General features: G+C 39.0%; 1 protein-coding gene across 4 annotated transcripts; it reads left to right on the forward strand.

The window, feature by feature from the left end:
- The first annotated feature begins 6,759 nt into the window (after nt 1-6,759).
- Nucleotides 6,760-40,795, forward strand: LOC131248646 (serine/arginine-rich splicing factor SR34A-like). 4 transcript variants are annotated; one of them, XM_058249015.1, is made up of 14 exons: nt 6,821-6,961; nt 9,707-9,969; nt 10,110-10,227; nt 19,597-19,662; nt 19,771-19,845; nt 19,921-20,035; nt 20,219-20,265; nt 20,336-20,393; nt 22,629-22,678; nt 22,760-22,816; nt 24,275-24,375; nt 24,476-24,562; nt 24,675-24,711; nt 40,456-40,795. In XM_058249015.1, the coding sequence occupies exons 3-14, from the start codon at nt 10,141-10,143 to the stop codon at nt 40,474-40,476; spliced, it is 801 nt and encodes a 266-aa protein (XP_058104998.1). In that variant the 5' UTR covers nt 6,821-6,961; nt 9,707-9,969; nt 10,110-10,140; the 3' UTR covers nt 40,477-40,795. The 4 variants fall into 4 exon arrangements, with proteins under 4 accessions (XP_058105000.1, XP_058104998.1, XP_058104997.1 ...); XM_058249017.1 differs by lacking the exon at nt 9,707-9,969 and having other exon boundaries at nt 6,760-6,961; nt 10,114-10,227; XM_058249014.1 differs by lacking the exon at nt 9,707-9,969.
- The last annotated feature ends 31,294 nt before the right edge of the window (nt 40,796-72,089 follow it).

Raw genomic sequence — 72,089 nt, forward strand, 5'->3', positions numbered from 1 at the left:
AATTGATCGAGATCAGCCACGCTTCGTGACATCATCCTGCTGACAAGACAGACGCGCCACAATCTACTGTATCGTCTTTTGAAGTGAGTGGAGTGCCTCACCCATCGACTGCACCATCTGCTCGAGTCGGGACTAGCGCTTTAGAATTTGCACTTGTTGCTCCTTAATGCATGCAAGAGTGTCATCCGTAGAGGTAGGGGCTGTAAGTGTAGTGGGTGGCAGTCGAGTGTCAGTAGGTTCCTCAACAGCATCGTCCGCCTTGTCCTGATTTCCTTCTTCTTCGGATATCGGACCACTAGATTCATGCACCGAGAAGAGATTCATCTTCCTAATACTTTATATAGTGAATTTTAGTGCCGATAGAGATGTACCATCAGGTTCGTTGAACCCACGTCGACGACCCAGTTTACACAACAAATGCCCAAATGGTATTACTATGGAGTTGGATTTGAAAGTTGAGATTATCTGATCTATATCAATGTGGATAAACATACAGGCTCACCTTTTCCAATGTTGTAAAGAGTCTCCACCATGAATGGCGTGAGTTCGATATGATTACCATATCGAGGATAGATAATTGAAATACAATTGAGATGGAGAATACAGAATTCATGCGACATGTTGGTGGCCTACAGCGCATTACCATGATGCCAAGGTACATTCTGTCCATTGCACAGAAATTTAGTCGAAACAACCCTTTTTATTCTGTGGGCAATTGAAGTTTAGCAGGTTGTTCAGAGCATAGTGGTACCTTTGTGATAGTTGATATACGAAATGGAGTAATCTAAACCATTCGACCTCTGCAACCAAGTTCAAAACACATGGAGTCCTTGTCCATAGATTATGAGCAATGTGATAGAAAAGATCAAACCAGATTTTCATTTACAGGCCCCCTAAATGTCAAAATGGGTAGCCATCCTCAACAAGAGAGTATATCTTGGACATTAAATCTTTCAAGACAATCCAAATCCACATTTCTTTCACAACAATCTTCCTTTTCAAGAACCTGGATGCAATGGGTCTTAGTGGTATTGTTCTGGATGGACTAGGGTTTGTAGGTCTAGAGGTTTGACATGTGGTTCGCCCTTGCTTTATGGCACAGATTTCTGTCTATACCCAGATGTTTCTCCAATTTCGTGTTGTTTTTCTTGGATCGACCCTCACTCGGGGAGGTTGATTCCAGATTGTCCATGATAGAAGCAAGACTTGCAAGGACGGGACAACCGAAGGAATAAACTATCAAGAAATGTGAGTGAAGGAATGAAAATAGCAAAAAGAATTACCTTGGACAGTTGGGTTCAGTTGGAAGCCTCCAGTCGAACTTAGAAACGTAGAGAAGAAATGATATTTCAAGAAGCGCACTTAAGTGAGGGGATTTAAATACCCAATCATGGTTCGATTTCGATGGGACTGAACGTAAGTTCAGTTGGGCCGAAACGTCCCTGGAACACAAAAAAATGCAATAACAAATTTTCCTATTATATATATACATATACATATATATATATATATATATATATATATATATATATATATATATATATATATATATATTGTGTTCTAAGGTCGGATTCGATGATATGTGAAGTAGTGATGATCTTAAATGAAATCACAAAAATGATTATAGGCCAAGAATCCTCAAATCTAACATTTAGAGCAAACATAAGGTTTAATCCTTTGATTTAATTATGTGTCCAATTGAGAGGCAGGAATCCTCTAATTTACCAATGGAGCTCATATAGGAGGCATGATCCTCTGATATACAAATTTAATTCAATTAAACTCCATATATAATGAAGCTATTAGTCAAGAATTAGTTTGTAAATTGATCCCAAAAGGAATATGCTATTTAATGTTCTTGAATCAATTTTATGTAGCTGTGATTTACTTCTTGACCAATTTTTTTGATTAATCCTCAGAATTTTTATGGCTCGCTTTTACTATCAACATCTCCCTTTTAAAGTACCTGACCCATTGCAAGGAGTATCAAAAGATGGGTCAAGGTGACTTGTTGATTTACTTGGAGCAGTTGTTATAAGGACCCGAGTTATTTTCAGGGCACTTGTATCTATTTTGTGTCACCCATTTGGTAACCAATTTCTTTGAGTCAGAAGAATATTTCTCTGAGTGACTTACAAATGATTTGGATGTGACTTCAAGATTTGCCTTGGAAGTAGCATGAGGAGTTTTGGATATAGGGCATTCCCATTTATACTGTCTTATCTTACACAATGATGGCATGATGATTCAACTGAATTTTTCTGGTTTGGAGTAGTTGAATTTATCATCTTTGATGAGGTAGAGGAATAGGCTGATTCATATCATAGGCCTGCCATATTTTTGAATATTCTACCAATGCCTAGGAGTTTCTCAAACTTCTTATTACTTTGAATGAATTTTCGGGTTAGTTCTGTTGTACGATCAAAATTTTTTAATTCTAGTTTTAAATTTATGTTTTCTCTTTTTAATTTCTCAACTTTCAGTTCTAGAAGTTCAATTTTCTCGATCAGATTATCAAAGGTTATACTTTTAACAGTAGTTCCTTTCCCATTTTTAATTCTCTCAAGATCAAGTTCTTCTTCCTCTTCCAGTTTCTTGGGAATGATTGAAGTGGTGGAAGCCAAGAGAAATTTTAATGATTTTTTATTTTCATCACTTTTTGACTCACTTGAATATGAATTAGAGTTTTCAGTATCATCCCAAGTGGCTGCTATAGCTTTCCCTTTAGACTTTTTGGTAGGACATTCCATGGAGATGTGACCATATTTTCTATAGTTGTAGCATTGAAGCTCTTTGGACTTGTTGAAGGTTTTGCTTATTTGGCGCTTGTGGTCCAGTTAAGCTCCTTTGTTATTGTATGGTCTCCCACGGTTCTTATTAAAGAATTTTTAAATTTTTTTAGCTAGGAGGGCAACCTCCTCATCTCCATCTTCGTTCTCACTATCTTATTTTTCTATTGTATTCATGTTTTTAAAGGTTTTAAGAACTTTATATTTGGATTTTGTGGGTGGTTTGAATTGTAATTCAAAAGTTTCTAAGGAACCTACTAGTTCTTCTACTTTCTTCTATATTCCTACATTCTTCAATGGTAGTGACTTTAGAGTTAAAATGTTCCGGTAAGAATCTCAGAATTTTCCTACAAATTTTGGATACCGGAATTCTCTTCCCAAGTCTCCCCATAGAGTTACATATGCCATTTAGTCTTGTGAAAAACTCTATGAATGTCTCATCTTCATCCATCTTTATGTGTTCAAATTGGGATGTCAAGAGTTGCAGCCTTGACATTTTTACTGTGTTAGTTCTTTCATGGGTAGTTTCTAATAACTCCCATAGTACTTTTGAGTTTACACACATGCTTATCTGATTGAACACCTCTTGTGAAACTCCATAATAAATAACGTTCATGGCTTTGGCTTCACACATTCTCATTTCTTTATCAGAATGAGTCCACATCTCTTTTGGCTTTGGTTTAGAGATTGTTATGCCATTTTCGAGCATCATTTGATCAATTGGTGCAACATATCCATTTTCAACAACCTTCCGAATTTCATGATCCAAAGATTATAGAAAATAGATCATTCTTGCCTTCCAATATGCATAATTTGAACCATTAAAGATAGGTGGTTGTGAGACTGATGGTCCCTCTCCTTTGCCCATAATTCTAACTTCAGTCAAGATCTACCTTTAAGTTGTTAAACCTTTCTAGAGGAACTATAACGACTATATTTCGGTCCTATCGAGGGATCATTCGATCGCACTAAATTATCGTCGGTGGGACCGAATTAACTCTCGGTGGCACCGAATTAAGTCCTAAAGTTGCTGGTCGATTTTGATCACTTTTGGTGGCACTGATGATTGTCTTCGGTTGCAGTCGGTGGGACCGAATATCATATTGATGGGACCGAATTAACTCCAAATGTTGTTGGACTGTTTTGGTCTCTTTTGGTGGCACCGAAGGTTTCTTTGATGAGACCGAAGATGCCATTCGGTGGCATCTACTCCAACCGAAGTTGAGACAGATTTTCTTGTTTAAGTTCTTGTCCTGCAATTCTTTCAACAACTTTAAACCTAATAAAGCCAAATCTAAGGAGATAGGATTTGTGAACTTTTTATAGCTTAAAGGGATGATCTAACTAATGTTTTCTTATTTGGGTCAAGATCATCTAAGGGGTATAAGTTTGTTTTGAGGATAAGAGCATTTTTTTTACCTTTTGAGTGTTGCTTGATTCTTCTGCTCCAGTTGTGTCTTCGATCTTCTTTTTTCAAGGGCTCATTGGACTACTTGACACGACAGTTCATGTGATTGACAAATAGGAGTGCAGGAATGAGTGCACTTACAGGAGCAGCCTGCCCTATACCATCGCCTGGTAGGTAGACTTGATTACTTAATAATGAATAGACCTGACATCGCCTATGCCGTACAAGTTCTTAGCCAGTTTGTTGAAGAAATCTCGTTCCTTACATATGACAACTATCTTGAGGATTATTTGATACTTGATGAGCACTATAGATTGATCATTGTTTTATTCATCGACATCTCTTAAGCTTGTTGCCTATGCCAATGTTGATTGGGCATGACATGCTCTCATGCACCGATCTACTATGGGATATTACTTGTTTCTTGGCACAATATACTATGGGATATTGATAGTTTCACGGCATGATATACTACGGGATATTGATTGTTTCTTAGCACTTACTTATCTCATGGAAGGGTAAGAAGTAACCAAATGACTCCAAGTTAAGCACGCACGAAGGTTGAATATAGAGCAATGTCTTATTTCTATTGTGAAACTGCTTGGTTATGTGAAATACTTTTCAAAATTTGGCATTCCCCTTGCTACCCGAATTCCATTGTATGTTGATAACACCAATGCTATTCAGATAGCACCCAATCCTTATTTTCATGAAAGAAGGACAAAGTATAGCCAAGTTGATTGTCATTTCATTCGATTTTTATTTAGTCGGGGCTTATTTCACTCCCTCATGTGGTGTCTTAGATCAGATTATTGATATTCTAACCAAGTCTTTGACATTTTCTAGACATTATTTGCTTATTGGCAAACTATTATTGATTGATCACCTGTACATCAAGGAATAATAGGGACGTACATCGAGCCGAATCGAGTCGAGCTGGGCTCAGCTCGACTTGGTCACCAGGCACACCCAGCTCGAACTCGGCTCAGCTCGGTGATCGATCTAGCATGTCCAGCTCGGCTTAGCTCGGTTAGCAATCGGACGAGTTCGAGCTGAGTTCGAGCTAGTTTTGAGCTTTCGAGCTTTCGAGCCGAGTTCGATATCAAAATCCAAAAATTAAACACAAAACAGGATAAATCATAAATTACTAACTTCCCTTCACATATTAAAAGCAATTTAAACAAGAGGAAACAATTCAAAAAATTATTCATAAGTAAAAACACTTACCGGCAGGGGCAGAGGCAGGGGCACTGGGCATGGCAGGGATGCCGGACGAGCTGTGGCAGGGGGAGGGGCACCGGGCAGGGCAGGGACGAGCTGCGGCAGGAGCAGGGGCACCGTGCAGGGCAGCGACGAGCCGTGATTGAGACTTGAGAGAGAGAGAGAGAGAGAGAGAGAGAGAGAGAGAGAGAGAGAGAGAGAGAGAGAGAGAGAAGAAGGTAATGGCTAATGGGGCCATATGGGTTAGGGTTTTTTTATAGAGAGAGAGAGATGTTTTTTTTTTTTTTAAAGGGAACGAGCGGCTGGGAATGGAAGAGGCACCATGCAGGGTAGGGTCGCAGGGATGAGCTGGCTGAGACTTGAGAGTTGAGAGAGAGAGGGAAGAAGGTAATGGCCAATGGAGTCATGCAGGTTAGGGTTTTTTGAGAGAGAGATGCTTTTTTTTTTTTTTTTTGGAAAGAGAATGGGCGGTTGGGAAGAATGAGATGGGAGTTAGGTTGGGGTTTTAATTTTTAAAGGGTATATATACCCTGCATTGAGTCGAGCCGAGTTCGATCCGAGTCGAGTCGAGCTGGGGCAAGCTCAAACTTGGCTCGAATTCATTTTCGAGCTCAAAAAATCAGCTCGGCTCGGTCTGAACTCAGCTTCGATCCGAGTCGAGTCGAGTGTAGCTCGGTTCGTGTACACCCCTAGGGAATAATAACATTATCCATTATTCTCATTAATTCTTCTCCATATATATTAATATATTAGATTTTTATTAATATCATTTTATGTACATTCATTGCAGATCTCCAAATTTTATTTGAATTATAGCAATTGATATAAAAATCATGGCAGAAATCTTTAATTTCTTAGTGTTATCTTTAAACCCAGCCGAATTTCTTAACGAGTCCATTGAATCAAAACAGGGCCATCATACGGTCGGTTGGTTTGGGTAACCGTGGGTCTGGTCATCAATTGACAGCCAAAAAGCTCATCGTATTAACAACATGAATCACGGAACAAGTGTACCGTACCAAATTCCCAAAATCGTACCCGTCAGCAAACTGTACTATCGTGTTTGCTGGAGAATCCTAACCATCCATCCATGATTTGGAAAATAGCTGGCAATAAAGAAAACAGTGCTAACTTATGGATGGACTGGATCATCAGTTGAGGATGATTTTTATTTGTAGCCATTGAAAGGTATGCTGAACAAACGGTCTGGATCATTGCAACGGGAACTAAAATTGCTCCTATGCAACTGTGAGCACCATAACTCGCTACACTCCAAGAGCACTGGATCATTGGCCTGCATGAGACTGAGGGCCGAAGTCACGCATCCGCAGATCAGGGGTCAGCTAATCGTTTGGGACTATTAATTAAGGTAGCGCGCGGCCTATACAATCATCAAAATCTCCCCTTCGGGCCTCCTATTTTCTCCTCATTCCCGCTTCGACCCCCCAAAACCCTAACTCAGCTATCTTCTTCCTCGTCGAACTCACCTAACAAAACATCGGTCCGTACGAAGGAAAAGCAAATACAGCAAACGATTTCTCTGGTATACGTTTCTCGGTATCTTCCATTTCCACTGTATTTTTTTACGTTTTCCTAGGTTTTACTGTTGTAGCTCATATCTCGTGTCTGTTCTTTGATCTATAGATGTTTACCTCGCTTCTTTATTATGTGAGACAAATAACTCGACGACCATATCGGTGCTTTATTATAGCTGTTTTCTCTTTTCATTGTAGTCTTGAAAATGTTGAGATGTGAAAACTGCATCTCTTCCCTCGTACACGTGGTATACATGCCCGCCAATCTGGATCATCCAAACCGTTGCCCTATTCTGGATGGAGCATGATCTGAAAACTGCGGCGTTTTGATGATGTTAACCGTTGGATTTTGCATGTTGAATCTGGACGGTTGATCGTTCCCCTTTTAGTACAGTGATTTACAGGTAAATGGTCTACAGTCTGTGTTTGGATGCTGAAAAATAAATCATTTACATTTTGATTTACAGGCAAAAAGCTGTGATTTCATTTACAGGCGCTCCATTTACAGCCAAACGGCTATAAATGGAAAGATTGGCTCTCCATTTACAGGACTTGAACAATTTACAGGCTATCCAAACACAAACAATCATTTACATGTAAATCACTTACAGGTTACAGCCAAACAGGACTGGCTGTCGCCTGTAAATCATTTACCACTTAAAACCATTTACAGGTATCCAAACAGCTCTGTAACCATCCATTTAATAGTCACTGACTCACTGGGATTCTGATCGGTCTGCTTTCTGGGCAACGCTCCATCCACACTGGGTCTCGTGATTTGGATACGGATGCACGTATGCCACATTGCCCATTTGTAAGGTGGACGAGGCATCGCTTGCCTGATTTCCAGCCTTTTCATGTATTGAGGCCGTGTTTGGCTCCGGCCGCAATAAAAGTTCTTCTTGCCTTTAGGATTTTCTACTCACTGTACCAAGATTATGAAACAACACTCATATTGTTCTGAAAGAGGCATTCCTATCCGATCAGATACAATGTTACATGAATGACTCTTGAAATTCTACTGAGGTAGGAATTCTAAAATAACCGATCCTTTTTTCTTCTGCTTTTGAAATTCCATGCCTTAGATGGTGAGTTGAAAGTCAAATTATTTAATTCGAATAATATCCATGTTGATTCTTGATATAATTTTGAAGGGGAACTTGTAAAGCCTAAGAAACAAATAGACATCATATTCTAGTATTTCAGAGCTTGCTTGGATATGTCGTATTGCATTGTAAGAGTCATAATCCAAAGTGCTTGCAAGTGATTGTTGAGAACAAACTTAAGCAATGGATAATGCCAAATTCTCAAAAAAAAAAAAAAAAAAAAAAAGGAAGAAGAAGAAAAAGAAAAAAAAAGAAAAAAGAAAAAAGAAAAAAGAATGTGCCAAAATTGTTTCCATGCTTGTGATAGTTCCATATTCGTGCAAACGTGTTCTTGTTAGGCTCAAAGGTATACAGATATTGTTAACATGTAAGTAGCGCAAACATGTTTTCAAACCAGAATCAATGTCTCGATAACATGTTTGGGGTGCCATTCTTAAGCCCCATTGGGTGGAATGGGTATTTGCCCAAATTTCCATTGAGCTTCTTTGTCATACAAGAAATGACCCCAACGGCAATTGGGCACTGGTTCCGCCCAATGCAGGATGGGCTTTCCACTTCTCCCAAATGGAGAGCCTTTTGATGGCCATTTGGTACTTTTAGTTTCGCCAAAGGGCCATTTGCATGCCTTTCCCTTTGAATCCTTCACTTGACAATTGCATCATTGTGATCATTCTTTTGAGACGAATTACTAATTAAGTACCATCTAATTTAAGAAGACGTGATATAGAAATCATTAGATGCTCAAGGACATAGGATCCTGTTTTTAGTGGGATCCGTGCCCTCCAAGTCAGATTCTCCACACAAAACCGATGTTTTTCCGCGTAATTGCCATTATTGGTTTTTTTTTAAAGACTTCCATAATTACAATTAAGTGGAGGAAAGAGCTGATTTAGCATGATGGCTCTTACATGGGGGGGCTTGAGGCCTGCCAAAATCGGGTATTGGCCTAATCCCAATCGTGGGGATCCCCTACCCAAATGGAACCCAAAATAGCCACAATCTTGATCTTACCTGCCCACCTTTACTTGCAAGTTGCGACATGTAGACATCCAATCCTCAAATTCAGCAGTTAGACTGTCTGGCCGGTTCCTATTTGGTATGGTCCCATCCCAGGTACATGTGCCTGATGAACTGTTTGAATCTTATCACAAGTACCCTGTCCACATGTGCTACAAGTAAGGTGTGCAAGTAAGATTCACATTACTCTCCAATCACAAGTACACTTGTACCTAGCATTTTCTGTAGCTCATAGGTTGTTGGCCATTTGCTCCTGAAACCATGAGCAGAAGGGACAAGAAATGGATTGTTTCCTTGGATATCAGATAATGTAATTTTGGCAAAACTGGAGAACCTAATATGTTTCTTCCATCGAGTGTCAAAAATTGCTTATTTATGCCATTTTTCTCAACAAAACTGGTTCAAAGGTTCAGAAAATTCTGTTCTCGTTACCTTTACCCATGTAGGCGACGAGAGTAACAGTTATAAGCAGTTCCACACAATCTGCAGAAAACTGAGGCTCATATATATTGTGTAATTTCCAGGCCTGTTTCCTTCAATGCACTTTTGAAGGAAGCTGGCTAAGGTAAATGGATAGATCTTTTGCCAATATCGTTATATCCCATAACATCGACACTTTCTTTATGATAGATGAAAGGAGCTGGGAGAAATAAGAGCTTTGCAGCTGAACATAGGGATGTAGGGAGGGAGTGGGAGAAGTTGGGGTGGAGTCATGGGTATTTTGAGAAATGGAGGTTCTTGCATATGCTCAGGTCTTCTACACTCAAAATCAGAAAAGAGGATGACTGGATCAATATTTATTTCAAATTTATTATATAGCTGTGGAGCCTCTTGGAGGAAATGAGCAATGGAGCTTGTGGAGTAGCACCCACACAGCAAGGATTGCTATCTTGGTTTGCCTCATTGTTTTTGGGTTTGGTTTAATTATCTTCTCATCGAACAGAGTCCATGGTGTAGAGTAATATGTCTCCATAGATTGGGTTCCATTGTTAAATTGTGAGAGGATTGCATCTTGATAATTATTTTTATGCAGATAGACTTGTTCAGCCTTTTCAATAGTGGCAATGAGTGGTCGTTATTCTCGCACTATATATGTGGGTAACTTGCCTGGGGATATACGAGAGCGGGAAGTTGAAGATTTATTCTACAAGGTTTGAATTTGCCACTGTCTTTGACATGTTCTTTAGTGCCACATGAAATTTGCATCATCAGTCATCACTGAGTGTCATGGTTAGTCATTTTGCTTCTGCTTTTACTGAAAATAGATGATCATGCCCTTCATAACCAGAATGAACTGATGTCTGATTTGCTGATTTTTTTTTCTTTTTTTTTTGGCTCTTATTTCATCACATGCATGCTAGACTAAAGGACTACAACTTTTAGTGTTTATCATTGAGAACAAAAATATAGCCTTTTTCAAAAAAAGTTATTTTGTTCCATATCATGCATGAGTTTTGAGCGTAGCATGTGTTTAGAGTTTCTTTGGCTTTTTATTATTTTATTGAGATTTCTCTGTTTGATTGCCTGGCTAGGGGTAGCTTCAGGTCTTCAAAATTTCCTAGTATATACTGTATTCATATGCGTTTGAAATGCAATAATGTCAGATTGAGAAAGACCACATCATGTTGATGAATCGGGGATACTTCTAGATCCTGATTTATGGTCTGCAGTTAGCTGGCATGTGCAGTGGTCCTGGTTTGATAGGGTAGTCTTGTTTTCCTGGTTTCCTCAATATTACTTTTGGTTCACTTAGTCCATTAGTTCCAATTCATTTAGTTTGTTGGAGTTATTGGTCATGTTTCTAGATTCACTAGATTCAGTCTACTCATTTTACAAATATATCTTTTTCAATTTAATAGTTTGCAGTTCGCACATCCAATCTATGGAGGTGAGGCAACACTGTCAGGGTTTAGATAGTTCTTTGGAGTGGAACTTGTCTGTGGACAGAAACCTGCATATTCGTTCCACCATTGTTACATGTGGCATGGGTGCCAAGTGCCAAAGTGTCCTAAAGTGTCTGGCATGGCAAACTTAAAACATCTAGGCATGGGGACACTTCCATTCACAAATAAATAATAATTTAAGTAAATACATCAAAATAAATGGAATAATGAAAACATTAAAGTTGAAGTAAATTAGAAAGAATATTCACCTAGTTTCAATAGAAATAAATTACTGGTAGTTCAAACTAACAAATGATTGATTAACAAAACATAAAAAATCACAGATGATAATCTTAGGAAATAGTAATTCTTACGAACATCACTTGTTCTGTTAAAATATTAGAACTGCAACAGATGAACAAAAGAAAAAAAAGAACAACAAAGCAATTTTTTGTTATGTTGGTCATGGTGCCTAATTATCTATAATGGAAAGTGAACTGGAATCTAGAGAGAGAGGAAGTCCATGCTGGTACTCTTCAAGAACAAGAGAATGGAGGCAGGCTTGAGGGCTAACAGTGAGAGATCTTAGGCTTGACAAAAGAATTACATAAAAAAAGAGAAAGGTGAAACAAAATATGTGTAGAAAAAAGCTCGGACACCTCATTTAAAGTGTCCAACACGCAAATCACTTGTCAATGAGATCACTAGGACACTTTGTCTGTACAAAATTTGTAGTGCCATGTCGTATCCAGGAGTGTCCAAGTGTCGCCAAGTGTCGGCACGACAAAATCCTTGAAAGCGGAAGAGTCCAGGTAACACTTCATTCCACCATTCAGGCATGTGCATGTCTTTTGGCTGATATGGTATCTACAACATATACAAGCAAGCAGGTAAGCGGTTGCTGAAATTCAGTCTGTGGAAGCTTGGACCATGTGTATATAACCCTGTTGAGGATATTATATTTCGAGTTGAAAAGCCCAGCCTTACATGCAAACTTCATGCAAGCTAATGAAAGAGGAGATTCACTGCAGACAGATTTTCCAGTCAGATACTCGGACAAGGTAAGGATATGGGGTCCTCCTTTCCCAAGACTTGAAATCAATATTTATTGCTGATTCATTGAGGAAAGAGGAGATTCATTGGAGACGGATGTCCTGGTCCAAATGGATTAGGGAAGGGGACAAGAACATAATGTACTTCGAGAAGGTTGCTAGTGCTTGTAGAAGATGTGTCTTTGATGGTGTCTTTATCAAGCTGTTATGCCTTTAAGCTTGTCTTATAAGCTATGTTTCTTACGGAAAATCTTTAGATAAGTAGCCTTGATGTAGGATACAATTTAAGGGTCAAATTGGATAGTCTATAAGAGTTGGTATTGATATTATATTGGGGAAAAGTGACGTTGACCGTGCTATTGCTGATTATTTCCATAAGCTATACGTGGATGAGTTCTCTATCAAGACCCACTTGAATGGGCTTGAGTTTGAGAGCTTATCTCTGGAGAGGGCTGATCTGCTAGAAGCCAAATTCTTGTTAGAAGGAGCTAAGAAAGCAATGCTCTTACTTATAGGGGATCGGGCCTTGGGTCTAGGTGGGCTTTAACTATATACACACACACACACACATATATATATATATATATACACACACACACACACACACACCATAATTACGGTTTGTTAAGACATTATTTAAGAGGATATTATGGAGCTTTTGATGAAGTCCTTGACAGAGCTATCATCAACAGTGACCTCAGTTCATCTTTCATTGCCTTGATTTGCAAGAAGATAGATGTCAAGGAAGTTCGAGATGTCAAATTGATCGGTCTAATTGGGAGGTTGTAAAACATAATGGCCAAAGTCTTAGCCTTGAGGATTAACTTTGTTCTTAGCTCCATCTACCCATTCCAGAGTTTGTTTATTGGCTAGAAACATCACGGATGGTTCCTTTATGGTGCATAAGTTGTTGTATGAGTTTAAGAAGGGTAGTAGGGGGTTCCTTCTCAAGATTGGCATGGAGAAGGTTTATGATGCAGGACAATTAACCACTTGCTCTAAAAGCTCGAAGTGTTAGAGCATGGCGAATTAATCCATTTATCTCATAGCCCAGGCCCCATATTGCGTGGGTTAGGACCTTAGCCAAACCCCCCTCATGGGCCCCAAATTACATGGGTACCACCTCACACGAGCCTCCCACCCCGAGTGTGTCCCCTCATCCTATAGGCTACCCCACTCGAGCTTGGTGTGAAAATGCCTTTGCATTAATCACTCCCGGTGAGGAGTCTCGAACACGAGACCTCCCGTTCTGATACCACTTTGATGCAGGGCAATTAACCACTTGCTCTAAAAGCTTGAACTGCTAGAGCATGGTGAATTAATCCCTTAATCTCATAGCCTAGGCCCCACATCACATGGGTTAGGACCTCGGCCGAACCTCCCTCATGGGCCCCAAATCACATGGGTATCGCCTCACATGAGCCACCCGCCTCACATGGGCCGCCCACCCCGAGTGTCTCCCTGCATCCCACAGGCTACCCCCCTCGAACCCGGTGTGAAATTGCCCCTACATTAGCTTATGATTGCTTTAACTGGGATTTCCTCGACTCTCTAATGGGTAAATGGAGAAGATGGATTAGATCATGCCTTTTGCGTGGTTTTCGGTCTTGGTTAGGGGTGTACATGAACCGAGCTAGCTCGGTCAACTCGCTCGATTCGGCTCGAAAAAGCTTGAATCGGCTTGGTTCGAAGCTGAGTTCGATCCGAGTCGAGCTGGTTTTTGGAGCTCGAAATTGAGTTCGAGTTGGCCTCGACTCAACTTGACTTGACTCGGTTCGATATATCGCTCGAACCCTGCTCGACTTGGTTAGGTAGTATAAAAAGTTAAAAAACCTTAGCATCTACCCGTTTCCAGTTTCCTCCTTTGTTTTAATAAAGAACCCGCCCCGACCCACAGCGACCCGCCCACCTGCTCCCCCTCTCTTTGATGCTGATGCTGCTAATGGTCTCTCCGGAAAAGTTAGGATTGAAACCGGTTCTCTTCGCCCAAGATTTCAATTCTCTTGGATTGTAATCGGTGGTGTTTGGGATGAATGGTTCAATCTTTGGAGGCCATGGCCCGGTCTTCTACTAACCCTTTCTTGGGTCGGTATTTTCCATGGCTTTTGAGCTGGATCTAGCTTCCACTGAAGCTCTTTCTGATACGGGTCTTCTAGCCATTGATGTAAGATAACAAAGAAAGAGAATAAATGGGTACTTATTATCTTACATCGAAAAGTAGTAATTTCCGTGAATCTTCCATTTGTATAAGTAAAAGAACAGAAAAAGAAGAAGAAATGGGTATTCTTTGATGTTTTAGTAGGAATTTTCAGAAATGAATCTTTGTAATTGAAGTAAATGCAAAACAGAAAATGAAGCAATGGGTATTTGTTATCTTACAGAAAGAAGAACAAGATCATGATTATTTCAAAAATGGATCTATGTAATTGAAGAGAGATGCAACAAAGATACAAAATCGTAAAAATTTCGAACCGAGTTCGAGCTTGCTCGAGACTTGACTCGGATCGAACCCAACTCGAATTGAACTCGGATTGAACCAGTTTGGTGACTTAGTTACTTTGATATTGATGTTGCTCACCAAATGTTTGATGAAATGACTCAACGAAGTGTCAGCTGGTGGCAAGGAAGGTATGTTTCATCAAACAAATCCCATTTTTTCTTGATTTTGATGTTGCTTACAAGGTGTTTGATGAAATACCTATAAAACCGCTGCTGGTGTTTTACATTCAGTGAGAATTTGAAGGTGCAGTCCATGTGTTTGTGAAAATGTTGCATAGGCGAACTTGGCTCGATGTTGGCTCGAACTCGGTTCAAACTGGCCCTAGTTGCTGACCGAACTGAGCCGAGTTGGCCAGTCAGGCTTGAGGGCCGAGCTGAGCCGAGTTCGAGCTGAGGTCAGCTAGTGGCCGAGCCAAGTCGAGATGAGGCTAGCTCGACTCGGTTCGACTCGATATACACCCCTAGTCTGGGTCAATGGTATGCTAGTGGATTACTTCAAGGTAGTGTTTTGAATAGCGTCCGTAGTGTAGTGGTAGTGTCTGTAGCATATCTACGAGTCGATGCTACGTGGTGTTAGCAAATGGTGTAATCCTTGGTAACGTATGCTACAAGCAGAGGTGTACACGAGTTGAGCTTGGCACAACTCGACTCAGCTTGGCCACTTGCTGACCCCAAATCGAACTCGGCTTTGCTCGGTCCTTGAGCCTGACTGGCCAGCTTGGCTTGGTTTAGTCAGCAGCTAGGGTCAATTTGAGCTAAGGTCGAGCCAAGATCGAGCCGAGTTCCCCTGTGCAGCATTTTCACAAACACATGAATTGCACCTTCAAAATCTCACTGTATGTAAAACGATAATAGTGGTTTTACAGGGATTTCATCAAACACCTTGTAAGCAACATAAAAATCAAGAAAAAGGGTATTTGTTTCATATACGTTCCTTCCTTGCCACCAGCCACACTTCGTTGAGTCATTTCATCAAACTCTTGGTGAGCAACAACAATATTCAAAGTAACTGGTTCACCAAACTGGTTCAATCCGAGTTCGATTCGAGTTGGATTTGATCTGAGTCGAGTCGAGCTTGGGCAAGCTCAAACTCGGTTCGAAAATTTTTCGAGCTAAAAAAATCAGCTCGACTTGGCTCGAACTCAGTTTTGAACCGAGTCGAATCGAGCTTTTTCAAGTCGAGTCGAGCGAGCTAACCGAGCTAACTTTGCTCATGTACAGCCCTAGCTACAAGGGGCATAGCATATGTAGTGTCTTAATGTATGCTACATATATATTTTTTAATTATAAGTGATAATTGTATTTTGTATTTTGTACTTAATACTCTTAACTTGTGGGATATTGATTTCTTTTCATACTTGTGACTTGCGGTTTTATTTAGACATTATTAATTAATGTGGTTTGCTTAGAAAGTTGTTGATGTGATAATGATTTGATTTGTTTTACATATGTGGATTGGTTTTTGATAAATGATAATTAATAACTTGTTTGAATATGCTTATTCTTGAAAAATGAATCATCTTTTAGGCATTTTTATGTTTTTTTTTTTTCTTACTATTTATCATATTTTTAAATTAAAAAATAGAATTATCGTGTAGCATATGCTACACGCTACAGATGGCTAAATGCTACGCAACACTCTATAGCTATTTAAAACACTGTTTCAAGGGTTAGAAAGGGATTCAACAAGGAGATCTAATGCCTTTTAAAAAAGTAATAATTTATGATTGTTACCAAAGGTCTCAACAAAATGTTAAAGAGAGCCTTAAAATATGGTCTCATCAGTGGAGTCCTATGCCCCTAAACTCATATTCAATATGCAGATGATAGTCTCTTGTTTGGAGATGGTTGTCTCTGAAGCTCGAGGTTGTAGAGACATTTTATGCTGTTATGAGGTGGTGTTATGGTTGAGAATTAATCTGTTTAAGAGTAGTCCTTTTGGAACTAATTTAGAGACTCAGGAGCTTAGAATAAAGAAAGGAATACTTGCAACATTGCACATCTATTTGGAGGATCTTCATTTATCAGAGGGTTAAGATCATCTGATCGAATTAATTACTACTCCGCAGTGTTGTCATATGCGATCGCATAATCGATCGCATAATTGAGTACTGTGGCTCAAATCGCTTGTGCCATGATTATGTGATGGCGTAATTGCATAATCATGGCATACTTTAGTAGTATGCCATGGCATAATGGCCAACATTCAAGTTTCTTGTAGATTGTAATAAGTTGTAAGTTGTAAGTTGTATTGTATGCATCAACTCATCAAGATTCAAGTTATCGATACAATTTCTATATTTGTAGTTTTCAATAGTTAATTCTTTCTTAGTGTAACTTGTTGTGTATTTAAATTTGTTTTATTATGTAATATAACTTAACATGTAGATAGCCTAATAATCAAACTACAATAAAATAGGTAAATAAACCCAATCCAATCACTAGTAGTAATTATACGTAGTTTTTCTTAAATTTTTAGTTTTTTTTTTTTTTTTTAGTTTTTTTTTAAAAACCAATTTTTTAATTAACAAGAAGAAGAAGAAGAAGCCATCAGCCTGAGCGATTGCTTATGCAATTATACAATGGCATAAGCAATCAGCACAGGCTGATGGTTTATGCGCTTTTATGTGATTTGACAACATTGCTGGTCTGTGGCCAATCCACGGTGGAGTCCAAGATATAGCTGGTTCAAGCCATTATATATGTCCCATGTCCCATGTGCATGGAATGCGACATGGGAGGACATTAATGTCCACGTGGATGGGTTGTATCATCCTTTGTATATGCTCATAGTTTATCAATTATATTCATAAAAAGTTATGGGCTCCGCCTAGAAGTGATGTGCCAAACTGTCTAAAGCATGGGTAAAGGAGGAGCTGATCCCAAGTGGGAATTAGTTGTAGAACTTTTGCATGGCAATCATGAGAATTCACATTTCAATTATGATTGGCAAAACATGATTTGTAAAGCCCTACCCCAAATACTTGGTACAAGGCTATGATGACGATGTTGTTCATGAAAATTACTGTAACCATAGAAGTTATATCCAATGTTTTAAATATCGAAGATATCGGCCGATATATCCCACGATATATCTTGTATCCCACTTGTGCGATACGAAACATACAAGTGGTGCCGATATATCCCATATGTTCAATTTGGTGAGCATTTTCAATTTTCGATCCTTTTTTTGTTGAAATTATGTTAAATCAGTGTCAAATGGTTGCAAATCCATTGGTTCTTCATGTTTTGCATGAAAAATCATGGAGTTGGAGCTTTGATTTAGATATCCATTGGTTCTTCATGTTCTCCATTTTTTTCTCTCAAAAATTTCCTTCAACCAGCTGTCAATTGAGACTAATTTAGAAGTATTTAGGAGTATTTGATGAAATGACCATCACATACACTCTAATTTCGAAATTTGAGTGTAGGTGGTTCGATTTGGGGAAATTTTGAAATTTCCCTAATTTCTCCCACATTGCTTGCAATGTTGCACACCAAACATGAAACCAAGCATGTATGGGGGCTGATCTACTGATTTGTTAAGTCCTTGTCAATTTTCAGAAAATAAAATTCATTTTAAATTAAAATTAATAAAAGTTATTAAAATATATTTTTTAATTTCCCTTCAACCAGTTGTCAATTGAGACCTAATTTCAAAGTATTTAGGAGTGTTTGATGAAATGATCATCACATACACTCTAAATGTTATGCATTCAATTTGAATATAGTTGCATTACTTCAGTCAGACAACACATAGCTTAGGACCCTATACAAAGGAAACCTATTATGTGCACTTTTGTTTTGAGATGATGTGCACTTCTTTTTTTGAGATGTTATGATTTAAAAGTGTGTATTAAGGTCTTTTTTAACAATTCCTGAAGTTTCATTGAAAAATTCAACCATTTTCCCAATGTTTCCCCATGTTCCCCAAAAAGTGCAATAAATTACCTGATACAAATGATATATCCCGTGCGATAACCGAGATGTATTTATATCCCAAGGATGAGATACATAACGCGATACCGATATTTTGAACATTGGTTATATCTGCCTTTCATAGTATCGTTCACCCATAATTTTGGATTAAGCTCTCTATAAGTATTATTGGGATTTCCTTTGCTAATATATTTAGCACATTGACCATATTAAATAATGTATTTTTTCTCTTTAATATGCCACAACACTAGATGTTCCAATGAAATTAAATCTTGATCTAGAAAGATAACAATTAGCTAACAAAAGTACCGATAGTTCTTTTGCCAATAATTTTTTTTTTTTAATGAATACATCAACGATGAATGGCTAGACGATATTGCCAATATTCTTTTGCCAGTATGGTCTAGCCTTTCAATGACAGAAGAAAAGGTTTAGCCATTTTTTGCCTATCTGGATTTTGATTCATGGTGAATGGACTTGTAAACTAGAAAAACCTGGATAGTATCTTCTGGTGAACTGGGCTGCAAGTTGCGGAAAACAGGTTTGCAGGGGCGAACTTTTCATCCCAGCTATTGTTTAGTACTTTCTATTAGCAATCTGGAGTAAATTGCAATATAAATCAAAATGAACTGGCTCACAAATTGCGTAGGATATTGTGATTTGGGTCAATCCTTGATGAAACTATATGTTTGCTAATGGAATTGAAAGTTATGTTACTTGTCAAGTGAGAAGCCAGCACTACTGTCATTAGGCTATTATCTGATTAATTTATTTTTTTCCTCTAAATGAAGGAATAATTGTTGGGTTCCTTCTCTTGAATCTTTCTAAGAAGTGCATGATCAGCATGTTTTGTATCTACTTTAAATTTCCAGGGTTGAAATGATTCCAGTTTAGTTCAGCATTTAATAATTACAATTGCTCCAAGCTACTCAATCTATTTTGGTTGATTTCTTCTCATGCTAAAATTTTGAATGTCCTTTCTGCTAGTTAAGAATGTCGGATGTTGGTGATGGTTATTCTTTTTTTCTTTTTTGAGAAGTAATGTCTATTGTGCAGTTTGGCCACATAGTTGAGATAGTGTTCTTCAAAAGTTTAGAAAGAGCTGGTTATTTGCATATTTGATTATCTTGTTTTTTTATGGCTGCAGTATGGCCATATAGTGAACGTTGAATTGAAGATTCCACCTCGCCCTCCTAGCTATTGTTTTGTGGAGGTATATATTCACACCATGATATATGGTTGTTTATCTTTATTTATTTATTTACCTAACATGACCTTTTGGTCATTTTTTGCTCGCTGTTGCACTTCTGTTTATTTGCAGTTTGAGAATGCTAGGGATGCTGAAGATGCAATCAGGGGTCGGGATGGCTACAGCTTTGATGGTTATCATTTAAGGGTATCTGGAATTTTCTTCTACATCTTGAGGTCTAATATCATACTTTGGTTGGTTCTCATTCAGTTCTTGTTGCAGGTTGAGCTTGCTCATGGTGGAAGAGGGCAATCATCATCACTTGATCGTCGTAGTAGTTATAGCAGTGGAGGGGGTGGACGATTTAGTGGAGTATCACATCATTCAGAATATCGAGGTACATTCATTTTTTTTTTTTTTTTTTTTTTTTTTTTTTTTTTTCATTATTTGAAAAAAAGAAGAATGGCATTTGTTGTTTGTTGTGACTTGTAAGTGTGACTACTTTCACGTGCTCCCAAGCCTTTGTTTTTGTTTTGGACATAAAGTTGGTGGTCCCTGACTGTTCTGTTTAACATTGTAGTTATTGTTCGGGGATTGCCTTCGTCTGCTTCGTGGCAAGATTTGAAGGTGCGTAATTACTTAATACATTGAGTCTGATGCAGTGGCATCTACCTCATTTGTGGTAAATTTATTTCAGGATCACATGAGGAAGGCTGGGGACGTGTGTTTTGCTCAAGTTTTTCGTGATCGTGATGGTATGCTTTATCATATCTGTTACAATTCATAACAGTTGATTGTCTGAGATGATGTGCTCTGCCTATGTTCTTGTTCATGATTGCCATTATATGGACACATTCATTATATGGTCGCGACTCTTTTTGGTCCCAAAGAAGCCTACTTAGACCTAAGGGGAAAAGCTATTTAAACAAGTCCTTAATTAAATACACGAGCTATTTGTTATCCAAAGCTGTGGATGTGAATCAGGTCACTTAAAGATACACTCCCTTAAGCAAATATCTATCATTTACAGCCTATACATTTAATTATTTAAAGCTACGTAAGAAAGCAAGAAATTGCATAAGATTAGCTCATTGACTTCTTTATTTTTAAGAGGATGCCATATAACATGCCATTGTCATTCCCGATGCCTATCCATATCTAATAGTCTCTCCTTTATGCTCCAAATGCTTCTATCACTCCTTTCGTTGTTCCTATGCACGAGTATCTGTCATTTTCCATATATACATTTTTGTGCAGGTTTAGGGGTCATTGGGATGGGGTAATACCATGGTACTCCATATATTTTTTCAACATTGCATTTAGTGCTGAAAAGTCCAAGGGTGTTTTATGAATGTAGTTTCGATAAAAAAGTACGCCAAATACTTCAATTTACAAATACTTCCTGTTTATACTGAAATATTACGTATGGCGTATACCATGCTACTCCCTATATATACTTTTAACATTGCATTTAGGTGCTGAAAAGTAAAAAGCATGTTATGAATGTAGTTTTGATAAAAAAGCAAGTTAAATACTTCAACGTACAAATATTTAGTCCAAAGCGGATATTTTTATAATGAAGTATAAAAACCATGGTGTTCTGCCTCTGTCCAAAAGCCCCGTTAGTATTCATCTCCCTCTCTTTCATTAAATATTGTGCACAAGTAGCAACATGTCATAGTAGATCCCAAAATAGATGATGAGTAGAAACTCAAGGAAGCAAAATAGTAACCAATTGAAAAATATATTGGTTAATACTTGCCTATGTTGGTACACTGGATGGAAGCAGGTCTGAAGGAAGAATGGAGGTTATTTAATTGTACCCTTGCTTCTGCTTCTGGTTTGTTTTTATGCTTTCCCTTGGACCCTGATTGCTGAGTGTTGAGAGGGTCACTTGCAATAGGCTCTTTTTTTGTCATTGCAGCAGCAGCAGCAGCAGTTGTTGCAGTTATTATTATTTTTTGCATGTGGGAAGAGATTAGAATGGTATGATCAAGAGTATGGTCATTCAAATATAAGAGAAAGTGATGGGGACCCATTAAGATGGTTCAACCATGTGCTAAAAAAAAAACCAATTTTGGAAAGGCCTAAAAAGGAGTTGGATCACTGTGGTGAGAGTGGATATGAAGGCATGTTTACTTTTCAAGGATAGAGACAAATAATTCTTGAACTATGATTCATAAAGCTGACTCCAAATAGATGGGAAAAGGCTACGATGATGATGACGGCAATGCTGTGTTAATTCATGCTATTATAGTCCATGGCCCTTTATAAAATCCCATGAGTACACTTGCAAAAAAGAAAAAGGAAAAAAAAAACCCCTCCAATGTAGTCTTCTCTGGCTCTTAAAAAACCATTTACCCTTTTCTTTCTTTTTTTGGGCTTCTTGAGCATTATAATTTGGGCAATTATTTAATCTTCTCCAGCATGCACGTGCAGTGGTCACACGTATTTAACTAGACATAGAACCAAAGCATCCTTTCTTTCTTGGATTATTAAGGATTATATATGTTTGAGAGAGAACGGAAATTTTATTAAAAAGGCCCAAAAGCGCAAAAGAATACCGGCCCAAAACATCACGTAGCCTATTAAGGATTATAGTTTGGCCAATTATTTAATTAAATCAGCATGTAGCAGGCTAGCACATGTCCATACTTGTGTGGAGAAGATTATACGCATACCGTATGTACAATCAACAAACAAGTGCTCTGAGCAACATGTTTGCATTATCATACTGTTTCATAAATTTACTCATTTAACTATTCAAGGAAATGGTTATTTGCCCCTGGATGTACGTAGCTACAATTACATGCAAACAAGTGGAAGCTTCTCGACCTGTTCAAAACAAATAAATAAGAAGGCATAGGTTGCCAACTGATTTTGGCCAAGTTAAGATCAGTTGATGAATGTTGGTTTAATATATAATCTGTCCTTGTGGCATGTTCAAATCATCTATATGCATGTACTGAAGTGGTTCTATGTGGTTTCAGGAACAATGGGTCTTGTTGATTATACTAATTATGATGATATGAAATATGCTGTAAGTAGCCATACTTGGTTCTGCATATTCTGGCGTTTTAGTGCATGACTGAAGTTTCCTAATTTAATGTTCTCTCATCAGATTCGGAAACTTGATGACACTGAATTTAGGAATCCTTTCTCACGGGCTTATATTCGGGTAAGTTTTCTGATAGTCTCTCCTCACTTCCCTGTCTGTCTTGTCTGTGTGCGCGCATGTGTTTGGTGGGTGCGTGGATATGTTTACATGTGCGCACGCATGTCTGTACACCATCATCTTTTTCCCAGCAATTTGGGGTTGGCTTTTAAATGTTACATTGGCAAAAGTTGCACAATTGACTGCCCAGCAGATGACCCTCCTCTTTTTATCCGGACTTTTGTCATGGGCCCAGATTGACACCACCCACATGCTAGCACAGTCCCACCTGATATTGACCCCCAAACCAACTTTTACATGCATTCCCCAAGGGGCTAGTACACGAAGTAGGGTTGCAGAGGGGCAGTTGCCAGGCAAACCACTAGGCACCCACGCACATGAGAGGGGTCATGCACTAGCAGTTTTCTGCTCAAAATAGCAGGGAACTTATCGATATCTGATAACCAACAAGATTCAGATGCTAGCACAGTCCCACCTGATATTGACCCCCAAACCAACTTTTACATGCATTCCCCAAGGGGCTAGTACACGAAGTAGGGTTGTGGTGGGGCAGTTGCCAGGCAAACCACTACGCACCCATGCACACGAGAGCTCATGGCTCATGCACTAGCAGTTTTCTGCTCAAAATAGCAGGGAACTTATCAATATATGATTACCAACAAGATTCAGATGCTAACATGGTCAGGTTGCACACTACACCATAGCAAATCTATTGCATGCTACCCATGAAAGGGAAATTGTGAACAGTTGATGTCTAGATGAACCCACTTAGCATGAAACTTCTCGTTATAATGATAGAATGCAATATTTAATCTAGACCTGAAATCCAGGATCTCTCTGATGGTGATTGAAAGCTTGCATAGTTTGTAATCTCTTGATGGTGCCCATATGGTTGCTTTGAGTGAATCTCCTTCCACTTTTGATGATCCCAAAAAAACATGAAAGTTCCTCCTAGATTCCCTCAGGGCCAAAGCTTTTAGTTCACATGAATGCACAAACCCTTCTGGACAAGAGAATACAGGTTCATCTCCACCTTGTTATCTCTCATGAAACCCTCAGTTGGCCCCAAATTTCCACCAAGGGTCCCATCAAAGTTTGGTTCCACCATTTAGATGGTGGATTTTTTACTTTATAACTGGCTTCTCCTGTTTTGACCATGCAGCACTTGTAATAAGTGAGATGAACATGTTGGGTGCAATACATATGGACTTGCACTGCCTGTGTTTTTCTATGATCTAGATTCGTGCTGGATCTTGATTCTTATTGGTCACTTAATTGGCTGCTCCACCAGATGAAGATTCATTTTGACCTTGTTTCAGGAGGAATGGTAGAGTAAAAGAGTTCCTAGGCAACAATAGTTTATGAACACAAAAAAGTCATCATTATTATGATAAACATTTTAATGAACTCATGCAAGTTGTCTTTTTTCTCAAGGACTAATTTGTATCTTTATTAAGACAGGTGAAACGCTATGAAGGGAGTGTACCAAGAAGCCACAGCATCAGCCGCAGTAGGAGCCGTAGTAGGAGCCCTACTAAGAGCAGAAGTCCAAGACGGAAGAGGTATAACATTGCATTTAGGAATTTGATCTGGAATCCAACTTACATCGTATGCCTTTGTGACATTCTCTATGATGGGCTTTTTTTTTTTTTTTTCCTGCAGCAAGTCATTAGAACGTTCTCCATCTAGATCAGCTTCTAAATCTGTTTCATCGAGATCTAGATCTGCATCTCCTGCCAAACTGTCCAGGTATGCGGTGCTTTGAATGGTTGGTTCTGTAACCTTCATATACACAAAATACCATCTCCATGACATTTTCATGGGATTTTCATCTCAGTATTCTTCGTTCTTAAATATGCAGATCGAGGTCAAGGTCAAGGTCGGCCTCACCACGCCCGGTAAACCCCTCAGTGTTTAAGTAACTTTAATGTGTTTGTGTTCTTTCTCCTGTGAATGGTTGCTATTGCTGCACTGAAAGATGAAGTACTGCTTTTTTGTCTAAATATATAACTCTTTTTGTAGAAACCATTTGATTCCTGTGATTTTAAATTAGCCAAAGGAGTCATTGCTCTTTATCATGAAATAAGTTGATCAAGCTTTAATTGGTTGCTTTTCATAGATTTTTTCCCTTTTTATTGCAGAAGAGTAATTGTGCCTCTATGTAAACCATGGTATTGGGATTGACTCAGAAAATCAAGGATTATCAATATCTGCTTGCTGTTTTCGAGAATGGTGTCAAAATCCTGAAACTGGACCTGTTCTTTGGTCTTAAGGCAGACTTTGAATTATGCTAGTCATAAGCACATTGACTTGGCTAAAGTGGAGGTTCTCAAAAACCATGGTAGCATTAAATAAGGGCCTTTTTGGATGGTAGGGGGTTTACAAAAGTTAGAACAAACTTGTTGTTTTGTTTGTCTAAGATACCCCTGCTGAGGTGGAAACATGTTAATTAGAGTGGCACTTGTTTTCAATTGATATCATGTTGTCTCCCACTTGCAACTAAGGGAATGGGCTAATCATATCTGATTCAATTGTGTCAACCCACATGCAACCAGACCTTATGTGTTTTGATTTATTGCAATAAAAAAGACATTATTATATTGTGCTATAATATTGATTTTCAGTGTAATATATTATATTACACACATATTTTGGAAAAAGGAAAAAAGGGAAAAAAGATCCATATATTATTTTCCTTGTGTTTTATAGGTCTAGACTATATATGTTTGGTCCATTCTTGACATGGGCAGGTAGGGAAGCTAGTCTAGAAAAATAGGATTGGTCTTACCACACGGAATATATGAATATTGATAGGTAAGAGTATTGAAGTTAGAAGACGAAATGAATGAGAGTTAAAATAGCTGTGGGACCCACCTTTGATGTCCGCCGTCCATCATGTAGGTCCCACCTTTGCTGTGGACCGTCCATCATGTGGGGTCCAACCTACAACGTGGGTCATTCATCGTGTGGGCCTACCGTTAATGTCAACCTTCCATCATGTGGTCCCACATTCAAATGTCCACCATCCACCATGTGGGCCCCACCTTTGATGTGGACCATCCATTAGGTAGGGCCTACTTGATGTGGATTGTCCATCATCTAGGGCCACACTTTAATGTAGGCCATCCATCATGCGGGGCTCACTTTTGATGTGATCGTGCATTATGTGGGCCCACTTTTAATGTGGACCATTCATCATGTGGGGTGGGTATTACTTGGAAAGTTCAAGTACAAACTTGTCTAAATATTAGTCCAACATGTCTACCCGCTTAAGCCAAATAAGCTCCATTTCAAGAAGTAACCCCTCTCCAACTTATAAAATCAGAGCTTATTTGCTACTTGCTAAACAGATAAGCACTCTAACTAACTTTTACCGAACAGTTTATAAGCTTATTTTTTTTAGAAATAAGCCAAGAAGCTCATATTTGTAGAGATGCCATACACCCCCTTAGACTTCTTATGTTGTATGTTTTATAACTTTGTAGAATTGCATACTTGGCAATTTCATACGTATATGCTGGAAGGTAATATCTCTTGACCAAATCCCTACACTCCTCATGTAGAAGTCTAGCTCCTGAGAAATTCCATCATGTTCGTATTTTTCTGGAACTATTCTTTCGAAAGTGTCAAGAAATCCGACCATATGGGGATGACATTTGGCTGTCCCATCTAGCATCTATAATATTTAGGATGGGCTGGTAATTATGTTCTTTATACTTAAAGTGTCACATGATTTTGTTTCTAGCCCTCTCTAGTCTTCATTGCATCGTAGATATAGCCCACGGCTGTCTTTTCATCACTGTTGACTAATCACAACACGAAAGGTTTCGACGATCTAAAGTCTGTTCCACTTGGTTCTAAAATGCTTGGGAAAGAATGGTTTGTTGGGCTAACTTTCCTTCGTTCTTCTTTGATCATGGTCCATTATTCCAATCAGTTGACACTACAAATGACCTAAGTGTAGCTTTCTTTGAAGTTAATCTTTGTAGTATTAAGAAAGCTGTTGTGAATCAAGTCATGGCTGGACGAAGCAAGTTGCACCTAAGGTGGTTTCTCATGTGATGGAGAAGAATTGCATACTTGCACATAAAAGCCGTGATTCTCCTAGCCTTAGCAATTACTTTAAGATATTATATACTTGTATATTTTAACATTAAATCAACACAATGTGTTGCGCATGGTTTCCGAAATAAACGTCGCCTTTTCTCCATAAGAAGGTGACTGTCAACCATGGAATGCCAAATCGGTTACGTATCGGCCGTAACGGTAATGGTGCGAACCGTTACCCGTTTCGGGGCCGAAACGGCCGATTCGATTTTTTGTACCCGTATCGGCCGATACGGGACCGATACGGGCGTAACGGGCCGTTACGGGCCCGTAACGGGCCCGAAACGGTAACTTTTTTTTTAGCTCTGTTTTTGCCGTTTTTTTGAAACCTCTTGCTTCCAAACTGTTTCTAAGTCCTTCTACTACTAATTTCGACCAACCTTAGCTAGGTATTTGATAGAAAAACATATTATATTATAGATTTTTTTGAATCAAAGCTCGGTGGGCCATTTTTCAGAAATTCGTCAAAAATAGGTATTTATACTTTTTTTAATATATTTTGCTGTTTTAATCATGTCATATGATGTGTTAATCATAGTAGAACATGTTAATGTGCATTTTACAGATTTGGGGTGCCATTTAATAATTTTTTAATATTTTTTTCTATTTACGCATGAATTTTGGCCCCTTTTTTTAAAATTCGAAAAATCAGTTTTTAATGGTTGTTTTGCTGTTTTAATCATGCCATTTGATGTATTAATCATAGTAGAACATGTTAATGTGCATTTTACAGATTTGGGGTGCCATTTTATATTTTTTTAATATTTTTTTCTATTTACGCATTTATTTTGGCCCTTTTTTTGAAAATTCGAAAAACCATTTTTAAATGATTCTTTTGCTGTTTTAATGATGTCATATGATGTGTTAATCATAGTAGAACATGTTAATGTGCATTTTACAGATTTGGGGTTCCATTTTATATATTTTTTATATTTTTTTCTATTTACGCATTTATTTTGGCCCTTTTTTTGAAAATTCGAAAAATCATTTTTTAATGATTCTTTTGCTGTTTTAATGATGCCATATGATGTGTTAATCATAGTAGAACATGTTAATATGCATTTTACAGATTTGGGGTGCCATTTTATATTTTTTTAATATTTTTTTCTATTTACGCATTTATTTCGGCCCTTTTTTTGAAAATTCGAAAAATCATTTTTTAACGATTCTTTCGCTGTTTTAATGATGCCATATGATGTGTTAATCATAGTAGAACATGTTAATGTGCATTTTACATATTTGGGGTGCCATTTTATATATATTTTTTTATTTTTTTCTATTTACGCATTTTTTTCGGCCCTTTTTTTGAAAATTCGAAAAATCATTTTTTAATGATTCTTTTGCTGTTTTAATGATGCCATATGATGTGTTAATCATAGTAGAACATGTTAATATGCATTTTACATATTTGGGGTGCCATTTTATATTTTTTTCTATTTACGCATGAATTTTGGCCCTCAAAAATAATTGCAAACACCTAAATGTAAGATATTTTCATATTACATTCATTCTAATATATCTATCATTGATAGTAGATAGTTAGAAAATTAAATATATGAATTTTGTAGTCCAATTCAGGTTATCTGGTTCATAAATTCATCAGACAGTCCGATACAACTTCTCACTAAAGAGTGGACCGTTACACCACCATAAACATGTTCCAATTTATAAATGAATGCATATTTGGAATGCTTAGAATATTCCGGATTTAATCCATATTTTTTCATATTTTTTTGGCAAAAAAAAAATTTTGCGCCGTTACGGGCCGTTACGCCCCCGTATCCGTATCGGTTTTGGAGGTCACCGTTACGCCAACCGATACCGATACGGGACACCTTGCTGTCAACTATATAATTAGTCGTGTTGTCCGTGATAACTCGAACAATATATTCCTCTCATACCTTAGCAACTATGCTATTTAAAAATTTGAATAAATAATCGCACGTGTGGGAATGAGCCGATGCATCCATGGACTTTAAAAACATTGTCCCAGTTGGACAATTTACAAGAAAATTTATTAATGTCCGACCGGATCTATCGGTCCATCCATCTGCTATTTTCCAACTTTTTTTTTTTTTTTTTTTAATTTTTTATTCGGAGATAAAGTTTCTAGTAAACTCCATCTCTTTTTTTAAGCAACTCTCCCTCACTTCATGATAGGAAGGAAGGGGGTTTCAAGCCAGGTCCAAATTGACCTATAGCTTCAACCATTACTTTGAAACTCTTCATCTTCACTATGTTAAAAGCTACACTAGCTTGATACAACCACTTTGCAATGTACTTGATAGCGGACACCCCATCTCAAGGTGGAGATATGGTGCATCCTTGGAATCACACCAAAATACCCCCGCATTATCCACCCATGCCAGTGAGGAGACTCGAACACTGGGCTCCTACTCTAATACCATTCTAATAGTGGACAACTGACCATCACACCAAAAGCCCTAGAGCTAATGGGAAAGGACTAATTTATTCCTATATGTAGGCAAACCTGAGTGAAACCTCCTCGTGGGCAACCCCCGCTTCGCACAGGTCCCTGAATCGCATGGTCCCATAGTGGGCCTCGTTTCGTGGCCATTTTGCATCTCATAGACCCCACCTTGTGGGCCACCCCACCCCAACGTGGAGATATGATGCATCCTTGGAATCACACCAAGATGCCTCCATATCAGTACTGAATCGTGGTTTTTCTTTTATTCTTATATTAGTTTTCTAAAGTGGTTTGGGTGGGTCCTTTGCCCTTACCCATTTGGTCAACCACATCTTCCGGATCTGGTCTACACCACCTATCTATAGGCCTTTGCCCATAGGCTCTTTCGGCTGTTGGTTTAGATTGCCCTGTGGGTGTAGGTGGTATAGATTCATCCAAATCTACTACGATGTCCTCATATGCTTCTCTCTCCATAAATTCCTCTTGTATAGCCGATGTGTCCTTTTTTTTCCTTTCAAGCATGCTTGTCCATGTATTCTATGATTTCCCTACGGATCTCTGGAGTAACATTGGGACATGCTCTTGCATTTGCTCCCAATGCGTGCACAAGGTGTCATTTATGCCGACCAATACCACCGCAACTTACGAATCCACATAGATCACACACTAGGGACTCTTCACTGGCACTCTGATAGTGTACGTACTTCTAACCCGGGTCATTTGACATTGGCTTTAAAGTAGAAGATTGGGAAGAAGACATGATGGCACTATGTAGTAGGGTAGAGTTGTAACTATAGTATGCTAGCATATGAGTATGTGTGTATTAGAGTCTTAGACAAACAATGAAAGTATGAAACAACTACTAGTTAAATACTAACAAGTAAGGTTTAAGTACTAACTACTGGCCAATAGGTACAAAGTAACTAGTAAATAATACTGATGTAGAGAGAGGGAGAGCCTAGAGAGTGTCACTATGGTCGTGGAGTTACAATTGGAGAGTGAGAGATCACAGTCTTGAATCTTGATGCTTGATATTGTAAATGAGTAGAAACTAAAAACTACAAAGTTGAAACTAGAAACAATCAAGAATCTAAAAACTTGAAAGTTGAAACTAGAAATAAACAAGAAACTAAAAACTTGAAAGTTGAAGTAGAAGGTAGAAAGTAGAAATTAAGAATGAATGAATGAGCCACAAACACAAACACTTATACAATTACAATTTAGAAATTACAATGAAACAAAATAAAATTGAATGTTGGTTGACTTGACTCTTGAGTGTTCTTGCCACTTGACTCTTGAGTTGGCTAGTTGATTCTCTCGAGTCGGCTAGTTGAGTCTCTTGAGTCTTTTGTGTCTTGATAAATGATAAATCTAATGAAAGAAATCAGGAATAGATCACACAAGTTAGAATAAAGATTAAAATAAGAGATTAGAATAAGAGAATAGAGAGAAATAGATTAGAGAATTAGATAATGGATTAGAGGAGAGAGAGTGAATAAGAAAATAAAAGAGAATGAAAAAGAATGAAAAAAGTAGGTAGGTAGTGTATGTAGTGAGTCTTCTTCTTGCTTCTTGATTACCTTCAAGTGAAAATAGTAAAGACTAAGACTAAGAGAGATTATGGACGAGATTAAGACTCTAAGAGAGAATGGAGGGCTTTAGAATGATGTAATGAGAGCAAGAGAGTGTACGAGAGCTTTAGTGAAGATACGTTGCAAATGGAGAAGGGGGGAAGTGCCTTTTTATAGGCAAAAGCTCCGAAAAATACTCTAATGGTCAGATTTCTGACCGTTGGAGTTTGTGTGATCGTATATGCCATTATGCGATCGCATAATGCGATATGTGATTGTACGCTATACATATGTATGTCATTATGCGATTATGTGATCGCACTTGACAACATTGGTTGTAGGTAGGGTTAGACGATGGAATCAAGCGATGATTATGAGAGGTTAGGGATGAACTAACTAATGCTAGAAAATGAAGATTGGATTTTTACTTGTGCAGACAAAACGATCAATATGTAAGTATAGTAAAGTTATACCAAAAGAGAGTTTGATTGTGCAATAGAGGTTAATGGTTATGGATCAAGGTGTCCCGTATCCGTTACGATACGGCTGTATCGGCTGATATGTAACGGTAACGGCCGACACCGTTACGTGATACAGGGTCGAAACGGGCACCCTTCCGATTCTGTGACCGTAACGGCCGTTATGGGGCTAACGGCCGTTACGGGCCTAGAAAATAAGGAAAAAAAAAACATACCTGGTTTTTTTTTTTTTTTTTTTCTGTTCTTCTTCTTCTTCTTCTTCTTCTCGCCCTGCTGCGGCTGTGGCTGCGGCTGCGGACTGGGCCTCCTCCTCCTCCTCCTCCTCCTCCTCTCTCTCTCTCTCTCCCTCCCTCCCTCCCTCTTCTTTCCCTCTTTTTCTTTTCGGTTTCCCTCTCTCCCGTTTTTTTCTTTTGAAATCGGAAGAGGATTGACTGGTGTACCACACACCAGTATAGCTGCTGTAGGTACGTGTCATGCTAAGACGAGCGCTGACACTCCTCGAGCTCCGAGTTGTACGAACGGTTCAAAGGAGATCAAAGTTACATGGGCTCCATAGTGATGTATTTATTATATCTACACCGTTCATCTATTTTAAATATCATTTTAGAGCATTAGCCAAAAAATCGTATCCAAAGATCGTCTGGACCACACCAAAAATATCAACGGAGATGATGATTTTCACCGTTAAAAAATTCGTAGGCCCACCATAACGTTTATTTTCCATCCAATCTGTTCAAAAGGTCAAAAAGACCTGAATGAAGAGTAAAAACAAATTTCATATTGATCCAAAAGTTCTGTGATCCCCAAAAGGGTTTCAATGGTAGACGTTCAATCCCCCACTGCTTTTTGCATTGTGGTCCACTTGATAATTAGATATGTATAATTTTTCGTGTCAAGCCTTAAGACGAGCTCGTCAAAAGAATGGACGATTTAGATATAACACATACCTCATGATCAGACCCACAGGACTGCGTACGAGTTACGCAGGCAGGCACATTTTAATAAAATGTACACGTGCCACATGGGCCCCACCGTGATGTATGTATTTTATCCGTGCCGTCCATCCATTTTGCCACATAATTTTAGGTTATGATTCAAAAAATTAGTAAGATCCAAATCTCAGGTGGATCACAATATAGGAAACAGTGGTTATAAAATGCTCACCATTAAAAATTTCTTACGGTCCACTGTAATGTTTATTTTCCATCTAACCTCTTAATAGGGTTGCACTGACATGGATGAAGGGAAAACACACATGTCAGCTTGATCTAAAACTTTTGTAGCCCCAATAAATTTTTAATGATAGTCATTTAATTATTGTTGTTTCTTATGGTGCAGTCCACCTGAGCTTTGGATCTGCCTCATTTTTGGGCTCATGCCCTAAAATTATTTGGCAAAATGGATGGACGGTGTGGATATAATACATTCATCACGAGTGGGGTCCAAAAAACTTTGACACTCGTGTGCTACACTTCACAATCCGGGTCTTACCTAATTCGGGCCTTTAAAAAATTGTACACGAGACATGTATTAACTTAAAAATTACCAATTAAATTATGGACTGTAATTGCTAACTCAAAATGCCAAAATCAAATTGTTTGAATAGTTTTAATTGTTAATTTGTGGCGCTTATTTTTTAAAATAGGGCCTTTTGATTTTTTTTTTTTTTTTTTCATGATTCACTATCCAATAAATGTCCACCAATTCACAAGTGGGATAATGCCAATAAATTGCATGAATTTGAGGCTTATTTGGGGCATGGATTGGTCCTCCAAGTCAGCCCCAAATTGGCAACGCGATTTACCTGAATTTAATTTCATTTTTTAAAAGAACTATTGGGAGAAATGATATCAAATTGTTTAGTATATAAATTAGATATTTAGAAAATTAAATATATGAATTTTGTAGTCAAATTCAGGTTATCTGGTTCATAATTCATCAGACAGTCCGATACAACTTCTCACCAAAGAGTGGACCGTTACACCACCATAAACATGTTCCAATTTATAAATGAATGCATATTTGGAATGCTTAGAATTTTCCGGATTTAATCCATATTTTTTCATATTTTTTTGGCAAAAAAAAAATAATTTTGCACCATTACGGGCCGTTATGCCCCCGTATCGCCGTTACACCCCCATATCCGTTTCGGTATCGGAGGGCACCGTTACGCCAATTGATACCGATACGGGATACCTTGTTATGGATGTTTGCATTAAGAGATGGAAGAAAGGCTGTGAAATTAATAGGTGCTTAAAACTAGGTGGTGGAATTTAAAAGAAGAGAACAATCATCATCATCTAAGCCTTATTTCAATTATTCAAGGTTAGCGAGAGAATTATTGTTGTCAAATAGCATAAGCGATTGTATGTGACCCAAGGCGCTATGCTCATATGTGATCACACAATTGCATATGCCATCACACAATCGCCACAAAAAAGTAAAAATTTTTATTTTTATTTTTTATCACATAACGATGGCATAATCACATATGCCATGGTAGAATGTTCAATGTTCATAAAATCACATATCTCACTATAGCATATGCGGTATAAGCTCCAGAATGGCATATGCAATTGCATTAGTGCTTATATGATCGCATATGACAACACTGGGGAAATCAATGTTATTCATAAATAAATAGATGAAAGAAGGAAAGTGGAATGTTGAGGAAGAAGTAGATGATGTTATGTGGAATGAGATGGCCAAATATAATAGGAAAGTGGCGAAATATGTTTTAAGAGTATTAAGAGGGAAAAGCCAATCATATAAGGAAACTTGGTGGTGGGATGACAATGTACAAAAAACTATTAACGAGAAATGTTCATGTTTCAAAGCCAGAAAATGGATTATAAATAATGAAACTTTTGAATTGTATAGGAATGCCAAGCAGATAGCTAAGAAAGTTGCAAGTCGGGTTAAAATTTTAGGTTTATCATGATCTTTTGGATTGGGAATGAGAAGGTGAGAAAGATCTCTTCAAACTTGTAAAAATCAAAGAGAGAGGAAGGGTAGGGACCTAGATCATGTTGGATGCATTAAGAGTGATGACCAAGGGTACTGGCCAAGGATAATGAAAGGTGGAGATGCTACTTTCAAAACTTGTTAAATGACAACCACCCAGAAAGCACATGGATAAAAGGAACTCTAAACTCAAATGATGTTGTAGATACTTTCATAGGATTAGGATATTTGGAGTGAAAGAAGTGTTAAGAAAGATGAAATTAGGATGATGCCCTCGGACCAGATGGTGTACATGTAGAGGTTTGAAAGTTTATGGGAGATAATTGTGTTATTTTGCTTGACAAAGTTCGACGAGATTGTAAGATTGAAGAAAATGCCAGATGAATGGAGGAAAAGTATAATGGTACTAATAAGAATAAAGGAGACAGAGAGAGCTGCACCAACTATTGTGAAATTAATCTTATGAGCCATACTGCAAAATTTTAGGAGAGAATGATTGAGCAAAGACTAAGGATTAGGATATTTGGAGTGAAAGAAGCGTTGAGAAAGATGAAATTAGGATGATGCCCTCGGACCAGATGGTGTACATGTAGAGGTTTGAAAGTGTATGGGAGATAATTGTGTTATTTTGCTTGACAAAGTTTGACGAGATTGTAAGATCAAAGAAAATGCTAGATGAATGGAGGAAAAGTATCATGGTACATATAAGAATAAAGGAGACGTAGAGAGCTGCACCAACTATCGTGAAATTAATCTTATGAGCCATACTACAAAATTTTAGGAGAGAATGATTGAGCAAAGACTAAGGCATGAGGATATCAGAAAATTAGCTTGGTTTCATGCCAAGGAGGTATACTGCTAAGTTATTTTTCTACTTAGACAATAGATGGAGAAATATAGGGAGAGGAGAAAAGATCTCCACATGGTCTTTATTGACTTAGAGAAAGCTTATGATTGGCATATAGGGTCCCTAGAGAGAATTTGATGGGGGCGTTGGGAAAGAAAGTAGTTTCGAGAGTATATATTGACATGATTAAGGATATGTATGAGGGAGCTTAACAAAATTGAGATTAGTGAGTATCCAATTACGGTAGGCTTGCATAAAGGGTCTGCATGGAGCTTGTACTTTTTTGTGGTTACGGATGATTTGATGAGGCATTTGTAGGAAGAGATCCTAAGGTATGTTGTTTGGAGATGACAATTTTGATTGACAAGATGAGGGAGGGCATGAAAACACCTAGATCTATGGAGGGTGGTGAATCTAAAGAATTTAAAATTAGTCGGACTAAAACAGAGTATATGGAGTACAATTTTGGTAACAATAGGAGTGGAAATGAGGAATTAGTTAAGATTACTGGCCAAGAAGTTTCCCAAAATGACCACTTTCGATATCTTGGGTCATTTATTCATGAGAGGGCAGGGATTGAGAAGGATGTTGCCCATAAATTCAAGCTGGGTGGAAGAAATGGAGATGTGCCTTGGGAATTTTATTTGACCATCGTGTACCACTCAAATTGATTGTGAAATTTTATAGGATGGCTATGAGATCAGCGATGTTTTATGGGGCAGAACTTCGGGCAGTTAAGGAACAACATGTTTATAGGGTGAGTGTAGCTGAAATGAGGGCGTTGATATGGATGGCAAGACGAGGAAGGATGGGAATTAGAAATGAATGCATTTGAGGGAAAGTAGACTTACATGGTTTAGTCATGTGCAACAGAGACCAAGAACTTGTTCTTTTAGGAGTGAGTTGGTACAAGTGAAGGCTCTAAAAGGGCAAGGCAAAGGCTGCAAAGGACGTGGGTGGGGGTAGTAAGAAAAGGCTTAATGAGCTATGGTCTAACTGAAGTTCTGATCCTTGATAGAGTTGAAGGGTGGAACAAGATTCATGTAGCCAACCCCAGTTAGTTGGGATGAGGCTTAGATGATGATGATGATGATGACAGTCAAATGAGCAGCCATCTGCATCGAACCAGTACAACTCACGATAGAATGGTGGGAGTTGTCTAATCACTAGGGTTTCTGGACTATAGCACATCCACATGGTTGCCCAGCTGATCTGCATTCCCAATCATCAGACATGGTTGCCCAGCTGATCTACATTCCCAATCATCAGATATCTTAGCCCATGTACTGTGAGAAGCTAACTGCATTGAACTTTGTTTCAGTGACATGCATATTAGCATTGCACTTATTGTTTTGTATATGATTAAGTATTGTTGTGCTGAAAGCTGCTTCTCTAAGCTTCAATGCATATTGTAATGCATATTTTAAAGTAGGTTTGAAATTAGACGTTGCCTCATAAATGAACTGTGATAGTGAGCATGTTGCGGTTTAAAACAAACCCCCCGATTTGCACGATCCAGATTATGGGTCTTTTGCGACCGGATCGCTATTTTGTGACCCTAAATTATGGTTCTAGACTCTCACTGAGTAAGTTGTAATCCAAATTTATATCTACGATGTAGTGATTTATATTTCTATTTATTCAGTAGCATGCATATAATAATACCATGCATGTCCATAATAATAGCATTCTTCATTTCAAAATGTAAATTGCAATATGAATTCAAATATAAAAGTATATTGCATATGCTTAGTGTATGTATTGAAGCAACCCACATGATTCTACTCCAAGCGTACCATGTGTTGGAGGAAGTAGCGTAATGCGTACCCCTTCCTGTACCATGTACTGTATCCTGTGATCCAGTTAACTTTGGTTTCAAATGTAGTGTAAGAACTGTTTGCTGATACTCTCTGCATCTTCATTCTGGCTTGGAGTGTAAGAGCAGAAAAAATTGAATCACGTTTAATGTTCTCTTTGACATTATCCTTGCTCATGGATGTCTAAAATGCCCAGAATTAGAGTTGTCAATGGACCAGCGATTGGCCAAGCAGGACAAACCTCATTACACTTCATAGTCTGGGGTGTAACCAACCCAGGCCTTGCCTGTTGTCAGTCATTACCTAGAAATGTGTGCTCGTTTTTGTTTTTCCCTGGCTTAGGAATGTGAGCATAGGATAGTTGATAGCTCTTACGAGTGATGTTGTTGTGAAATTCTCATATGCATTCAATTACTCTAGCATTGAGATTGTGTCCCCCTCAATTTCTAGTCCTGAAAATGAACTTCATGCTGGTTTACTATAGTGTAAAAGTACCATACACAATATATTGCATGCTGTTGTGCACTAGATTTAGAAATAAATGCGTGGACAGTTGTACTGCATAATCTGACCTTCAATTTATTTTCTTGCTTTTGATGCTTCCCTCTCCATACCAAAAAAAATTTAAAAAAATTAAAAATGTCATGCATAGGACATCTGGGCTGTGAAAATGGTGTGCCGCACTGTGACGATCACTTCGTGTGAAAATCTGGCTGATTCACTCATTAGGCAGCCCATGCCTGCACCTGGAGTTGGGCTTTCAGAACTCCATGGATTTCAATGGTGTGGCTACCTAATGAGTAGATGACCTAATTTTTTGGGCTACGTGATCTTCATGGTGGTACTCACCTTTTGCATAACTTTAGACATCATATATGTGGCTCGTTGGTGGGAATACAGTGGATTGTGTTATGATTTCATTTAAAAAAAATGACGGCTTCTTTTCAAAACAATACCAACAATGATAATACTAATGCTGACATGTCCAGCTCGAGAGTAAGTGTGTTTAGTGTGTTATTCATTAGAGGGAAGGCCTGGGATTGAGTCCTGCTGGCATGATGATGAGCAAAATTATATATAAAAGAAGCTAACACTGATGATGATGATGAACTTACTTTTGATGACCTTGGTAGGGCAGGCTGTGTTGCGTAATCAAGTCTGCGGTGGGCGTCTATGGCCACACCAAGTATTTGCAAAACAAGTCGTCTTATACGAGTGTAATTAGGAATTTTTGTTTGGGGAATTCAAATGAAGAGGAAGCCGAGTTTGTAAAGGGTCCTCGTCAATCTTTTCCAATTCCTTCCCCAGGAAAGATAATTTTTGAGGGTCATTCCAGTAATGGAAAATATCTTGGGATGCAAGGAAGAGGACCCAATGTTGAGAAATTAGACTCACCTTTTAAGGCTTTAACTTTCACAATGTTTATGACTTAGAAGTCTCCAGTATAAGAATTTTTATTCACCTGTGTTGCAAGGGAGACATGTTACAACTGGCACCTTAGCCAAAGAGCGTGTAGCATGGTTCCCAAATTTGGCTTTTGTGGATCAAGTTGTTCACCACTGATATGAGGTTGAATTGCCTCAAATTGGGCTGTATCGGGCCAATACGAGTTGATAGAGCCATATTGTCCATGGAGGATACTGGTATGCATAAGGCGATACTTATAGTATCGGACTATACATCAAACCTGGGGGTGTAGGGATGGGTAGTCTTTGTTTTTGGGATTTGCCTTCCTCTATTAAAATTTGTTATTTCACGCATACACATGCAAGGGGGGGAGGGAAGGAGCCTTGACCAATTTGAAAGATCCATTTTTTCGTTGATATCAATGTTGTCAAAATCGTAATCATTTCGCAAATTGTACTAGGGATTGAATCATATCGAATCGCAAATCGTATTGTAAATTGTAAGATTTTTTAAATGTTTTTCTCTAAGAACAATATGAAAAATATAAATAAATCAGGAAAAAAAAACTCAGAAATCATACCATCGCCATCAATATCCACCAAGCAATACCATGTCGTAATAGTGTTGAAAGATTCTCATCTTTTCTTTCATTTTTTGGTCTTTCAGGAAAGTTTTCTTCAAAACATACAAGGATAATAATTTTGTGTTCTTGTTACATTTCTTGAATGTAGGATCACATTGGAAAAGCGTCATTTGATTTTGTAGACTGATGAAAAAGGATATTTTGACTTCCAACCATTATTCCACAATACATACAAAGTCATCATGATCGTAGCCATCCATAAAAACATTTTAGATGAGTCATACATCAATTTGGTGTTTTGACTAGTTAAGAAGTAAGAAATTATCAAAAGAAAAAAAAACTATGATTTAATGTTGAAGAAAATATATATTATTTAATCTCTTGTAAAGAACAAAATAATATTTTTTTACCTTTTCTAGATGACTCTTCTTTCTTTTTTGTCTTTTTGAAAGCTTTTTATCTCTAAATGATTCTTAATGCCCCCACCAATTTAAAAACATAAAATGAAAGCCAAGTGAAGCTTAAAATAGAAGAGAACAAGCATAATTTGAATCGTAAATGAATTGTAGGATTCTTATAAAAATGGATTCAAATCGTTTGCTTCAGATTCGACTCAAATCCTAAATTATAAATCTTAGGATTTTGACAACTATGTTTGAAATGACTGAATTTTGGGTTGTTCAGTGGATCATATAGAACAGGCATGGGGTGATAATTCCATAATGATCTGAACCGATCCATATGCTCTTCATTGATGATATTGATGTTGATGGTAGTAATGCTTATTAATTTGGGTAATATTTAGGCTCCATTTGGCAGGGAATCCGGATCCCACTTAATCAAGATTAAGTCTATTCCCAGTTTTGGCTTGCCTGATGTCTTCTGGATTAGCTACCCGCGCTGAAGTGGGGGTTTCCTCCACCTAATTGCAATCAGTGGCAATTTTTTCCCCCTAAAACTTTGGTAATTGCATTTATGCAGAGGAAAACACTGCTTTAGTGTGTCAGATCCAACATGGAGGGCATGAGGCCTACCAAAGTCAGGTGCAGGCTTAGTCTTAATTTAGTAGAATCCCCTACGCAGATGGACCGTTAGGATCCTACAGACCTTTAGGGATGCTCTTGCTTTTAAGTTTTGAGATGTTGCAACTCACGTCATCTTTTAAAATTTGTATTTTACAATATTTCTATTATTGAAAAGTTCCATCCTCATATTGTGATCGATATTTAAGCCGTCTTCTACATTATGAAATAAGACACATTATCACTTTAGAAGTCGGCAGAAGCACGGTAAAATTGTAAACAGGTTTTTATTATCTTGATTCGTTTGCTCTTTTCTTATACTATGCAGCTCTGTAATTTTCCTTTCCAAAATCTTATTGCACTTTGATTTTGCCCCCTTTTCACGGTCTCATCTGAAGCATGTGTTCTTCTCAGGCACGGGCGGATGGTAATTGATAGGCTTAGTTCCAAAAATCAAACTCTGGATGGAATGCCCTTACGTGGAAGTCCTCAAATCGTTCACAGACTTAACTCTTCCCCTTTTTCTTTTTTTTGGAGTGTGGTGATTAAATGAGCGCAGATGCTGATTTCTTGGTTGTTCACCAAGCAGTTCCCGGATTTTCATTTCGAGCAGCAATGTTTTACTTTGCGTAGTTTAATGCAGGAAAAGTTATGGATATTGGGATGGTTATTATGTTACTGGTATTTGCTTGACTGTGGCATACTTTATCTTTTGTTACTCTGGTTGTAATGCTTAATTTCATTTTCAGTACAAGTTAATTGTCAGATGCTTGAATTCTGCTGGTGTGGTTGGTAATTAAATGCGGATGGTTTGCTTCCTCCTATTGGCTTCACCATCTAAAACTTCTTCAGTTGAAGCTAGGGATGGAAATGGTCCGTGGGCTGGTCTGGCAGTCACTATAGAGCCTCTCTGCTCAGTCTGAGGTGAGGGCCAGGTTTGAAATCTGGACGGGTAGGTCTGTGCGAACGTTGAATGGCCTGGACCAGCCTGTTCGCCTGGTCCAATCATCAAGTGGGCCACCATCATTCCAAAAGATACCCATGCACCATAAATGGGTAATTGACACTCGGATCTTGGTCATGTTTCAATGATTCAAATTGGACGGGACTTAGCGGAAAAAAAGGATGTTAAAAAACTTCATAATTTGGATTATTCAGTCCTCAACTGGCTAACAGTTGGTGGACGCTGGCGCTAGGGTCGAGCTGAGCCCGAGCCTTGGCGTGGCCCATTGCTCCACTAGGTGGACGCTAGCCACTTTTGATATACAAATTAGCTTGGCCCATTGCGCGGTCCATTGCCGGCCTTACACTGGCGGACCATGTAACCAGGCAGACCAAGATTCAGCTGCAACACGTTGTTTTAGGCCTAGAACACCCAAGATAGGTGGGGTTCACCATTTTATATATGTAAAATGAAATTGCACGTGGTGTAGTGGTGTAGGATTCTTTGCCACAACTATACACGGAAGCGTGGCAGAGTTATAGAATGGTGGATATGTTCCGGGAAGAATTAGGGTCAATTAAAATTTATGTATTTTAAATTAAATTGTTTAAACTAATATGATAATTCAAACTAAGTAAAACAATTTAATACTAAATCTTTTAAGCCAATAGTTGTTCTAGAGTACGATAAATATGCTCCAAAATGTGCACCATCGACCTGAGTTAGTACAATAAATATGCTCCAAAATGTGCACCATCGACCTGAGTTACGGTCCATGAATCGTACACTAAGGGTACATAAATTGGCTCATCATATGGTTATTGAGACGTACAATTACATGTATTCTAGATTATCATCACATTAATTACATGTATTCTAGATTATCATCACATTAGCATTCATACATATAACTGCTTCCACTCCATATAATAATACTTCATCCATTATATTTTTATTCATAAAACAATTTCTCAAAATCGGTCTTAGTCCATCCATTGGCGACTTTATTCAACTAAAATAATAAATCATTATTCAACCATATCGTAGTATGAATAATTCTCACTTTAATCAATGTAGCATTGTATATAACAAATGGAAACTAAAAATCTTAGAATAAATTGCATAATAAATTCAACCGTATAATACAAGTTTATCTTTTGCTAAATACGATCATTGGTCTTGAGTTTTATCCACCAACTTGACCTCATTTTTTGGCACTTGACTAGATCGTCCTGCATCGTTCGTCTCCGTACGATAGTTAACCCACAACATTAGTTGGCAGGCTAGTGAGTGAAAACATCATGGTTCATATGTAACATAATATAAGATAGTACAACCAACTCATATTATATGTATGCAAGATGTCATGAGATGCATGTTAAGTGGGATAATAGTTCACTTGCTTAGGTTGGACATCCGTAAACCCGAAATTTGTACTCGTCTGACATCCACTTATGTAGGTATGAGTAACTTATACCCGACAGACATACACTTAGGTAGGCATGGGCAATCTGTACATCCACTCCATGAGTAGGCTTTCATTATCGTGGGCATCTGGTAACAAATCTAATAGGCGTAACCATCCAGGGAGATCCCCCAGGAACTTAAGCATGTAATGTATGCTTAATGTGTATGTATCGATATATACAGTCAACTAGATACATCTTTCTCTGAGAGGAAATATGGATTCATGATATCGCTGATTGGCATATGGGCATGTTTAACAATAATTAGAATCTTCTAAAGCATTTACCATAAAGCAAGGATTACAATTATACAATGTTTCTACAATCATAAAACAACCATATCAATTGGGACAATCTCAACTATCAAATAATTTATCTTAATCATGTAGATATGGACACATTGGGATTCACTCACCTATTTGTTGTATGGTAGAATCCTTCAATTAATTTAACGCTTTGGAATCTATACTTCAAATTCCTATTAAGATGGTTTAGCACACCAAAATTTAAACATATTATTCCAACAAGTAAGGTCTACTTCTGATCCAAGCAAGATGACCCAACATAAATTCTAAACTTCAAATTCGAAAATCAACATGGACTGTCAATCAATGCAATCAATTGATTGACCATAGATCGATAAAATTTGAATAAAATTTATTAAGTCTCTGGACACTTTTGGCCACCTTTGATTGATCAAACCCTGCTTGTCGATTGATTGACTGCGATCGGATTACACAAGTTTGCACGTTGGACAAATTTGGTCATCCTTGATTGAATGAATTCGATCAATCGGGATCGCTCGAGGATTCCCTCAATTGATTGAACCTCGAGTTCGATTAGTGGAACTAGGTTACAAATTTCAGAATTTAGTCTCAAGATAACAATCGACCATCTTCGATTGATCGACCGAAGTTGAATAGGTTTAGTTACATAGTTCAATTTTTTGAGAATTTTAAGGTTTTTCTTATTCTTCCTTAGTTTTGGTGAATTCTATTGATCCCCTAATTGGGTCGATTGGTCATACTAGGTTACAAATTTCAAAATTTGGTCTCCAGACAAAAATCGACCATCTTCGATCGATCGACTGAAGTCGAATAGGTTTAGTTACATAGTTCAATTTTTTGAGAATTTAAAGGTTTTTCTTCTTCTTCCTTAGTTTTGGTGAATTCTATTGATCCCCTAATTGAGTCCAACCAATCCAATGATTTTACTCTTTGTCGGATTTGAAAAACTAAAGGATCGATCAGATCCGAAATATCCGAAATCTATAACTGTTGATTGAAAATTGTTTTCGACATAAATTATCGTTACCTACGAAATTTGCATATCGCTGTGGGAATTCCTCAGTTGGATCATTCTAAAATTCGATGTCCTAAAATGATTCAGCTTTAGGATCCTTTAATTTGAATCTCCTAGACTGATACATTGGATTTCTCAAAGCCGAGCTTCCCAATATGCATAAATAATGCGAAAACCGTTTCCTCTCTTTAAAAGCTTCTCCATAGATCAAAACAATAGAAAAAGGGTTAAATTGCCACATTCATTGGTTAGATGTAGGGTTTTTAGATAGGAATTACGAAGAAATAAGGTAGAATTGATGAAAAACTTGCCAACAGAGGCCTCTCTCTCTCTCTCTCTCTCTCTCTCTCTCTCTCTCTGTTGCTCTTAGGTTTAGGATTTTTTGCTGGAATTTCCTATAGATCTTCCCTATAAATAGGGGACGAGCCTTGATTCTAAAGGATTCTATTTGAATTTTTGAGTTTTGGTAAAACTAAAATTCCTACGGTGTTGGGAGTTAATTCCTGACATCTCTCTCTATCGAGAGTGCTCATACTAACTGGGCTAAGTACTTGATTTTATTAATAAAGGAAAATTAAATTATAAAATTATTTTAGTTAGGGTCTTAAGTAGGTCACGAAAATCTGGGTCGTTACATATGCTATTCAAGCAACTAATCTATATATGATAGTGTACATGTGTGTGGGATATATTAACTATTAAGTCATAAGATTCATTTAATCATGCATACATATAATTTACTGATCACTCACGAAAACATAATTAAATAAGTGATCAAATGACAATCCTAAACACATGCATCTATAGTGGTTCGGTTTGCGTACTCTATCCCTAGTGGATGCATTCAAACCATGAGAGTAACAGATTTCATTATCGAATGTTTTAAATTAGGTGCACTTCTAACCTTTGCAAGTGTACTATCTTGTCGGAGGCCTACACAAGGACTAACTCACGTACTCACCCATGTCGGTGGCCTACGCAAAGACTTACCACTTACTCACCTATGTTGGTGGCCTACGTAAGGACTTACCACGTACACATCCGTGTTGGTGGCCTACACAAGGACTTACACATGTACTCACCCATGTTGGTGGCGATACGGTCTTATATGAGAACTTACATGAGTTTGAGTTACAAACTTTACATTCAATCCTACCCAGGGAAGGTGTGTGAGGACTATTTAGACGTAAAAATCAATCAGAAGAAGAGAAGAAAATTCCTAAAGAAAATAAAATTCTGCACCATTTGGTTGTGCGGCGCACAACAAGAAGTTGCCTTGGAGGTATCGTTGTGCGGCGCACAACAGAAGTTGCTTTGTAAAAATCATTGTGCGACACACAATGGGCATATCCGCACAATGAGTATATGCGTACAATCGATCTTTTGTGAAGGGCCCACAGGTGCGAAAAGCTATAAATACCCCGCTATTCCCTATAGTTGATTCATTCGAACGGCACCGGAGTAGTAGAGAAGAGTTCATATTCTAGAAGAACCCTGGTACTGGAAGTATTTGTTGTGCGACGCACAATGGGTGACCCGCATAACAGAAAGGGGCACACAAAGGGTAATCTGCACAATGAATGCACACCACAGGCGGGCGCAGAGTGAGGGTCTACACAATGAATGTGCACCACAGGCCCATCCGCACAATGGGCCTACTAAACGGACAATCAGTTAAAATGAAGATTATTAATCTTGAAAGGATCAAAAGACCCCCTAATCTGGGTTGAGGGATCAAAGTATCTCAAGAGCATGGAATTAATCAGGATGAATATTATCCTAGCATAGTGACACCTCTATATTGAAGATTAGGATACGATATGAAATACTGCAGAAATTAACAATTAGAACATTTGATAATTGTATTGTATTATGTAAATACTTTATTTTGGAATCAAAGGAGAGAAATGATGTAAACAAATTCAGAATAAATAAAATATAGTGATTGTTCTCTTCATTCTTCATTTGTTATTATTGAGTAAAATAATTCTCCTAAATTGCATACTTTTGTTTCTTGTCGAAACGAGAACTCTAACAATTTGACAACTTACTTGTTGGATTGAGCCCCTTTTGTAGCACCTTCTTGAGTTGCTTAATTGATACTCTCTCATGCTTGAATCATCTCTCATTTTACTCCCTCGATCGTTGATACTGATGTTTGCCAATGCTTCAGCTCCAAGATGAAACACCTTACGTACAATGCTCCATTAAGGTGACCAAGGTGATGAGAGTTGGATAGAATCTTTTACAAATAATGGAAAGTTGAACTTCTGGGGATGCTCCTTGATGGACACTCTAGTGGTTAATAGACATTAGGATTTCCAATAGAATCAGTGTTTAAACTCTAGATAAGCTTGAGAACATGATACTCTTGTAGAGGGGCTTGGAATGTACGTTAGAGTGAATAATCGCTAAGAAGAGAGTATGAATCTTATTGGGATAAAGCCTAGGAGGTTTGATAGATTTTGGGATGCACTAGGGTTTCTGAAATGCCAAAATTCATCAATTGATCAAAGATCCGAATGAAATATATATAATAAGAAGGCTCCAACAGATCTCTAGCAATTAGGCTCGATTGATCGAGCCTGACCCTCGATCGATCAAGCTAGGCTGAAAATGGTCTAGTGAACTCATTGGATTGTTTTGGCCATGTTCGATCGATTGAGCTCGATCGCTCAGCAGGAATTGAAGATTCCTTGATCGATCGAGCTCGTGCCTCTAGCGCTTGAACTAAATAATATTTAGGCTAACTGCTTGTTGGACGTTTTTGGCTATATTCGATCGATCGACTCGATCAATCGAGCTTTGCTCGAGCACATTAATGAGTCTATTGGTTTGGGCAGTTTAATTTTCAGCAACTCGGAACCTTTATAGACTATCTTATCATGTTTCAATAAGGCTCCTAAGGCTAATTGATGATCATACAAGGTTTTCCTATTAAGGTAAGGATCATCAATAGATTTAAGGATTGTTTTGGGTTAAGATTGGGGTCATCAAAGTACCTCATTTACATGTTCTTCGCTCCTTGATGCCCCACATCATCTTGTCTTCAGTTTTCAGCTTCCAAGGGTTCAATCGACTACATGACACATAGACTCATGTGATTGACAAACAAGGTGTACAAATTAGTGTACTAATAATCTCTCCATTTGTCAATTGCGTGACAAAAATCTAATCTGGACAATGTTATGGTCTATGCCAATGACATACCAAAACAACATAAAATATTATATTTTAAATATAAATGATTTAAACTCGAATACATTAAGGCATGTAAACTTGCATTGCTTCCTCATAATTGCTCCCCCTAACTTCATTAATTCTTACAACAGCAAAACAATTCTGTAAAATAAAATTAAACTTGTTTTGGTGGGATTTGATCTTTCTCTCAATTTTTGTCAGTATTTGACAAATAGTTAGTTTTGTGAATATACTAAAAAAAATCATAAAATGGAAATAAACTCTATAAGTCATACATATTAGTATAAGTACATACTAACAAGGGAATACGATGCATATAAACATTAAAACATAGAGCATGCTTATTATGGTCATTTAAATGATATACCAATCGAATTAGGAATGAACAATGAAGTCTAAGCTAAAAACATGAGATATCAAAATTAAGCAACTTTAAAGCTTAAACTATTAAAACAAATGAGGCTAAAAATCCTCGAATATACCTATTAAGCACAAGATGAGGCTAAGTTCTTTGGTTTCCTATGGTGCTCACTAATGAGGCTTGAATCCTCAAATATTATAATTCAGTCCAAAGGGACCCTCTAAGGTTACCTATCTGAGGTGTTATGGTATCCCATGCTTTTAAGGAGGGTGATGAAGGCCGTTAAAACATATAAGTGTTCAGGGTTTTCATCACTAGGAGAGTCTCTTGAATCAGATTTAGACTCCTCTGTATCATCCCATGTTGCTGCCATAACCTTACCTTTGGATCTTACTTTGCTAGCGCGATTGGTGGCATTATATCCATAACTCTCATAATTGGAACGCTGTGTTAGACTTGATATTTTGGAAAACTTGCCTTTACGCACAGGTTCAACTGACTTACCCTTTATGTCATAACTCTTTCATCTATTAAACTTGAGGAATTTCTTAAAATTTCTAGACAATTTCTCCTCATTCTCATTATCACAATCACTACCTAATTAAACAATCTCATACCTATGTGAATGCCTATAAGATGTTTTAATGATGGCTAGTTTCTTTGCTATAGAGTCGACCTTAAGTGTAGTTCATATGTTTTTATGGAACCTAAGAGTTCTTCTACATTTATCTCATCTATATTACTACACTATTATATCGAGGTTATCTTGGGAGTGAACATATTTAGAAGGGATCTAAGTATTTTTCTACATATACAACCATCTAGAATCATCTTATAAATTTGACATATAGTTGCAAATATAACTAAGTTTAGAATAAAACTCCATAAAAGTTTTAAACTCTTCCATTCTAATGTTTTCAAATTGGGTCATTAAGAGCTGAAGATTCGATCATTTTACTATGCTGGTTCCTTTGTGGGAGACTTCTAAATATGTTTAAATTCATTGGAAAAGACTGCACGGCAAATAGATTGAAAGCCTTGACATCATATGTCATGCCCCAAACTTGGAAACCAGGCTCACAAAATTTTCGATCGTCGAATTCGGCACCGACAACCTTCGTAGTACCCCATTCTCGGTTGCCGGCACCCATACACCAGGTTCCGATCTTGGGATTCCACAAGGAGGATTTCTAACATGATTTTGATTCATAATGAGCATAACCATAAGCATAACCCACGAACAATAAGCACACGAACACCATCACAAAATTCACTATGATAAAAAACTTTTAAGTATAATGCGCATAAAAGGAAATACAAGATAATAAAGCCAAAACTCTGGAAGCTCTGCAGCACGCTCCTGCTGCTGAACTGCTATTACGTAGCATCACCTGCACGCAACAGTCATGCATAAGCTATAGAAAGCTTAGAGGGTGGTTAAAGTGTGTGCATATGGTAGAAAAGCAAGTTTGCAATATCAGAGTAATGTAGAAACGTCGGTAAGTCCATGAATGTCATCAGCCGTACCAAGGCTATGCGATGCAAGGCATGAGTGCTATCGGCCATATCAAGACCATGCGATGCAAGGAGTGAATGATGTCAGCCATAACCAAGCCATGCGATGCAAGTGTAACTCAAGCACACCAGTCCTTATCCGAATCCATATGTCATTGCAGCTCATCGCCAGAACATCAAATATTAGTATAGTTCTCACTCTGGATAGTCACTGGGGTCTAGTACACTCTACGCCAGCTTGCCGCCCCTATCCTAGTGCACAACTGGGTGAGTAGAAGAGATCTCACTATCCGCTAGCGAATATCAGGCCCGGCTCGTTGATAGCGGACCTATTCCCTAAGCTAGTCAATCTCAACCTAGAAATTGCCCCGTCACTCAGGCGGGTAAGGTCACACCCCTTTCCAACCGACCATGACACAGTGGGAGACATGGCCTACTGGTAAAAGACCCTTGTGTGCTCATGTATCTACTCAGTCTCGACGTTGGAGTCATCCTCTGGTACTAACGAGTTTAAGGATTTTCACCCAGGGACATTTATGGCACCCCGATGTTAAAAACATTATTTTCAGTATCCAATCCGACCATCCATGATGTGTCTGTGGAGGCCATGGCCCTGATGTCGCTAGGGCATACAATAATCACAATCACATAATGCAAAGTGCATGAGTCATGCAGTCTAATCATGCATCAATCCTGCGCATACCGTGCGCTCATGTGGGATAACTCCACCTACCAGGGAGTCCCATAAACCACCTGCACTATGGCATATGTAATGGTCAATCATATCTCATAACAAACATACAGATGATGCATATGGGCATGTATCATGATGGTATGATGTCGCAAACTCATAATTGGCAATGGTAGCCGGTATCGGCAATCGGCATCGATAATCGGCATCGATAATCGACCTCGATGCAAGGCGAGGTCCATAGATGGATGGCCGATGATGGATCAATTAAAATCAATGGGGCTCAAGCGTTTAGGTTAACCTACTAGAGAATGATGAGGATGAGCCTAACAAGGCTTAAGGGAAGGTCACAATATGGACGTCGAACCATCATTGCCCATCAATGTGGACCTTTAACCAACATTACTCCCAAGGAGTGACCCACATAGGGCCAAACATACAGTGGGCCCACGGCCCCGCACCAGGGCCTAATATACATCATCATGAGCCTCAATTGCATCAAATGGGCCGAATTAATTGAGCCTGTCAAATGGGCCGTTCACAGGGGGCCGAATCAAATGGGCCAGTACAAATGGGCCGAATCAATTGGGCCGGTACAAATGTGCCGAATCAATTGGGCCATTCAAAGGGGCCGAATCAATTGGGCCTAATACACATCACTATGGGCCTCTACCCATGGGCTCCAAATACATCACAATGGGCCTCAACCCATGGGCTCCAAATTCATCACAATGGGCCTCAACCCATGGGCCCCGAATACGTCATATTAAGTCTCTTAAATACAACAAGTAGGCCGCACTACTTAGGCCACACCATTCATCCAACTATAGAGATCATTTTAGAGCATTATCCAAACAATGAATCAGATTAAAAGATCATCTGGACCATACCACAAATAGCAGTGGTGATAATGATTCCCATAGTTAAAAATTTAGAGGGCCACCATAGCATTTATTTCCCATCCAAACTGTTCATAAGGTCACGAGGACCTGGACGGTGAGGGGAAAAACAAATATTATATTGATTCAAAATTTCTATAACCCAAAGGGGTTTCAATGGTAGGTGTTAACACCACTGTTTCTGTAGAGTGGTCCACATGATACTAGATCTATCTTATTTTCAGTCTCAAATCTTGAGACAAGCTCGTCAGATGAATGGGCGGTTTGGCTGGATCACATACATCAGGGGTGGGGTCCACGTTCGGACGGTGTGGATTAAAATACATGCATCGAGTGGTCCACATGTGTGGCCCATATAAAACTCATACGGTAAGGTGGACCCCACCGTCCTGCCCATCTGGACAGTGGATATAGAATGTATACATTTAGGTGGGGTCCATGTCCAGTGGACTCGACGGTGTGGACTGCCACACGTGCAGCAGGCCCCACCGTCCAGCATCACATGGGCGGTAAGATATAACACATACCCCATACGTGGGACCCATAGGACTTGCTGTTGTCAATACAACAACAAAGTAGATGGTGGGGTCCACAAAAATGGACGGCCTGGATATGACCCATACATCATACGGGACCCATAGCTGTTGACGAGATTCAGCAGCTAGGCTGCTGTTCGGATGGTTGAGATATGTCACGTCCCTCGTGATTAGGCCCACCTGCTAAGGTGATTACATCAGCTCTTAGCTGATGGGGTCCACCTGTCCCCGTGAACAGTGGATACATTACAGACATCACGGCTGGCCTCATGGTACCGTCCAAACTCACCCGGACGGTGCAAATCTTCACACACATTAAAGGGTGGGTCCCACGTGGGAGTGGCCCACCATACTATTATGATATTAATAATATATATATATATATATTATGAGGTGGCATTGAGGTATGGGTGGTGTACTTGACTTGATTGATGGGACATGTTTTAGAGATTCTCTCAAAATTCAGAACGCGCGGCGTTTTCCTCGAGATGAATGGGGGCCCATATCTCCTGGACTGGGTATCAGATCGGTGCGCAATCGCGGTGTTGAAACCGCGGTGACGGCGCGTTCGCTAGGGTACAAGTTTCGAGTCAAGTTGACTTTGATATGCATGACTCGACTTAGGATCATGTGTAAAAGTCAGATATGGGTCGAGGGTTGCTGAAATTCGATTGGGAAGACCATGGAAGCCTACAGAATAGTACGGTATAGGATACGGGTCTTACAGCTCTTCCCTCATAATAAAAATTTTACCCTTGAAATTTACATCATCACCGCAATTAGACATAACTCATGAGGAAGAGGAAACATGACATCATCATATAATAATTAAAGATAGCATACAAGATACAACATATAATCAATCATCAAAGAGATGAGGATAGCGCTCTCGAATCTTCACCCTGGCGCTCCCAAGACGCCTCATCAAGAATGGTGACCCCAGGAACTGAGGGTGGGAATGACCTTGGTCAGGAATACTTCGGACATCAAGGATACAAGGGACTATTCAATGTAAGAAGCACCACGAACCTCTCGAGATGTGGGAATGGGTGTTGTAACCAGAAGATCCTGTATGGGCTAAGGTTACACCATTGTTCAAACGACCACGACACGGAGGAAGAGTTGACTATTGATAAACGGCCTCGTGGTTGCTTTGTTCCACGGTGAGGTGGCATTGAGGTATGGGTGGTGTACTTGACTTGATTGATGGGACATGTTTTAGAGATTCTCTCAAAATTCAGAACGCGCGGCGTTTTCCTCGAGATGAATGGGGGCCCATATCTCCTGGACTGGGTATCGGATCGGTGCGCAATCGCGGTGTTGAAACCGCGGTGACGGCGCGTTCGCTAGGGTACAAGTTTCGAGTCAAGTTGACTTTGATATGCATGACTCGACTTAGGATCATGTGTAAAAGTCAGATATGGGTCGAGGGTTGCTGAAATTCGATCGGGAAGACCGTGGAAGCCTACAGAATAGTACGGTATAGGATACGGGTCTTACAGCTCTTCCCTCATAATAAAAATTTTACCCTTGAAATTTACATCATCACCGCAATTAGACATAACTCATGAGGAAGAGGAAACATGACATCATCATATAATAATTAAAGATAGCATACAAGATACAACATATAATCAATCATCAAAGAGATGAGGATAGCGCTCTCGAATCTCAACCTCGCGCTCCCAAGACGCCTCATCAACAGAATGGTGACCCCACTGAACCTTCACCAAGGGAATGACCTTGGTCCAGAGGACCTGATCCTTCCAATCAAGGATACGAACTGACTATTCAATGTAAGAAGCATCCTCACGAACCTCTCAAGCTGGTCAAACTCAACCTAGAAATTACCCTCTCACTCAGGCGGGTAAGGTTACACCATTTTTCAACCTACCACGACACAGTGGAAGACGCGGCCTATTGATAAACGGCCCTCGTGTGCTCATGTATCCACTCAGTCTCGATGTTGGAGTCATCCTCTAGTACCATCGGGTTTAGGAATTTTCACCCAGGGACATCTATGGAGCCCGGCTGATAGAAACAGTATTTTTGGTATCCAATCAGACCATCTATAATGTGTTTATGGAGGCCATAAACTACCTGCATTATGGCATATGTAATGGTCAATCACATCTCATAACAAACATACAGATGATGCGTATGAGCATGTATCATGATGCTATCCTGTCGCAAACTCATAATCAGCAACAGTAGCCGGTATCGACAATCGACATCGATAATCGACCTCAATGCAAGGTGGGGTCCATAGATGGACGATCGATGATGGATCAATTAAAATCAATAGGGCCCTAACATTTGGATAAACCCACTAGAGAATGATGAGGATTAGCCTAATAAGGCCTAAGGGAAGGTCACAATGTGGATGTCCAACCATCATTGTCCATCAATATGGACCTTTAACCAACATTGCTCCCAAGGAGTGGCCAACATAGGGCCAAACATACAGTGGGCCCACGGCCCCGTACCAGGGCCTAATACATCATTATGGGCCTTAATTGCATCAAATGGGCCGGTCAAATAGGCCGAATCAAATGGGCCGGTCAAATGGTCTGAATCAAATGGACTGGTACAAATGGGCCGAATCAATTGGGCCGTTCACATGGGGCCGAATCAAATGGGCCGGTACAAATGGGCCGAATCAATTGGGCCGTTCAAAAGGGTCGAATCAAATGGGCCTAATACACATCACTATGGGCCTCTACCCATGGGCTCCAAATACATCACAATGGGCCTCAACACATGGGCTCCAAATTCATCACAATGGCCCTCAACTCATGGGCCTCGACTACGTCATATTAGGTCTCTCAGATACAATAAGTAGGCCGCACTACTTGGGCCGCACCATTCATCCAACTATAGAGATCATTTTAGAGCATTATCCAAACAATGAATTAGATCAAAAGATCATCTGGACCATACCACGAATAGTAGTGGTGATAATGATTCCCATAGTTAAAAATTTAGAGGGCTCGCCATAGCATTTATTTCCCATCCAAACTGTTCATAAGGTTATAAGGACCTGGACAGGGAGGGGAAAAACAAATATTATATTGATTCAAAATTTCTATAACCCAAAGGGGTTTCAATGTTAGGCGTTCAACACCACTGTTTCTGCAGAGTGGTCCACATGATACTAGATCTGTCTTATTTTCAGTCTCAAGCCTTGAGACAAGCTCGTCAGATGAATGGATGGTTTGACTGGATCACATACATCAGGGGTGGGGTCCACGTTCGGACGGTGTGGATTAAAATACATGCATCGAGTGGTCCACACGTGTGACCCATATAAAACTCATACGTTAAGGTGGACCCCACCATCCTGCCCATCTAGATGGTGGATATAAAATGTATACATTTATGTGGGGTCCACGTCCAGTGGACTGGATGGTGTGGACTACCACACGTGCAACAGGCCCCACCGTCCAGCATCACATGGACGGTAAGATATAACACATACCTCATACGTGGGACCTATAGGACTTGCTGTTGTCAATGCAACAACAAAGTAGATGGTGGGGTCCCCACGAATGGATGGTTTGGATATGACCCATACATCATACGGGACCCACAGTTGTTGACGAGATTCAACAGTTAGGCTGCTGTTCGGACTGTTGAGATATGTCACGTCCCTCATGATCAGGCCCACCTGCTAAGGTGATTACATCAGCTCTTAGCTGATGGGGTCCACATGTCCACGTGAACAGTGGATACAATACGCACATCATGGTTGGCCTAATGGTACCGTCCAGACTCACCTGGACGGTGCAGATCTTCACACACATTAAAGGGTGGGTCCCACGTGGGAGTGGCCCACCATATTATTATGATATTAATATAATATTAATATATATATATATATATATTATATTAATATCATAATAATATTATATATATATATATATAGATGCACACACAGCAGTAGGGACGCTGGATGGTCTGGATACATAATCCATCCACTATCAAGGTGGGACCTCGTGGTGGCCCACCATATATATATATATATTATAATATATCTATATTATATTATATTATATATATATATATTATATTAAAAAAATACAAAAGGGGAGGGGTGTGTGTCCAGCGTGTGGGTCTTCCCGCCGTCCCAACAGTGGACGGTGGATCCCTCTTGGAATGTGGTGGGCCACACCGTCTGATGGACAGAGTAAATTTAACACACATCGGTGGGGCCCACTCCATCCTAGGGGGAGAGAGAGAGAGAGAGAGAGAGAGAGAGAGAGAGAGAAGACACGTGAAGGGGAGGGACCCCACCATTATTGGGCCCTCCCCAATACAATGCATACATCAAGCGGGTCCCACAACAAGTGGGCCCTTTAAAAATTGAAATCAACAGTGGATCACCCACCTATCGGCCTTCTCCTTAGCTCCTTGGACTCCAAGGCTCCTTAGCTTCAATTTTAATGGAGGTTGATGGAGAATGAATGGTTGAGATGGGAGATGAGAGGGTGGGAAAGTGGGCACACTTGTTTGCTCTTGAAAATGCTTGGACGTTAGAATTTGTTGCTTGGGAGAGTGTTTGAGAAATGTGGGAGAGAGCGAAGTGATAGGATGATATGGGATAGGTGTTGTAAAGAAAGGATGGTTAGGGTATGCGCTTAGTTGAAAATTATGTAAAAGAGGGATGGGTAGGGAGAGAGAGAGAGTTGACTTAGGGAAAAAGAGTGATGGTTGCTTGTACTTGGGATAGGGTGAGGTGGCATTAAGGTATGGGTAGTGTACTTGACTTGATTGATGGGACATGTTTTAGAGATTCTCTCAAAATTCACAACGCGCGGCATTTTTCTTAAGATGAATGCGGGCTTATATCTCCTGGCTTGGGATCGAATCGGTGAGCGAGTCATGGCATTAGAACTACGGCGACGGCGTGGTCACTAGGGTACAAGTTTCGAGTCGAGTCGACTCTGATATGCATGACTCGGCTTAGGATCACGCGCAAAAGTCAGATACGGGTCGAGGGTTGTTGAAATTCGATCAGGAAGACTGTGGAAGCCTATGGAACGGTACGGTCTAAGATACGGGTCTTACATCATAGGTATACCCACTCTCTTATCGACACTCCAATTAGATTTATTTTTGAGAGCACTAATGGTTGTACCATCAACCATGACTTGTTCCATGGACATCATCCATCTTTGTTTGACAATTGCCTTAACTATAAGGTCAAGGGATGTTAGAAATACCCTCATCCTAGCTTTCCAATAGGTGTAGTTAGATCTGTCAAAATATGATGGTTGTGTGATGGCTACCCATCTTGGGTAGACATCATTCTTATTTTATTTGGAGCAACTCAATATGGTTAAGCCCTTCAAGAGCTACCTACTCTGATACCAACTAAAATTGCATGTGGTGTAGGATACTCTATCATGACTATGCATGTAAGCTTGGCGGAGTTATAAAATGGTTGCTATGTGCCTTTGGGGGGGGGGGGGGGGGATGATTAGGACCAATTAAAATTTATGTCTTTTAAATCAAATTGCTTACTTAAACTAATACACTAATTCAAACTAAGAAAGTCAATTTAATACTAAGGCTTCCAAGCGAATAGTCGGTCTAATCACATAGACTACAATAGATATTTTATTCAAACAACTAGTCTATATATGATAGTATACATATGTATGTGGGATGTGCTAACTATTAACTCTTAGCATTCATCTAATCATGCATGCATATAATTCACTAATTAATTACATAAACATGATTAAACAAGTGCTCAAATGACAATCCCAAACATAAGCATGTATAGTGGTTCAGTTTCGCTACTTCACTCTCTGTGGATGCACTCAACCCATGAGTGTATCAAATTTCATTATCGGAGGTTTTAAATCAGGTTAATTTCTAACCTTACAAGTTTACATTCCCACCGGAGGCCTACACAAGGACTTACCCATGTACTCACCCGTGTCTGTGGCCTACGCAAGGACTTACCATATACACACCTATGTCTGTTACCTACATATGGACTTACCCACGTACACACCTGTGTTAGTGGCCTATATAAGGACTTGCATACATACTCACCTGTGTCAGTGGGGATACAGTCCTACATGAGAACTTACATGAGTTTGGGTTATAAATTCTATACTCAACCTTACATAAGGAGTGTGAGGACTCTTATAATTGATAATTTTGTCAGATTGAGCTCCTTTTGTAGTGCCTTCTCGAGTTACTTGATCGATGCTCTCCAGTACTTGAATCAACTCCTCATTTTCTGTCCCGATTGTTGATACCGATGCTTGTCAATGCCTCAACTCCAAGATTAAACACCTTATATGTAATGTTCCATTGAGGTAACCAAGGTGATGAGAGTTGGGTAGAATCTGTTACAACTAATGAGAAGTTGAACTCCCAGGGAATTCTCCTTGATGGACACTCTAAAAGTTTATAGATAATGGAATTTGCCAATAGAATCGGTGTCTAAATTTTAGAGAAGGCTTGAGATTATGATCTTCTCATAGAGGAGCTTGAAATGCTCATTAGAGTGGAGAATCACTAAGAAGAGAATTGATCTCACTGGGATTAAGAGTTTGGTAGAGCTTAGGATGCATAGGGTCTTTAAAATGACAAAATTCATCAATTGGCCAAAGATCCAAATGCAATATATATAACAAGAATGCTTTAATAGATCTCTAACGACTAGGCTTGATTGATCAAGCTTGACCCTCAATCGATCGAGATAGGCCGAAAATGGTCTATTGATTTCGCTGGACTGTTTTTGGCCATGTTCGATCGATCGAGCTCGATTGCTCGAGAGGAATCGAAGATTCTCAATTGTTTTAGCTCGTGCCTTGAGCGTTCGAACTAAATCATGTTTAGGCAAGTTGCTTGTTGGATGTTTTTGGCCATGTTCAGTCGATCGACTAGATCGATCGAGCTTTGCTTGAGCACATCATTGAGTCTGCTGGTTTAGACAATTTAATTTTCAGCAGCTTAAGACCTCTATAGCCTATCTTATCATGTTTCAATAAGGTTCTTAAGGTTAAGGTATAATCACACAAGATTTTCTTATTAAGGCAAGGATCATGTAGAGGTTCAAGGGTTGTCTTGGGTCAATGTTAGGGTCACCAAGGCACCTTATTTACATATTTTTTTACTCATTAATGCTAGTATCTTAGGTCTTCAGCTTCCAAGGGCTCAATTGACTACATCACACGTGGACTCACGTGATTGACAAACAAGGTGCACAAATCAGTACACTAATAGTAAAATCCACTCAATCCATTAGGTAAGTACCATTGTTTTGTTCGTACATGCAGAAGATATGCTGAATTTAAAAATTGTATGGGATGCACAGATGGTAACAATTTAAAATTGCTCCTAAGATAGCTAAGTTCACATAGTGTGGACCACCTTAGTTTTGTGTCAAGCTAATTTTTGAATTGCTCCCAAAACAGCTAGGTTCACACTGCATGGGCTACCTCAGTCTTGTGTTAGGCTGATTCTTGTATGTTGGCTGTATGTTCTTTTCATGTTAGTGAGTTCCTATTGACTAAGGGGTTTGATGAAAGATACACACCACGGTGGCCTCACATAAGGTTAGCATTCCATCCCATTATTCCATGTAGTAGGGCCCATCTAACCTATAGATCTAGCTGATTTTCTTTTTGTCCTTAGGACCTAATATTAAGGACAAAATTTGATCGATGGAGTGGATTTTACGTATTTAATGTGGTGGGCCCACAACCCTGGGCATTTTCCTCCCTTGACTAAAAGTGTCATGGAAGATTTATTTAGTCAGGTTTTGACAGGGTACGATACATCTAATAAAGGATTTGAACTATTCACATTCAGGATTTCATGCTCACACCACCTCAAAAGGAATGTTGTACCAGTGATTATATAACGCCCTGAAAATCGGGGGTCGAGCACAAACTCGACTCTCGAGTTCCAATGCATCACTTATGCAATATAGATAATGATGATTAAATGTTGTCCATATTAGTACATTAAACATGAATGAGATTATACCAAAACAGTATATCATACTCTAGAGATAAGTGAATTTTGCAAGCGGAAGACTGTATTAGATGTATAAGATATATGAACTATAGTAAGTCTCCGAAGTATGATCAGGTTACTAGGTTAAACATGTACATGTATACCTACAAAATGTACAAAATGAATATACATGTGTGCTTCAAAATATAATCATAACGAGTGTAATGATATCTAGTCAGCATCCCTGTAACCCCGTCGATCAGAACATGGTCTACATAGACCCGCCTGATAGCTGCATATCGGAGAAACCCTCCTCATCATCCTCAAAGTCCAGCTCCGCCTTGCAGGCTATACCATCATCTGAACCTACAATAGGGTCTAGTTGGTGTGTACAACACCATCCTGGAACATGAGAGTGAGTGATCAACTCAGTGGAACAATAAAGCAAATGTTAACATGTTATCAATTCAGTCAAGCAGTTATGATAATGCAATATAAGCAAACATCCCTAAGTACTATGATTAATGCAAGAATAATATGAATAATGATGCATGCCATCGCCTACGTTCCCTCAGTGACTTCATCTTACGATCGCGCATGCAACACTGCCACAATGCTTGACCTGCTATGCCAAACGCACACGTAATGCGGTGCATGAGCATGATTACCAAGTTCTTAATAGTCCCTTTCATACAGCAGGATTGGGAAGCTAAGGTACCTCCCTTATATCAATTTCCAAACAATAATCCATTCTAGGGTCGTCAATCCTAGTAAATCTCATACCATGATACGGTTCTAGGTCGCTGCAAAGGGCTCGTCACCTTATCAATGCAGGCCTAGTGTACTCTTGTTGCTACGTAAGGGCTCGTCGCCTCTACCCAGTCTTAGTGTACGCTCGAGGTCACTACAAAGGGTTCGTCACCTTATTAATGTAGGCCGACAGCTCGAATACAGTGTCCCATACCACCGTATTCGGCTCATGAGTCTGGGTTGCTCACTGGTCACTACGGGGAGGCTCGTCACCCCAGCGTAGGCCAACAGCTGAACCACGGTGTCCCATACCACCATGCCCGGATCGAGGTACCAAGGTTAAAGGGGTTTTCACTGGTGAGTTTGGTACCTTAGATTCAAGCAGTAACGTCCATACATGATGAACATACATCGGGTCAATCGGGTTACTTGACGAGCTCAATTAGTACGAGCGCACGTTGAGTTGATCGTCATGAAGTGCGTAAGCACTCCGTGTGGCCTAACCACTGCCGACATCCCAAGTACGGCTCGGATTCACCGATCACGTCCTATGTGGCGAGACAACCTCAGCCACCATATTAGAACCTATTACCAATTGCCTGGACTATTCCGTAGTCTCAAACACGTTCAATTATAACAGCTACTCATACAAGCAAATCAGAACAATAATGGATCAATAATTTTCAATCATACAAGCATGTGAGAATTTAATGGATTTCTACTTAAACATGAATTCACACATAAGTAGTGTCTAAGTAAGTAGACAAAGAATGTAACTTGCATGGAGGAAATCATACACATCGTTAAGGTAGTTGAGAATCTCTTCTCAACGCCCATATAAAGTACAATATATTACACACTTGTTCATTCAGACATTTCTACAAACACTTAGACTACATATTCCAACATACATGACGTATGTTGGTGATAGCACGTATTAGGACAAATCCTTTTGCCAAGGAGTTGTTACATATATAACTAACATAAACACATGACAATTAATCATGGTAAACACATGTTCATATTTCATATGTATACGATACTTTCTACATATACATGGAATACACAAATCTCAATATAGTTCATATATATCAGAAATGCAATACAAACATCGTATTTTGCATGTGAAATTGCACCCACATCAATAATAAACCATTCACCGACATTAAAAGCCTTGAAAACCATAACCTATATGTTTATAGTTCGCACCTTTCGCCAATAGACTTGTAACGAACTCAGTTTTAAAGCTTGGTCTTTGTCTACGGCAGATTGGCAACCTATAGCATAAAATAGGTTAGATATTTCATAACTTACACTATCTGAAACCCTAAAATAGATTAGGGTTAGGTTTTCTTACCTAAGAACGGGATTGGTATCGCCCGTATAGCGACACAGTGGTGGCTAAGCACGTGGAGCGTCAGGGAAAGATCCTAACATCTATCTCTCACTCTCTCTCTTCCTCACTTTCTTCTTCTCTTTTCTCTCTTCTTTCCCTTAGGGTTTGCAAAATTCATATGACATATGAGAGGGAGGGTTTAAGGTCCTTATATAGGCCCAAGTTTGAAGGGAATGGCGCCAGAGCCAAGGTATACTTAGGTTATATCCAAATACGGATTGTTCCGGTCCAACGGAGCACTTCTGGTGGCCCCTTTTCCATGTGCAGTCAGATTTAAGCTCCTTGACCATGGATCTAGGTCAGGCTGAGTTTTTGTTCCGATCGGATTTACAGATCAGCCGTGGCGGACCAGTTTCAGTTTAACGGTCACGGTCACTCGATCAGGGCCACAAGCACATCGACATGTGTGGGACATTTCTCCTGATCCAAGGGTGTATTTGGGTCAGATTCTGATGGTCTGAATCCTTATATTTGGCCCGCAAGTGACACGACTCAGATTACTTAAATTTGGATTTTATTTCTAAATAGTTTCTATTTCTCACACTCTTCGCTTCGGGCTCAAGTTGTGCAGTTTTAGACATAATTAAGACTTGATTTCTGAAAGGGTTGTCAAGTCCAGTAATGCGGTTATAACTGTATAGTTTCGGGGTAATCGGACTTTCGACATGCGGTCCAGGTCCGATACGGAGTTTCAAGGTGCTTTCGAGAGCAACTGAGTTTTGAGATGGATCCTAAGTTTCAAGATAATGTAGCATTAACGATTATACATATTTTGAGTCTTGCAGTTCGTATTTAAAGTAGTTCAAGCTAATTCTATTGATTGTTTAGTTTAACACTTAACTGAATTGTGCCCTAATTACGATAGAATAAGGTCCTGAGGCAGTTCTACGCCCCTTTCTGGCACTTTTAGTTGGAATATTATTTTAATTATTATTTTAATATTTCTTCATCAAGTTCACTTCATCCCTACCAAATTTCAATAGATTTCGTGTTGTAGAAAAATTCTAAAAATTTGAGAAGCAGCAGATGTCCAAACTAATGATTTTCAGACAATTGTCACAATGACCTATATTTAACTGTATTAATTATTTTATTATATTTTTTTACTTATTTTTATATGAAATTAGACTTATCAAGATTCAATATAGATTTTGAATCACCTAAATCGGAGTTATAACGAGGGAGATATGACTTTTCAAAGTTGGATAAAAATTGCAGAATTTTTCTGTCGAAAACGGCCCTGCGGCCCGCTGCGGCCCTGCTAGGCCCGCATTTTGGCGATGTCTCGCCAAACTGGCGAGCCCCTCACTGGTCACTGGACTCTGGGGTGAGGGCTTGCCCCAGGGGCGATGTCCTCCCCCCCGGGGGTGCCGGATACATGCGGGACCCACCTCGGGCCCTCCGAATTGTGTCGTTTGGCCCCCGCGTCCATGTACGGCATTTTTGGGTCTGATTTGAAAATTGGAATGAGTTTATTTGATGTGCAATATATGATTTTAGGGTAGGAGACACTAATCTATCCAACTAACCTATTTATTTTGTTAGATTCCAAAAGGCTAAGGGTAAAAAACCCATTTTAACCATTTAGTTACTATTTATGTTAGGTTTTAGTTTCAGTATTGTTCTTCATCATTTATACCCTAGGATTGGTGTGTATTATGAATGTTCTTAGAAACTTTGAAGGATAGGATGGTGAAGGGTGAGATTTCGAAGGAAAAGTGTTAAAAAGGGACTTTACGCTTTGGGACTGTGTTCTGGAAAGTTAATAAGGTGTTATGATCGATCCATTGTCTAAGGACATCTATTTCCAGGTTGGCAAAAATCTGAGGTGTTACAGATTATGTACCAAGATGAACTGGTGATTGCAACAAGAGTTGTACACGAGTCGAACCGAGTCTATCTTGGCATAGCTCGACTCGACTCGGTCCTCGAGCCTGACTAGCCAGCTCGACTTGGTTCGGTCAGCAACTCGGGCCAGTTCGAGCCAAGTTTAAGCCAAGATCTAGCCTGTGTGGCATTTTCTTAAACACATGGAGTGCACATTCAATTTTTCACAGTATGTAAAACAACAACAACAATTTACAGGTATTCATCAAACACTCAGTGGGCAACATCAAAATCAAGATACAAGGGTATTTATTTCATATCCATACCTTCCTCGCCACCAACCGACACTTCGTTGAGTCATTTCATCTAACACTTGGTGAGCAACATCAATATCAAAATAATCGAGTCACTAAACTGGTTCGATCCAAGTTCGATTCGAGTCGATTCGAGCTTAGACAAGCTTGAACTCGGCTTGAAATTTTTTTGAGCTCCAAAAATCAACTCGACTCGGCATGAACTTAGTTTTGAACCGAGTCAAATCGAGCTTTTTTGAGTCGAGTGAGTTAACCGAGCTAACTTAATTCGTGTATAGCTTTAATTGCCACTTGGCAATGAAATCTCTAATTATGTACGAAGATGAGCTGATGATTGCCATTGGCAATGAAATCTCAACAAGAAATAAAATGAAGATTTTTTTCGCTACCTTGATGGCAAAAAACATGTCCAGAATCTGTTAAGTCACGAGTATTGCATATCCCACTCACATGGCAAAGTCAACTAATCACCACAACAACCTTATGACCAGAGTCAGGTTTTGACCGAAATCAAGTGATGAAGTTGGCCAATGCACCATGGCACCACGTGGGAACTCTACGGCCAAAAACGTTTAAGGAGTGGAATAATGACTACACCAACTTGGCCTAATTTCATGATGCAATATTCATGTTCATTTAAAGAAGATGATAGCTATCACCAAGAAAGTCTTGTACATGTAATAAGGGTAGGACGTGCGCGCAACCAATGACCAACCCATAGCAAATGACTAACATATGTGTTGTCTTTTAATAAGTCATAATTGTCTTTGGGCATAGATGTTTATTTTCATATCAACATCTATGCCCAAAGACAATTATGACTTATTGTTCATATATGCACATAAGAAAATACATGTGCATATAGGGAAGAGATGGAATGTGCATGCATTGTGTTCATATTCATGCAAAACAAAATCCTGCTTCCATGTAACTATTTGCATCAGTGGTTCCATCGCCCACATCATATGTATAAATAATGGAATATTAGGAACCTACTTTCTCTGTTGTTAAGTGTTGAGTGGCAAATATTGCATATTTTCCACCATTTATATCTTAGTTTTATGAACATGATAATGCTTAATGGTATATTTTATATATGTTTGTGTTGTAAGGTGAACTTGAGAGCTTAGAGTGAAAATAATGTTAAAGCATGGATTTGATGCTCAAGAATCACCAAGTAAAAGAATGGACATTTAGAGACCAAGATTGAAGATTTCAAGACCCTAAGAGTCAATAAAACTAAGTGAAAAAGGAAGGAAGTGCAAAAATTAGTACAAGATCTGAGCTTAGATTCATCGAAACAGTTTAGATGACATCGAAGCCAGTCTTCAATGACATCAAAGAATTACAGAAAAATCAAGTTTGGTTGCAGGACAAATTGGATGCAGTCTTCGATGACATCGAACCGGGTTCGATGACATCAAAGCCAGTCTTAGATGACATCGAAGGCTGTTCGATGACATCGAAGGGTTTACGCGAGGCTTACATGGAGTGAGCAAATTTGAGGCGATTTTCAGATTTTTCAAACCAGTTTGAAGGAGGGAGTTCCCCACTTATAGATAGGGCTTCCTAGGGCATTCCTAAGCATCATTCAAGGCATTCCAAAGAAAGATCTAGAGTTTTTAGAGAGTTTTATCTAGGGTTTTTGGAAAGTTTCATAATTTTAATTTATTTTTCTTTACAAACTTTTTATTCTTTCTTCTTGCTTTTTATTTCTGCAATTTAATTATGTTTTTCTAAGTTCCCCCTAGCCTAAGCTAGAAGGGAAGCACATTGGTTAAATGTTTTTATTGTTATGATGATTGATTGTTTTAATGATGAGAAGAATGGTGTATGCATGTTATCAATTGTTTAGGTTTAGGTTTTGATCCTCATGTGAGATCCATATGTTTCCATCATATGAGATCCACATTGATGGATAGGCTTATGCTGGATCCATTTCCATTAGATTTCCTAAATAGGAGAGGTTCTCAACCTGCTACATTTCTTTGATATTCATCATCTTATGGATATGAATTCTTAAAATCAATGACGCTTGAGAATATATATCAATGGTGCAAATCCATGATTTTCTAATCTTTTATATCATTTATTTAAAATGTTTAAACTGTTTTATTTTTTGATTAGGCCGACCATAGTGCTCGGATCCTAGTTGTGTTATCTAACTCATTATGATCTTGGAACATTAACCTATGTGTGGAACTTTGAAGCTTGGGTGTTATTTTAATTCAGTTGAATTACATCCATTCAAAACTCCCAAAATCAAATCACCAATTTAGTTTTTATTACTTAGTTTGTTTTGCATTTAATTTTCTCCTTCTCGTAATTCATTTCCATGTGGGATCGACCTCGTATTCACGGGATATTACTTACGAACCTCTGCACTTGGAGGTAAGCAATCATTAATTACTTTTATTTTTGGATTATTTTCAAAATATTTAAAATGCAACCTTTCTTTTCCTTTCTTTTTTTTTTGTTTGAAAATGTAATACGTTTTCAATAATTTCATACAGAAAATCATAGATTCTATCCTTGATAAAATATAAAACAAAAGGAGATACTATCATTTCATTTTAGTTTCATTGAGCCATAGAACATTTTTAAAAAAAGCATCAGTTACGAGCATACCAAAGAGCCATCAGAAAGGCTTTGTCGAACCGGGCAGACTAGATTCAAAATATTGCATTCCCTTGCCAGGAGCTCCCTTTGAAGGCTGCATAACAATGCTTATTTTGTTTATCCACTCAACCTTCTCTTGCATACTCTCAGCCTTCAAAAGAATGGCACTGTGGGCTTCATGATCAACAAAAAATTAATGTATATATTAGCTCACAAAGAAAGAAAATGAAAGAGAGAATTAGAAGGAAAGAAAAGAAAAAAAAGAAACAGGATAAATATTCAGAAGGGAACAAACCTTTCAAAACAATTTTATAGTGGGCTGCATGATTAACAGAAAATTAAGGTATATATTAGCTCAGAAAGAATGAAAATGAAAGAGAGAACTAGAAGAAAAGAAAAGAAAAGAAAAAAAAAGAAGCAAGATAAATATTCAGAAGGGAACAGACCTTTCAAAACAGTTTTATAAGGAACCTTGCTAGTAATCTTGAACACGAGACCTTGACCTTTTCTTGTATCTGGTCCATTTGCCTTCTTATCCTTGGAACTTTTTGCTGGAGGTTCATCATCATCTGGAACCTCTTCTATATTACACTCTTGGACAAAGAAGAAGTGCACTGAAGATTATGTAATAGTGTTCAAGTTTTTGGATTTCAACAAAGTTTTTGTTACTTATCAAAAAGAAAAGTCACTATTTTTAGACATAAAACTACAGGTTATATTCACTGGAAATGCGCATAGTGTGACACCCTGTCACTATGGTCACATGTGGGTGGGTACATGTGAGTGGGCCACGAGGTGGCTGACAGGATACTGTGTTGGCAGGCTACTGTGCAGACAGAGAATGTGGAATTTTGTCCTACATCGGAAGCGTTGTTTGAAATTGTAGTGGCTATAAGCTGGGTTCATTCCTTAACAGGCATGGCGTGTTTTAAAGCCATGAGCTTCGACAAAGCAGACAATATCATGTGCTGTGGGGGCATGCCTTACACAGAGTTTGTCTAATCGCCATTTGCATAATATTGCCAAACAATCTATGCATTAATTTATGTGTTTTATAAAGAATGATGGCCACCACATTAATGTTTGCTAATGTGGCTAAGCTGATCAGTCTAGCCAACGTCAAACCATTAGAAATGAATTGTCGGACAGTAACGAAGCTACCAATTGATTCAATAAAACGAAAGTATTGAAGATAGCAATCTTAAAAGGAGAATAAAATAGCTAAAAATTTATCAGAACAACAATTCAGTAGAAAAGAAAAATGGGCTGGATTATAGAAAAAGTGATGGGACATTAATACTAATTAGATCATGGTGTGACACTTTAGTTTCTATTATATTTCATTAAAAATATGGTTTGATGCTTTCCTCTTGCATTTTTTTACATAAGATCAAGAGCTTCAAAATCATGGCCATGTGCTGTGCGATCAATGAATTATAAGACACTATGTCTTCGACGACATGTCTTGGAAAATTCTCGTAGCTTCTTGCATGCTCCCACATCTCAAATACATGAAAATCAGTGAATTGTACCTGTAAATGCTCAGTTGGATTTTATTTTTGGTGATGAAATTTGCCACCCATCGACCCAATTCTAAAGTCCTAGGATGTCCACAGGCTGAAACAACACTCACCATAGTCACTTTATTTGGCTTCATGTTTGTTGTCGTCGACGTTTCTGAAAAGGCCGAGCTAAACATCCTGGGAGGGGGGTGAATATGACTATGCCAAATTAAAAATAAATGTGGAATATAAAGATAGATAGCAGAAACAAATACTAAAATAACACAAGTAAATAACAACCTCAAATGTACTAGTCTTGAGAGGTTGATACAAACTTAGTTCTAAGGACAACTTAACACCAAAAACCAAAGGCTTATGGTAGGATAACCTTACTAGAACATTTGTAAGTATTAAAAACCCAAACCAATAAAGAGGTAAAGGAAATAAACTAAGGTATTACAACATTCATCGCAAGTGCATAAAGTAAATTACACCATTCACCATAAGTGCATAAAGTAAATTACAACATTCACACACAAACAAATTTAATAATCCACCACAACTCTAGGAATTATAGTGGTTCGTTTGTGTGTACACCAACTGTTAAAAAACAGCTACACAACTACTCCACTCCCAATATCCACACCCACGGGATATTGGCTTTCACTAAGAAAAAAGTTTTCCAAGGTTTACCTTAAAACCTTCACAATTGTGTCTTTAGATGGGCTTACACAATTATAAAAACCCCACACCTTGAGATTTTCTGGATTACCTTAGAAAAACCCAAAAATGAGATTTTCTGACACAACCTCACAAACCACAAAAGATACATATAGAATAAATGGTACTTATCTGGAAAATTCTCCTTCTGATGAAGCCCGGTAGAACCAATCCGATGTAGATGAAGATGTTCAATGTCCACTCTCACAAATGAAAGGTTCTAGATCTAAATGATTTTTAGATTAATTCATCCTGAGCTAGCTTGATTTGATTTTGATCTTAAAGAGGGTAAAATCACAATTCCCTTCTTTAATGAAATTGAGTTGAATGAAGATCACAAAATCAAATGCAAAAAGTTATTTAGGAGAATTTAAAATGAACACAATATAGCTTAAGAAGTGCAGGAACTTATCTCTCAAAGTGATGGTTTGATATCGCTTGCAATCAATGAAAAACTCTAAGCTTGGTCCTCTATTTATAGGTGAAAATACTGCTCTCTCGACTGGTCTAAGGGTCGGTTCGATTGGTCGAAGGACTAACCAAATTTTAAAATTTCTGGCGCGATAAGAAAAGGTTGTTACTCGACTGGTTGAGTGGCCTGCTTGACTGGTCGAGTGGGACCAAAAAACCTTGCTGGAATTTGAGTCAAGCTTGAACGACTGGTCGGGCACTGTTCACTTGACTGGTCAAGTAGTCTCCACGACTAGTTGAGGGTTCAATAGAAAATTCTAAAAATTCACAACAAACCTTGGACTGGTCAAGCCAGAGCTTGGACTAGTCGAACAAAGACTAGGATTCGTCGAGGAAATGACCTATAAACTTATGAAATGACCCAAATAAAATATGCAATAAATATGACCTAACCTATTGTCACGCCCCAAACTCGAAAACTGGGCACACAAAATTTTCGATTGCCGAATCCGGTGCCGACAGCCTCCGCGGTACCCCATTCTCGGCTCCTAGCGTCCATACGCCAGATTCTGATTATGGGATTCTACAAGGAGGATTTTTTTTTTTTGTACATTTAACTCGAATAAGCATAACCACAAGCATACCCAAATCACAAAGGCAACATCATCATCACATATCCACTAATATAAACATTTGAATACCATGCTGAAAGGAAAATACATAATCGAAAATCAAGCTCCAGAAAACTGCTGCACGCTCTAAGCTCAACACTGCTGCAACCTAACATCACTTGCACGCATCTATCGTGCATAAGTTTATAGAAAGCTTAGAGGGTAGTGTAAGTGTGTGCACAAGGTAAGTGCGAAGTATTCAACGCAATGTCATAATCATATAATGTCGAAATAGGCGTAAGGTCCTGAATCATATGTTATCAGAGTAAGCGAAAATACTGACAAGTCCATGAGTCAAGCAATATCACAATACGCAATACAAATCAACTATACAAATGAGGAACAATATCAAAATATGCGATACAAATCGACTATATAAATGAGGAGTCATAAAGAGTCAAATATCAGATGCCGTATCTAAACCATATAAATGCAGAAACATAGGTAACCCAAAATGCCATATGTAGCGAATGCAATGCAATATGTGATGCGAATGGAATGACCATGCTGGAGTGTGAAGTCAGAATGATAGTACGTAGTATCGCAGGCTATGGGGTCCATCACAAGGGACTTCTATCCAAACCAGTCCCATACCCAAATTTAGATAGTCGGACTCAATGTGGTAAATTCCTGATCTCAGGTTAGCCACGTGCCGCAACCGAAATCTTGGCCATTGCGAAGGTACACGTAACAAATAGTTACACACCACCAGCCCGAGTGAATAGTGAATGAAATGAATGCATGAGTTGCAACTCCTACTCAATAAGTCCACATATCAGTACGGTTCCTCTCTGAGAAATCACCGGGGTCTATTACACTCCAAACCAGATTGCCACCTCATCACGCGCAATAAAGTGAGTGGAAGAGACCTCACTATCTGCCTGTCAATATTAGGCTCGGCTCATCGATAGTGGACCCATTCCTCGAGCTAGTCAGACTCAGCCTAGCATTGCCCCCTCCTCTCCGGCAGGTAAGGCCGTACCCCCTTCCAACCGACCATAACACAGTGGGAGACGCGGCCTAACGGTATATGGCCCTCATGCGCCCATGCATCCACTCGATCTAGACGTTGGAGCAACCTCTGGAACCAAGAGGGTTTAGGGACTTTCACCCAGGGATATCTATAATACCCTATGTAGAACAGATTTTTGGTGTCCCATCTGGCTATCCACGAAATACCCATGGAGACTACGACCCTGATGTCGCTGACCCTGATGTCGCTAAGGCGTACAATAATCACAACACACAATGCAAGATGCATGAGTCATACAATCCAGTCATGCATCAATCCTGCACATACCGTGCGCTCATGTGAATAACCCCCGCCTATCAGGGAGTCTCATAACAACCTGCCCAATGACGTATGTAATGGTCAACAACATCTCATAACAAACATGCAGATGATGCGCATGGGCATGTATTATGGTGCTATGCTATCACATACTTATAAATCGGTATCAATAACCGGCATCGACAATCGACCTCTACAATGTGGACATTTAACCAACATTGCCTACAAGGAAGGGCCCACATAGAGCCTAACATATAGTGGACCCATGACCTCACACAAGGACCTAATATACAACACAATGGGCCTTGCTCAAGGCTACATATACGCAGTAGGTGGGCCCGGCTCATGGTGAATACATCAAATGGGCCATGCCTCATGGGCCTATTACATATCACAATGGACCTCGCCCATAGGCCATGAATACATCACAATGGGCCTTGCCTATGGACCTCACGTACATCACAATGGGTCCCATCACATTGACCTCCTACTCATCACATTAGGTCTTAAACACGGGCTACACATACATTATACAGACCAAATACGCATCTCAATGGGCCTCAACTATAGGTCGCATATACATCATATAGGTCTCAACAATAGGCCTCGGCAATTGAAATCGGCCTTAACAATCGGATTTGACACTCGGAACCGGCCTCAATACTCAGCCTCGGTAATCGGTATCAATGAGAATGGGCCTAACTAGGCCTAAGGGAAGGTCACCATGCGGGTGTTTAACCATCATTACCCAAAATGTGGAAATTCAACCAACACTACTCCCAAGCAGTGGTCCACATAGAGTCAAACATAAGGAGGGCCCAAATATCCAACAAGTGGCCTCAGATAGTCATCACAGGTGGGCCTTAGACATGCAGCATGTGGGCTTACACATCACGGCAGGTCGATACATTGGGCCGCACCATTAGCCTAATATACAGATCACGGTGGGTCGCATCATTGGGTCGCACCAATGGGCCTCATATCTAACAAGTGGGCCATATCAATGAGCCGCACTAATGGGTCTTATACACATCAAGTGGGTTGCATCAATGGGCCACACAAATGCACAATAGGTAGGCCCTGCACATGCAGCAGATGGGCCCCACCAGATGGTTAGTGTGGATATAGAATGCATACATCTAGTGGGTCACACGTCCCACGGACGGTGTGGATCATACATCGAGGCTGGCCCTATATGACCTGGATGGTTAGGATGGAACATATGAGGTGGGTTCTGCTCACGGGTTCCAAATACATTACAATGGGCCTTACCAAATGGGCTTTGAATACATCAAAATGGGCCTCAACCCATGGGCCCTAATATATATCATAATGGGATGCCTGCCCTGGATGGCAGGGATAAAAATACATCATGGTGCATCCCATCCAAATGGTTGGACAGTATGGATATAAAAACATATATATCATGTGGGATCCATGTGTACAACAGATGCATCAAGGTGGGCCTCACACAGATGGACTGCATGGAACGAAATACATATGTCACATGGGTTCCACATCCCACTGCCAGAGATTAGGGGGTGTGGATAAATAAATACATCATGCTGGCCCACACTGCATATGGACGGTATGCTTATTCAACACATATAATAACATATAATAAGGAGGGCTCCATCGCCTAGTAGTTGCTGG

This window comes from Magnolia sinica, chromosome 6 (assembly GCF_029962835.1).
Source record: "Magnolia sinica isolate HGM2019 chromosome 6, MsV1, whole genome shotgun sequence".
NCBI classification, from domain to species: domain Eukaryota; kingdom Viridiplantae; phylum Streptophyta; class Magnoliopsida; order Magnoliales; family Magnoliaceae; genus Magnolia; species Magnolia sinica.

What these genes read in the sequence shown, in the direction of transcription:
- LOC131248646 (XM_058249017.1), top strand. Translation starts at nt 10,141, where the DNA reads ATGAGTGGTCGTTATTCTCGCACTATATATGTGGGTAACTTGCCTGGG. An exon ending in CTAGCTATTGTTTTGTGGAG is followed by an intron (nt 19,663 to 19,770) that starts GTATATATTCAC and finishes GTTTATTTGCAG; the next exon opens with TTTGAGAATGCTAGGGATGC. An exon ending in TTGATGGTTATCATTTAAGG is followed by an intron (nt 19,846 to 19,920) that starts GTATCTGGAATT and finishes TTCTTGTTGCAG; the next exon opens with GTTGAGCTTGCTCATGGTGG.